Here is a 72,089-nt window from a genome sequence, read left to right as displayed (position 1 = left end):
AAAGATCCTTGGCAGTCGTATGCACGCTAAGAAATTAGACGGAGCAGTAAACAAGGCAAAGAGTAAACTTGACTTGAAAAGATACGTATATCCTTCTGCCCCTTCCCAGGAAAATCCACGAGTTGTAGTTACTGAAGTGGGAGAATTGATCGGAATATACCAAGAGGGTCAGTTCGTGTCAGTCGATAAGTTCACTGGAACTCAAAAGGTTCGAATTTTACCCTTTTTCATTTCCATTTCAACTAGTAGCTAGGTGTAATATTTTGTCACTATCAAGTATTGTGGTGAGATGTATATGATTCTAATTTTAACTAGAGGTCTCGGGTTTTGAATTTGAAAAAAAAAAAAAAAGCCTAGGAGGGAGCGTTTTCCTCTTTAGTAGGCTTTACACCGTCAAAATAAGAATTAGTCGGGTAGTGGTTCCAAATACCAAATGGTTAAAAAAAAAAATTACTACATTAATATTTTGTCAAGAGGAGTAATGACTAACTTGCTCTTAATCCTTTTTTACTAAATGTGATGATAGGCTTATGCTATGGAGCTGGTAAAAACAGCATTTCAAGATGGCCAAAATTTGAAGGTATTGGATGATGATGATGATGACACTTTTAAAATGTTTGTTCCTTCTAATTCATCAAATGCCGTTTGTTCACTGGAAGCAGCTACTCTTGATGGCTCTAATGGATTCTCTTTCGAGGCTTATTATCCAACTGATACACAGCAGCAACCAGTGCCTAATGCTACCACTATGCCGAGCACAATCTTACTAGATAATTACCATGACTCTATAAACCAAATCAATAGCTCAGCAACTCTTACAGGTCAAGTACCAGATCCTCCCTATCCATATGACAACGACTTCATCTACCAACCTGTCCTTGAAAACTTCTGGAATTAATTATCAGATCATTGTTTCATTGGTTAATCTGTTGTGACTTATTGTAATATAGATAGATCTGGTAATTATAAGGAGACTTCAAGAGTCTCATATTTAAAGTGTGACTGTAAAATTAGCTTTTTTTTCTTGTTTCTTAATGATATCTATATGAAAACATTTACTTAGCAGTTTTCATAACTGATGATATATTATATTTCAAAAGAACATTGTCTGACTCAAGCCTTCTCTATTTCTTTGGATTAATGTCTGGATGTTCTTCAGAATTTTGCTGATTATAAATGACCTTAGCCGCCAGTGTTGAACTTTTATATAGTCACAGGAACTTGGAAATATATATATATATAGGTCATGTCGACATCAGCTACAATTGATGAAACAGTCATGCTCGTATATTAGCGTGTAGACTCCACTACTAATTATTATCACCTTTTTTTCTAATCTGTTAATTAAATTATCTGTTAATTAACCAATAGATATGTGTGTCTGATGTGAAACCGACATGTAGAATATGGGGAAATTTTTAAATATAATCACCATTTTCTCTTATCCATTAATTAACTAATAGAATATGGGGAAATTTTTTACAATGAGTGAGGCATAACTATGACATGAAGTGTGAGAGAGTATTTTATCACAATTATAATGTGGGCCCCACCACTTTATGCTCTTCCTTCTCTTTCTTTCTTCTTCCTGGTTTTTTTCTTCCTCTTCAGTCATTTCTCTCTCATCTTTCCTCTTTTTTCTCATTTTTTGTTTTTTCATCAATTTTAAAACTAATTCTATTATACTGAGATCAATTTTTTTAAGATATTCTTCCATTTTATCATTGAGCTTTTCAATTTTTTCTTAAAAAATCAGTTAAACTCCATACAAGTTTAAAAGAAAATAATTGACACTCAAAAAAAAAAAATGTAAAAATTGATAACCAAAAATGAATGTAGGATACTTTTAAAAGTAAAAACAACTTAGGAAATTTATTGAAATTCTTTTTTTTTTTAAGTATATATTCAATTCAAAGTTTCTACATTCTATACCCGAGAAATTCAAAGTCCTAAAAGTGTCATCAAAGTAGATTCCGAATTTAGGGGTGTGCAAAAATCGGTTTAACCGTTAAACTGAACAGAAAAAAAAGGTTATTGGTTTAGCAATCTGTTTGGTTAATGATTTTTTAATGTTTATCGGACTATTAGCTCGATTTCAATTTTTAAGCTCTATTAACGGTTAAATCGATAACCCAATAAGGACATAGGTTCAAAAGTGTTGTTGGTTCAGTTTACTGGTTAAACCAATTGTCTTCGAACACAATCGGTTTGGCCTCCTACATCTTTCACATAGAAAATATCGCTAAAACTTATTAAACATAATTTTAGTAAGATCACACGTCATTATTGGGTTATCGGTTTAACTGTTAATAGAACTTAAAATTTGAAATCGAGTTGGTAGTCCATAAAACTTACAAAATCATTAACCAAATAGATTGCTAAACCAATAAATTTTTATTCGGTTCATTTTATCAGTTAAACCAATTTTTGCACACCACTAAATTCATGGTCTACTTTGATGACACTTAGAACTTTGAATTTCTCGGGTACAGAATGTAGCAACTTTGAATAATATATACCCAAAAAAAAAGGAAAAAAAACATTCCAATAAATTTCCTAAGGTGTTTTTACTTATAAAAATATCCTACATTCATTTTTGTTTATTAGTTTTTACATTAATTTTTTTTTCTTGGCGTTCCAATTATTTTCTTTTTAAGCTTCTATGGAGTTTAACTGATTTTTTAAGAAAAAATTGAAAAACTGAATAATAAAATGGAAGAATATCTTAAAAAAATTTGATCTGCGCATAATAGAATTGATTGATCTGCGCATAATAGAATTGATTTTAAAACTGGCGAAAAAATAGAAAATGAGAAAAAGAAAGAAAGAGGAGAGAGAAATGACCGAAGAGGAAGAAAAAACGTGGAAGAAGAAAGGAAGAGAAGGAAGAGCATAAAGTGATGGGCCCACATTCTAATTGTAATAAAATACTCTCTCACACACCATGTCATACTTATGTCTCACCCATTGTAAAATTTTATTAATTTCTCAGTCCATCTCAAATTATTTGTCATGTCTCATTTTTCGATAGTCAAACTGTTTGAATTTTTCACAATATAAGAAGAATTTCAACTTGTAATATTTTTAGTATAGTTTTTAATATCTAAATTATAATTTTAAAATATTGAGTTGATATAATCTAATTTAGAATGGAGGGAGTATAATCATGGGCGAAGTCACCTTAGGCAAAGGGTGGTCAGGCGTACACCCTTCGCCAGAAAATTACACGGCTTACATAGGTTAAATATTACTCCCTCCGTTTCAATTTATGTGAACTCATTTGACTGGGCACGACATTTAAGAAAGAGTGAAGACTTTTGAAACTTGTGGTTCAAAATAAGTCTTGAATATTTGTGTGGCTGTAAATCATTTCATAAAGTGAATTCGTTTTTAAATTAGGAAAGAGGTCATTCATTTTGACATAGACTAAAAAGGAAATAGGTTCACATAAATTGAAACAGAGGGAGTAGTTATTATGAGTATATATTTAATTTTGCACACCCATAACACAAGTGAGAAGAAAATTTGCACATCTTTCGTCAAATTTCTGGCTCCGCCACGGAGTATAATTAGTTATTTTATGTCACGTCAATCCGATCCGTATAATTAGTTGTTTTATGTCACGTCAATCCGATCCGTTTTGTCTTCATGATCGTGTTATCTTTTACTTCCGAAATTTACCAACTTTTCGGGGGAAGAGGACCATAAATTACATATTACTACTAATCTACTATTATACCATCTCAAGACTAATTAAGTAGAAATCACTAATTTGAGTTAACAAATATAAGCCTTCGTGTGATTTCAGCTTCTCTTCAACTTCCAAGAATATGCATAAACACACTTATCTCCAAATTGAGGAGGATCACATATACCTGAAAGATCTCACTAACTCTACAATATGGATGTTGACTGATTGAAGTTAAATATACAGTTACTATCATTCTCTAGCAAATATATTACAATAGTACAGTCAGATCTCTCTAAAACAACATTATCATATAACAATATTTCTCCATAACAACGAAGTCATTTTTCTCAGAGTTTGTTATGTTATATTTTATCCCTGGTTAATCATCTTTATAGAAATAGAATATCTAAAATTAGCAATAACAAATCTAGAAATTTTGATCAAATTATTTGATACTTTAATACACTTTTTATGACAAAAAATATTATATATGAATATATATATTTCCATCGTTAAAAGATTTTTCATTATTATACAAAGTGTGATTAAGCTTAGAGTTTGACAATTAAAAATGAAAAATTAAATTCTATGCATTTTTTTGCCTATAACAATGAAATATTATTTAAACATCAATGTTGTTATAGATGTATAACAATCATTCCCTATAGCACCAAAAAAAAATTCGAACCCAACGATGTTGTAGAGAAGTTTGACTGTATTTAAAACATCAGAGGTTTTGCATCAATTAACTAGTTTAATTACCTGAGCATAAAAACGCATAAAGTAATTGAAATAAATTTGAACATGAGGAAGAGCTAGAGGTGGTGGCATATGGGTTGGTTGAGTCAAATTTAAGCGGGTTAGAATGGATTATATAAGTTTATGGGTCATAACTCAATCGGTACAAAATTTATCTGGGTCAATATCGGTTGGGTCAATATGTATAAAATAATGGACAAAATACAACCCGTCCAATATAACCCAAACATCCTCTCATAAGCTGACCAAATTATAACGCGTAGAGTACTGAGTTTAACTGGCCAAGTGAAATTTCTTTTTCATTTTTGGCATCTGCTGTGATTAGGGGTGTCAATGGTGAGGTTTGGGTGGTTATTTTATAAAATTTATACCATACTAATTTTTCTGTTATTTAATTTGTATAATCGGAATTAGACTTTTCGAAATCGTCCCATCATCTCGGTTTTTCTTTAGTATCAGTACGATTTGGTTTTCAGTATTTTATAAAGAAAACGTCATATAAAAGTCACAAATAGAAGTTGTTGACACCCAATTTTGTCCCCCCTTTATTTAATTTACTCGGGTTTCTAAATTTACTAACGAGCTAAATACTTTATTGTTAAAATATTTTATTGCTACTACTACTACTACTAATATCATTACTACAAATTTTAGATGATTCGTCATCATTTCATTTTCTCGGGTTTGGACTCGTTAAACTAATTACAATACAACATTTTTGCAAAATCTTGATTCTTCTACATATTAATTATTCGTTGTCTTTACATAATATATATTATACCAGTTATCAAATTAGAAGCCCAAAGAATAATTAAATAGCGGAGGAAGGATCAACAATTTTCAGCTAAATTAATGACCCGAAATATAAATACAATATTATTTTCCTACCCAAATAAATAACCCACACTTTTTATACCCAACCCACATTTTCAGCCCATGTTTAAATTAATGGGCCAGCCCAAACGGACCAGCCCATTACCCGCGACCCGACCCGGTCCAATTCTCTTCTTTACCCTAATCCCCCTTCCGCTTCCTTCATCATCATCGTCTCTCTTCTCTTCCTCTTTCTCTCCTCTCTTTCTCTCTCCCTCACCCTATCTCTCCTCTCTTTCTCTCTCACCGCCTCCCCTGCTCCCTTCTCTCTCGCTCAACTTCTCCTCCCTCCGCCTCTTTCTCTCCTCTCATCGCCATCCCCTAGCCGCCTCTCTCTTTCTCCCTCATCACCTTCATCGTCACCCACACCTCTGACACCCCACTTCCCTCTGCTCCCCACGTTCCACCATCCCACGCGTCTGACACCACCCCACGCTCTACCTGCCATCCGCACGCTTTTGTTATCTCTGTCTCCCACGCTCCCTTCCCTGTTCTGAAACCAAGTGAAAATCCTATAAAGGGAGGGAAGTGGAGTCGAAGAGGGAGAGGAAAAAAAAAATCCCATGTTTTCTTGACATCAAAATGACAATGCAAAAAACATTTTTTATTCCGTTTGCTTTGTTATCATTTCGAATTCGAGTACATAAAATTCGGGGATTTTTTTTGGAGTCATTACTGGCCTTTGAAATCGCTTGAGATATACCAATTCTTTTTTTTCTTTGTGTTTTGTTTGTTTCCAAAGGAAAAGTGTACTGTTTCTGTTTCCATTGGGGATTTCTTCAGTCCGTAATTTACTCACAAATTATATACCTTTTTTTGATTGACAATTTTAATCTGTTTGTGAGCTTCGTCTGATACAAAAGACTTTCTGGTCTATTTCGTTTGAGGTTCGAGTAGATTCGAGACATCGACACCCAATTCACTGCACCCACAAGAGGTAAAATCATTATCTCTGTTTCTATGTTGTCGTTCGTTACCGTTAAGACGATTTCCCATGTAGTATAATATGTATTGTTTGCAATTTGGTTGCTTCCTTTTTGCTCGATACAATTATGTGAATGTGAACGCAATTTGCTGAATTTGATTTATTTTCGAATTTGAGGTGTTGGGCTGAAACTGGTTTTAAAGTTTGGCTTTGTCTTTTGAATTTTATCCGAAATGATAGTTGACGAGCATGAGTAGCTCCTGGGTTTAGATTAGTTTGCTGGTTGGTTTATCTTATATTGGTATGCACAAATATAGGATGAATGATTTCCCCTTTCAAGTTTTCTATATCGATTTTGTTTCTCGGATCTTCAGTTTATTGAAGCAGTACATAGGCACATTGATGACTTGCCTTTACTCAAAATCTGTGGTATCTTGTTTCTGTTGAGTAGGCTGTTGCTTTCATTACTTTGCTTGACTTTCACTGCATTTTTTTTTACCTCCTCTCAGATTCATGGTGTAGTTTAGACAGTCTTTTTTGTTAACCAGTTTCATCTCTGTTCGGATTTCTTCCTTGGTGCTCATATTAATTTGTATGATCAGTGAGCCCACTGTTTATTTGTTGAGTTGTTTAAATTAGAATGGGATAGGGTATTGAAATTGTTTATCAGGAAAAATAAAATTGTGTTTGTATACCTTTGTCGATTGCCAATCCCCTGATGAATGTCCTGTTCTGCCTTTCTTTATGTTTGAAATTTCTCTTCTGAACAAAATGAAGCTAATCTGCTGGCTTGCCTGCTTTGTGTCCAGAAAGTACGATGGATATCTTTTCCTATAGCCTCTAGGTTGTGTATGCTGCGTCTCTCATGTCTTGGACTGTCGATACCCTTATTGCTCATGTGAAGATATGAAACATATAAGCCTTCACATGCTTGTTAGTATCTGGAAACTAGCAGACTGTAACAAATAGAAAACTGTGCGTTGGTTCTACATAATTGGTATCAGTTGTTATATTAGTCCATCTAAACTAGCTCCATACCAATACATACCACACAACTACATATCAAGACTATATAGCAAGTAAAATGCATGTGGTATAATCAAAGAATGACTTTTATACCGGACCAGTATGAGTATAACTAACCCGGTCAGTGCCTCTTTTCAGTTGCTTCCTCACTGTTTGCTTAAAAAGAAGGGTGCGGTTTAGTGAGTCCTTCTAAATGCTGTCATTCTCATTAAAATGTTGAGTGATGATGTGATTGCGATATGTCTTTACAGGTTTCTTTCATTATTAAGGTGTACTAAAGCATTTCTAACTCCTCTTCTTTTCTTTCCTCTCTTTGCATGAATTGGGAACTTCGAATCCCAAACGTCCTCGTGTCACTTTACCGCTGTTTACTACTATGTTGTACAGTTGTGCAGCTAAATAGAATCTGTATGGACATGAGTGTTTAGTTTAAATCTGAACTTGAATATAGTATAGGTTATATGGGTTAACATCGTCTAGTTTGAAGTTGGAAAAACCTGTAGAATTCTTCGAGTGAAGTTCGATCAGTGGCCCAGTTGAGGTGTTCGGCCTAAACCTTTAAATATTTCAGTTTGATTGTTATTAGTTGTTTGCTGGAAATTTCACCCTCCTTCCTCCCCTTTGCTATTATGCTTTTGCTATGCGAATATACATAGCATATACACCATATACACAAGCGATTGATTTTGTTTTGGTTTACATCTTATATATTCACCCTTATTCACTGATAATATACTAATTATTTCCTTTTATTCTTGTGCATGAACATCGTGTACGAGTCCAAGAGACTCGTCATCTTCCGCATCCGGTGTTGGGCTAAAGGCCCAACGTAACATTCCTCGAGTCAGCCCCCATATAGTAGCAGCCAATTCGCAGCCAAACAAGGGAATAAAAATCTGGGCCGAAGCCCAATAGGTGTGACAACAGCAGCAACAAATAAAAAGTGTTACTGGGCCGAAGCCCAGTTGCAAACGGATCACAACAATCCAAATGGGCCAAGCCCATTTATATTATATATGTCCCTCTATTTTCCATTTCTGTGTGCATTTAACATGTATTGTATGACTAATATTTATGCTTGTTAATTAAGATAAACTTTAGTAACATTGAAAGTTTAGTTTAATAATGGGTAGTTAATTCAAAGAGGAAACTAACAATTAACTCCATTAGTTTATGTCAAAATTATTTACTATCCATAATATTTATCTTGTAGAATAATTGATTTTCAAAGTATCATGACTATATATTTTTTGACTAAGGAAACTAAATTATACTTACTATTTTAGAAGTTTTACACTAACTTAGCTTATTCTAAGAAATAAAAAGATAAATTAGTTTCAACGGATAACTTTCCACTTTAATTCCTTCCAACACTTGAAATACATATTTGTCTAAGATAACCTTTAAAACTTTATTAAATAATTCTTTTAAATTTTAGTCATTTCCTCCACATATAAACATTACATGTCCCGCTTTCTTTTAGTCTATTTTTGACTAAAACTCTTTTATGCAACTATTACCTTTCCACAAGTATTATACTTTCGTTTAAAATTTTAATAACATTTATAAGCCGTGTTTACAAAATAACATTACAAACACTCTTTTATACAAATCATTATTATTCTACAAATCCTATTTTAAACAACATATTTATCTATAACTTTAGTCATACTTACAAAGCTACTTTCTTTTCCTATAAAACCATATTTACACTTAGCCTAATTAATTATAAGTCCGGTCGGTTAACCATTGTTAATGGGTCTTAAAGGATGCCTAATACCTTCCCTTTAGACTAATCAAACCCTTACCTAGAATCTTAAGTTTCGCAGACCTTAAACAGAGTTAACTTTAAACATAACTTTAATAAACTTTAGGTGTCCTAATTCACCATAAATAATTAGGTGGCGACTCCTTAAACAAATAACAAAAATAGGAATCTCCAATACGTCATACTTCTAACTTTAATCCCGGTTAAAAAGGGGTATGACAGTACTTCTAAATTTAACCCGGTTAAAATGGGGTGTGACAGCTTGGCGACTCCGCTGGGGAATCACTTAGGTTCTAACCATAACGGACTTAGTTTAAATAGGCTTTGTGTGTTTATTTGGAATCACTTTATTTATTTGTTAACTATTTTTACATGCTATTAATTGTTTGTTTGATATAAACTGTTTGTTTTGATATAAACTGTTTATGTGTTACTGCTTCGATAAATTGTCATTCCGTTCATATTTCCTCCACTTTTGGAAATCTCACACTATCACACGTACACGCGAGGTGTGCTTAGCGCACCCGCAAATTTCTTCGTAGAATCCAAATCTTAGGAGAGTTGGCGCGTGCGCGGGGGGTGTCCGAATAACGGTGACCGCGTAGCCTTCTCACTCGAGTAGTCCACTCGGGAACCTTGCGTCTAGTAAACCCACTCCTAGTCAACCTAGGATAGGGCTAAACCAACACCTTTTATTAAGAGCATACATTTCATATCCTAGGAGGTTTAATATCCTTGGTGTATTAAGCCCATTAGATGACTTTGTCCAAACGTCCAAGCGGGTTCACGACCCCGAGTGACACCAATCATACTTTATGTGCATGTTTGAAGGATAACTGTGCCTAAATATTGACTACTTGCTCTAATTAATTAAACTTTAGGAAGGAGGGAATGATTAACATTTCTATGACAGGTATGCATTTGCATCGGAGTGCAACAAATGACGAAGATCAAGGACATCGCAAAACGGAGCTGAAATTTAGAAACTAGGAAATTTTATTTAGATTAGGAAACACTTTACGTTGTATTCATTTGACGTATAATAAATGTTATGTTATTTTTTTACTTTATTTTTTTGAGAAATAGAATTTGTCTAATTAATTAAAAGCAACGGGATGACATATTATGACACACTTTACCCTTCAAACAAACGTTAGGCCTACCTCTGGCACAAAGAGGTCACATGCATGTTAGGACACGTTATTGCTTGATATGCTTGTTTGACAACTTGTTTGACTCTATTTGATGAATTATTTGCTACATGACTTACTTGACTTTACGTGATAATGACTTTACCTAGATATGTTCATGAGATTAACATCGTTTATACTGTATGTCTATTTTATCTTATTCCCGAACAGAGAGTTGATTCGTGTTGACGCTCGATGGCCGACCATCCTTACATCACGAGGTCAAAGACGTCATCGTTACCTGAACGTAGTTGGGCTGTCCAAGGAAATGAAATTACTATGTCTGATCCGGCCGCATCTGTTCCAACTGGTGTAGAAAACCTCGTGATCGCTAGCGATCCGCCTGAAACTTCTGAACATGGAACTGCTATTCAACGGGATGAACATATCGCCCGCCTGACTCAAGAAATTGAGAATCTACGTGGAGAACTAAATCGGGTTAGGGACTTGACCAATTTATCCATCACACTCCAAAATTCACCTTCTGAACCTAGCAATACTGCACCAGAACCACCTCGTTTCCCATCACTCGAATCCCCAGTTCCTGAGCATTTTCCTCCCCAAAACAATGCACCTACCAACAGCAACTTACCTCCGATCATCCCCGCAAATCCACCAAATCCAACATCCGTCTATACTCCCCCACAAAGTCAACCACCCACCTACACTAACTATACTCCTCCACAAAATCAACCACCCACCTACACTACCTACACTACTCCTAATCCACCACCCGTCAACCCACCAAGTCAATCGCTAGTACACACTCCCTATGTTCCTTTGCCCACCAACACTAATCCTCCACCTATAACTACTCCTCTAAACCCACCGAATCAACCACCTATAAACACCAATTACAACACACCACCTCTTGTCCAAAACACCCCCATCATCCAAACTTATCCAACCCAGCATATGCACGGGGCACACTTTGTCACCCCAAATGCACAATGTGTTCCTCCGGTATATGCCACAGAAACACAAACCTTCACCAACCCAGTAACGGTCAGGTTCCAACCCGAGGTAGATCAATACGAAGAAATGGAAAGGGATGCAAAGGCAGGGGCAGATAACATACTACTAAAAGAGATCCACAGTCTCAAAGAAGCAATGAGGAACCTTCAAGTTGCTAGAGGAACTAAGAGTGTAGAATATGAGGATCTCTGTGTCCAACCTGACGTCGATTTACCCGTAGGCTACAAACCGCCAAAATTTGATACATTCAATGGAACAGGCGACCCTCATACACACTTAAGGGCTTATTGTGACAAACTGGTTGGAGTGGGCAGAGACCAGAGCATAAGGATGAAGCTCTTCATAAGAAGCTTATCTGGCGAAGCACTTACTTGGTATACACAACAGGATGTCCGTAAATGGCGTGGTTGGAGTGACATGGCGCAAGACTTTATGGACAGGTTCAGTTTTAACACCGATATCACACCAGATAGAGTTTACATGACTAAGTTAACCAGGAAGTCAACTGAGACGTTCCGCGAATATGCGTTACGTTGGTGGTCAGAAGCAGCCAGGGTTCAACCTCCGATGAATGATAGGGAAATGACTGCTACCTTCATTGAATGCCAGGCTGGCATATTTTACGAGAAAATGATAGGTATGATGAGACAAAAATTCACAGAAGTTGTTCGAATGGGAGAAGCCTTGGAAGAAGGAATCAAATCGGGGAAAATTCAGGATCTTATTGCTTTACAAGCAATGAACAAAGCTATACAATCTGGTTCTATCAACGGGATTAAAAAGAAGAAGGAAGATGTCGCTGCAGTCATGAACGCTCAAGGACATGAGCCGAGCCAAGCCATTCCATACTTTAACCACCCACAACAAACTTTCTACCCTTACCACTACCCTGAACCCTACCAAGCTCCACTACCTCCTTACCCCGTTTACAACACCCAAGCAAACTACTACCAACCCCGAGCGCCTCCGCATCAAAACCCACGCCCGTATCAACCCAACCAAGATCCAACTTACCAAAATCGACCACATACTATACCTAGAGCCCGTCCAAACCCTGACACCAAAAACACCCGTAATTACACTCAGATCGCTGAACCCTTGGCTCAATTGTTCGAAAGAATGAAAGCAGCAGGCATAATACAACCAATTGAAGGAAAAATTCCCGAGCCTATCCCAAAATGGTTTGATGGTTCCAAAAGCTGCGCATACCACTCTGGAGTTGTTGGGCACACCACTGAAGATTGCTATGGGCTTAAAAACAAAATCGAAGCCCTGATTAAGGAAGGAGTAATTCAGCTCGCTGAAGCTAAGCCCAATGTGGTCAACAATCCTTTGCCTGCTCACGGAAATGCCAAGATTTAGAGGAGTCCAGTGCGGAAAGAGTCAGATCAACAACTTTGTCGCTCTCGTGGGAACAATCCAATACAACTACTCGCAACACCAAGGCACTGACAATATGGGGCGCCGAACCAGGAAAGACTCTGAAGAATTGGACTTGTACTCCGTCCTCGATCCGTCGGGAGCCTTGGTAGCATGAACATGTAGTGAACTTGTTTTCTTTTATTGATGCTTGAACCGTACTCAAAATTTTGTTTGTTTTGCTTCACCTTGTGGAAGCTTGAATTGCAAAACTATGAATGCATTTCTGATTTTTCTTAATCATCTATTTTCTACTTTATTTATCAAAACTGTCAACTCTACGATTGTGACATGAAATGTACGAATAGACAACACACATTCCGAGAGAGTAACAAAGAAACTAGGGGGACAAGACAAGATTCCACTCACAAGAATTGAAATAGCCGATAGGTGATAACATAAGCCTAAAAGCTAGTAATTCAAGAAGAAATCAAAGTACGACATTAGGTTAGACAACCTAGTTTGCAACCTTTCCTTTAGTTGCGAACTACGCTTGACCTGATTCCTCGGTGGATACGTAGGCAGCCCACATAGGGACTCGGTCATACTAGGTTAGAATTTTCCTATTTGCACGCGTGCGAACTACGCTTGACCTGATTCCTCGGTGGATACGTAGGCAGCCTACATAAGGACTCGGTCATACTAGGTTAGAATTTTTGCCATTTACATGCGTACGAACTATGTTCTGACCTGATTCTCATGGTGAGATACGTAGGCAGCCCACATAGGGTTCGGTTGTGCTATAGCAGAAAATAAAAAAAAAATCCTTATACAAGGAGAACTATGCTTAGCCTGATTCCCTCGGTGGGATTCGTAAACTATTAACATACAGATCCGCCACACCTAGATATAAAATCCAACAAATCTTTTACCATTTATATAATAGAACTACGCTGACCTGATTCCCTTGGTGGGATACGTAGGCAATCCATATCGGGTTCGGTCCCTTTATTCGAAAACTCAGACCACTTTATGTATTTTACGAACTACGTTCTGACCTGATTCCTTGGCGGATACGTAGGCAACCTATATAAGGTTCGGTCACACCACAACATAAATTTAGCATATTCTTCTGAACCCAAAACTGGGGCATATTTTGGAAAAGATATAGACGAAAGAACGGTTGGACATCGACAAGATTTAGGCTATCAGACAGGAAGTATTATAGACCAATTACCTTAGAAAGGGTCACAATCCGAAGTTGGCAGAATATTTTACAACTTACATATATATACATTTACATATATATCTTTCCTTACATACATACATTCACATATACATATTTCACAACTTATATACGTATAGTTACATTTCCTTATACATATACTTACATACCTACCTTTCAAATGAAATATTTTCTTGCAATCATTTTCACTACTGGTCATCTACCATGGTTTGAACGGAGATCACAAGATCCAAACAAACAAGACGAATGGAGCGCCAACCACGTCAAGCTTCGAGTCAACACGAATCAACTTCCCCCCTCCCAAACTAAGAATTTTTCTTTGAGTGCAGGAATTAAAAGACCGTGAGATCAACAGTCAAGTCTATCACGACCGAAAAGCATCATCTGGCTCAATATGGCCTCGCCTCAAAAGCCAAACGGCTTTATTTCTAAACTCTATCTTTAATTTTATTTTATCAGAACAACTTTATGACTTCATTAACGAATATACCTGTTTTGTAGGTTAAAGACGAATCAAATCAGGATTACGCGTCATTGATTCAGCCTGTTGCGATAGCGTCGACTTCATCAGCCAAACGGCTATGCTATCACTTTACTACATACTTTATTACCTTCTTTATCTGTTTTAACCATTTTGCCTGAACTTTACAGGAATCAACATTAAGCCTCCGAAGACAACCGGAGGGATTTATCATCAAATCTCCGAAGACAACCGGAGACATCACATGGCTATACGACCTCATACGCACAAGCCGGACGGCTACACTATGACTTTACCCTCTATTTTATCATTTACTCTACCAACTTTAACAACTTTACCCTGAACTTTACAGGAACTTATCATTGGGTCCCCGAAGACAACCGGAGACACAACATCAAGTCCCCGAAGACAACCGGAGACATAGCATCAAGTCCCCGAAGACAACCGGGGGCATCATTCGGCTATACAGCCTCACATGCATAAGCCAGACGGCTACACTATGACTTTACTCTCTACTTTATCATTCACTTTACCAACTTTAACGATTTTACCCTGAACTTTACAGGAATTATCATTGGAGCCTCCGAAGACAACCGGAGACATCGTCCACTTTACAACTTTATCCTGGACTTTACGGGAATCATCATCAAATCTCTGAAGACAACCAGAGACATCGCATGGCCACACGGCCTCATACGCATAAGCCAGACGGCTACACTTTGACTTTACTCTCTACTTTATCATTTACTTTACCAACTTTAACAATTTTACCCTGAACTTTACAGGAATTATCATTGAGCCTCCGAAGACAACCGGAGACATCGTTTGGCTATACAGCCTCATCAGCATATCATTGAGTCCCGACAACCATCGGAGACATCACCCGGCTATACGGCCTCACCCGCATAAGCCAAACGGCTACACACTTATTTTACTCCTTACTTCATTCCTTTATTTCATCATCTACCTTACCACTTTAATGAATTTACCTTAAAATTCGCAGATATCATTTATCATCGAGTCCCGGAAGACAGCCGGAGACCTTATCACTATCATCTGCAAATGCAACTGGAAATATTATCACATCCTCAGCATACGCATCACGCATTCATTCAAGTCCCTGAAGACAATCAGAGACAACATTAGCCACACGGCTTCACTTTCATTCCCACACTCATATTTACTATCATTTTACACTCTTTACAATTTTACACTTTTAACTCTATTACTAATTTTGGACATGAATTTCAGTTTTGGCAGAAAACACAACCTGCAGGGACGCAACACAACGTGGAACTTTATCTTACGCAGTGAACTGGGGCAAATTTGCTGAAGAGGATTACCAAACTCACAAGCAAAGGTCACGAATCTACTCTCGAACTCAATTCCGCCTATGTCCACAAACACGTGATACATAGGTCAATTTCTCTTTCATATTCCCCACCAAAACTGTATTTCAATCAACTCTTTTTACAATCTCATATTCCTTTCTACATCCCCAGTGTCTCCATAATTCAACACTGGGGCATCTTTGAAGAATTTACGTCGTGTCTAGTAGAGTCCTACTTAGGGGTGTGTTGTGCACCACATTTATAATTGGGAGGCTATAAGCATATGTTCCATTCTTGAACATTCTCGTCACCTGTCTACAACCCCCCGCTAGATTATGAATCCACAAAAACTTTCGAACTAGACATGGCCTTAGTGCGACCCTAGATATGTAGGTAACTCAAAACTAAGATTCGGCCATAATTTTCCATAATTCCTTCGGACCTCATCATATTTTCCATCAATTTTCCTAAACCGTACTTTCTTACAAACTCATATTCGTCAGTCCAAACAAAATTGGCTACTACGTCAACTTCTTCGCCCGAAGACTCTTACATCATCTCCGGTCGAAGAGGGGCATCTGTTGACACCCAATTTTGTCCCCCCTTTATTTAATTTACTCGGGTTTCTAAATTTACTAACGAGCTAAATACTTTATTGTTAAAATATTTTATTGCTACTACTACTACTACTAATATCATTACTACAAATTTTAGATGATTCGTCATCATTTCATTTTCTCGGGTTTGGACTCGTTAAACTAATTACAATACAACATTTTTGCAAAATCTTGATTCTTCTACATATTAATTATTCGTTGTCTTTACATAATATATATTATACCAGTTATCAAATTAGAAGCCCAAAGAATAATTAAATAGCGGAGGAAGGATCAACAATTTTCAGCTAAATTAATGACCCGAAATATAAATACAATATTATTTTCCTACCCAAATAAATAACCCACACTTTTTATACCCAACCCACATTTTCAGCCCATGTTTAAATTAATGGGCCAGCCCAAACGGACCAGCCCATTACCCGCGACCCGACCCGGTCCAATTCTCTTCTTTACCCTAATCCCCCTTCCGCTTCCTTCATCATCATCGTCTCTCCTCTCTTTCTCTCTCCCTCACCCTATCTCTCCTCTCTTTCTCTCTCACCGCCTCCCCTGCTCCCTTCTCTCTCGCTCAACTTCTCCTCCCTCCGCCTCTTTCTCTCCTCTCATCGCCATCCCCTAGCCGCCTCTCTCTTTCTCCCTCATCACCTTCATCGTCACCCACACCTCTGACACCCCACTTCCCTCTGCTCCCCACGTTCCACCATCCCACGCGTCTGACACCACCCCACGCTCTACCTGCCATCCGCACGCTTTTGTTATCTCTGTCTCCCACGCTCCCTTCCCTGTTCTGAAACCAAGTGAAAATCCTATAAAGGGAGGGAAGTGGAGTCGAAGAGGGAGAGGAAAAAAAAATCCCATGTTTTCTTGACATCAAAATGACAATGCAAAAAACATTTTTTATTCCGTTTGCTTTGTTATCATTTCGAATTCGAGTACATAAAATTCGGGGATTTTTTTTGGAGTCATTACTGGCCTTTGAAATCGCTTGAGATATACCAATTCTTTTTTTTCTTTGTGTTTTGTTTGTTTCCAAAGGAAAAGTGTACTGTTTCTGTTTCCATTGGGGATTTCTTCAGTCCGTAATTTACTCACAAATTATATACCTTTTTTTGATTGACAATTTTAATCTGTTTGTGAGCTTCGTCTGATACAAAAGACTTTCTGGTCTATTTCGTTTGAGGTTCGAGTAGATTCGAGACATCGACACCCAATTCACTGCACCCACAAGAGGTAAAATCATTATCTCTGTTTCTATGTTGTCGTTCGTTACCGTTAAGACGATTTCCCATGTAGTATAATATGTATTGTTTGCAATTTGGTTGCTTCCTTTTTGCTCGATACAATTATGTGAATGTGAACGCAATTTGCTGAATTTGATTTATTTTCGAATTTGAGGTGTTGGGCTGAAACTGGTTTTAAAGTTTGGCTTTGTCTTTTGAATTTTATCCGAAATGATAGTTGACGAGCATGAGTAGCTCCTGGGTTTAGATTAGTTTGCTGGTTGGTTTATCTTATATTGGTATGCACAAATATAGGATGAATGATTTCCCCTTTCAAGTTTTCTATATCGATTTTGTTTCTCGGATCTTCAGTTTATTGAAGCAGTACATAGGCACATTGATGACTTGCCTTTACTCAAAATCTGTGGTATCTTGTTTCTGTTGAGTAGGCTGTTGCTTTCATTACTTTGCTTGACTTTCACTGCATTTTTTTTTACCTCCTCTCAGATTCATGGTGTAGTTTAGACAGTCTTTTTTGTTAACCAGTTTCATCTCTGTTCGGATTTCTTCCTTGGTGCTCATATTAATTTGTATGATCAGTGAGCCCACTGTTTATTTGTTGAGTTGTTTAAATTAGAATGGGATAGGGTATTGAAATTGTTTATCAGGAAAAATAAAATTGTGTTTGTATACCTTTGTCGATTGCCAATCCCCTGATGAATGTCCTGTTCTGCCTTTCTTTATGTTTGAAATTTCTCTTCTGAACAAAATGAAGCTAATCTGCTGGCTTGCCTGCTTTGTGTCCAGAAAGTACGATGGATATCTTTTCCTATAGCCTCTAGGTTGTGTATGCTGCGTCTCTCATGTCTTGGACTGTCGATACCCTTATTGCTCATGTGAAGATATGAAACATATAAGCCTTCACATGCTTGTTAGTATCTGGAAACTAGCAGACTGTAACAAATAGAAAACTGTGCGTTGGTTCTACATAATTGGTATCAGTTGTTATATTAGTCCATCTAAACTAGCTCCATACCAATACATACCACACAACTACATATCAAGACTATATAGCAAGTAAAATGCATGTGGTATAATCAAAGAATGACTTTTATACCGGACCAGTATGAGTATAACTAACCCGGTCAGTGCCTCTTTTCAGTTGCTTCCTCACTGTTTGCTTAAAAAGAAGGGTGCGGTTTAGTGAGTCCTTCTAAATGCTGTCATTCTCATTAAAATGTTGAGTGATGATGTGATTGCGATATGTCTTTACAGGTTTCTTTCATTATTAAGGTGTACTAAAGCATTTCTAACTCCTCTTCTTTTCTTTCCTCTCTTTGCATGAATTGGGAACTTCGAATCCCAAACGTCCTCGTGTCACTTTACCGCTGTTTACTACTATGTTGTACAGTTGTGCAGCTAAATAGAATCTGTATGGACATGAGTGTTTAGTTTAAATCTGAACTTGAATATAGTATAGGTTATATGGGTTAACATCGTCTAGTTTGAAGTTGGAAAAACCTGTAGAATTCTTCGAGTGAAGTTCGATCAGTGGCCCAGTTGAGGTGTTCGGCCTAAACCTTTAAATATTTCAGTTTGATTGTTATTAGTTGTTTGCTGGAAATTTCACCCTCCTTCCTCCCCTTTGCTATTATGCTTTTGCTATGCGAATATACATAGCATATACACCATATACACAAGCGATTGATTTTGTTTTGGTTTACATCTTATATATTCACCCTTATTCACTGATAATATACTAATTATTTCCTTTTATTCTTGTGCATGAACATCGTGTACGAGTCCAAGAGACTCGTCATCTTCCGCATCCGGTGTTGGGCTAAAGGCCCAACGTAACATTCCTCGAGTCAGCCCCCATATAGTAGCAGCCAATTCGCAGCCAAACAAGGGAATAAAAATCTGGGCCGAAGCCCAATAGGTGTGACAACAGCAGCAACAAATAAAAAGTGTTACTGGGCCGAAGCCCAGTTGCAAACGGATCACAACAATCCAAATGGGCCAAGCCCATTTATATTATATATGTCCCTCTATTTTCCATTTCTGTGTGCATTTAACATGTATTGTATGACTAATATTTATGCTTGTTAATTAAGATAAACTTTAGTAACATTGAAAGTTTAGTTTAATAATGGGTAGTTAATTCAAAGAGGAAACTAACAATTAACTCCATTAGTTTATGTCAAAATTATTTACTATCCATAATATTTATCTTGTAGAATAATTGATTTTCAAAGTATCATGACTATATATTTTTTGACTAAGGAAACTAAATTATACTTACTATTTTAGAAGTTTTACACTAACTTAGCTTATTCTAAGAAATAAAAAGATAAATTAGTTTCAACGGATAACTTTCCACTTTAATTCCTTCCAACACTTGAAATACATATTTGTCTAAGATAACCTTTAAAACTTTATTAAATAATTCTTTTAAATTTTAGTCATTTCCTCCACATATAAACATTACATGTCCCGCTTTCTTTTAGTCTATTTTTGACTAAAACTCTTTTATGCAACTATTACCTTTCCACAAGTATTATACTTTCGTTTAAAATTTTAATAACATTTATAAGCCGTGTTTACAAAATAACATTACAAACACTCTTTTATACAAATCATTATTATTCTACAAATCCTATTTTAAACAACATATTTATCTATAACTTTAGTCATACTTACAAAGCTACTTTCTTTTCCTATAAAACCATATTTACACTTAGCCTAATTAATTATAAGTCCGGTCGGTTAACCATTGTTAATGGGTCTTAAAGGATGCCTAATACCTTCCCTTTAGACTAATCAAACCCTTACCTAGAATCTTAAGTTTCGCAGACCTTAAACAGAGTTAACTTTAAACATAACTTTAATAAACTTTAGGTGTCCTAATTCACCATAAATAATTAGGTGGCGACTCCTTAAACAAATAACAAAAATAGGAATCTCCAATACGTCATACTTCTAACTTTAATCCCGGTTAAAAAGGGGTATGACAGTACTTCTAAATTTAACCCGGTTAAAATGGGGTGTGACAGCTTGGCGACTCCGCTGGGGAATCACTTAGGTTCTAACCATAACGGACTTAGTTTAAATAGGCTTTGTGTGTTTATTTGGAATCACTTTATTTATTTGTTAACTATTTTTACATGCTATTAATTGTTTGTTTGATATAAACTGTTTGTTTTGATATAAACTGTTTATGTGTTACTGCTTCGATAAATTGTCATTCCGTTCATATTTCCTCCACTTTTGGAAATCTCACACTATCACACGTACACGCGAGGTGTGCTTAGCGCACCCGCAAATTTCTTCGTAGAATCCAAATCTTAGGAGAGTTGGCGCGTGCGCGGGGGGTGTCCGAATAACGGTGACCGCGTAGCCTTCTCACTCGAGTAGTCCACTCGGGAACCTTGCGTCTAGTAAACCCACTCCTAGTCAACCTAGGATAGGGCTAAACCAACACCTTTTATTAAGAGCATACATTTCATATCCTAGGAGGTTTAATATCCTTGGTGTATTAAGCCCATTAGATGACTTTGTCCAAACGTCCAAGCGGGTTCACGACCCCGAGTGACACCAATCATACTTTATGTGCATGTTTGAAGGATAACTGTGCCTAAATATTGACTACTTGCTCTAATTAATTAAACTTTAGGAAGGAGGGAATGATTAACATTTCTATGACAGGTATGCATTTGCATCGGAGTGCAACAAATGACGAAGATCAAGGACATCGCAAAACGGAGCTGAAATTTAGAAACTAGGAAATTTTATTTAGATTAGGAAACACTTTACGTTGTATTCATTTGACGTATAATAAATGTTATGTTATTTTTTTACTTTATTTTTTTGAGAAATAGAATTTGTCTAATTAATTAAAAGCAACGGGATGACATATTATGACACACTTTACCCTTCAAACAAACGTTAGGCCTACCTCTGGCACAAAGAGGTCACATGCATGTTAGGACACGTTATTGCTTGATATGCTTGTTTGACAACTTGTTTGACTCTATTTGATGAATTATTTGCTACATGACTTACTTGACTTTACGTGATAATGACTTTACCTAGATATGTTCATGAGATTAACATCGTTTATACTGTATGTCTATTTTATCTTATTCCCGAACAGAGAGTTGATTCGTGTTGACGCTCGATGGCCGACCATCCTTACATCACGAGGTCAAAGACGTCATCGTTACCTGAACGTAGTTGGGCTGTCCAAGGAAATGAAATTACTATGTCTGATCCGGCCGCATCTGTTCCAACTGGTGTAGAAAACCTCGTGATCGCTAGCGATCCGCCTGAAACTTCTGAACATGGAACTGCTATTCAACGGGATGAACATATCGCCCGCCTGACTCAAGAAATTGAGAATCTACGTGGAGAACTAAATCGGGTTAGGGACTTGACCAATTTATCCATCACACTCCAAAATTCACCTTCTGAACCTAGCAATACTGCACCAGAACCACCTCGTTTCCCATCACTCGAATCCCCAGTTCCTGAGCATTTTCCTCCCCAAAACAATGCACCTACCAACAGCAACTTACCTCCGATCATCCCCGCAAATCCACCAAATCCAACATCCGTCTATACTCCCCCACAAAGTCAACCACCCACCTACACTAACTATACTCCTCCACAAAATCAACCACCCACCTACACTACCTACACTACTCCTAATCCACCACCCGTCAACCCACCAAGTCAATCGCTAGTACACACTCCCTATGTTCCTTTGCCCACCAACACTAATCCTCCACCTATAACTACTCCTCTAAACCCACCGAATCAACCACCTATAAACACCAATTACAACACACCACCTCTTGTCCAAAACACCTCCATCATCCAAACTTATCCAACCCAGCATATGCACGGGGCACACTTTGTCACCCCAAATGCACAATGTGTTCCTCCGGTATATGCCACAGAAACACAAACCTTCACCAACCCAGTAACGGTCAGGTTCCAACCCGAGGTAGATCAATACGAAGAAATGGAAAGGGATGCAAAGGCAGGGGCAGATAACATACTACTAAAAGAGATCCACAGTCTCAAAGAAGCAATGAGGAACCTTCAAGTTGCTAGAGGAACTAAGAGTGTAGAATATGAGGATCTCTGTGTCCAACCTGACGTCGATTTACCCGTAGGCTACAAACCGCCAAAATTTGATACATTCAATGGAACAGGCGACCCTCATACACACTTAAGGGCTTATTGTGACAAACTGGTTGGAGTGGGCAGAGACCAGAGCATAAGGATGAAGCTCTTCATAAGAAGCTTATCTGGCGAAGCACTTACTTGGTATACACAACAGGATGTCCGTAAATGGCGTGGTTGGAGTGACATGGCGCAAGACTTTATGGACAGGTTCAGTTTTAACACCGATATCACACCAGATAGAGTTTACATGACTAAGTTAACCAGGAAGTCAACTGAGACGTTCCGCGAATATGCGTTACGTTGGTGGTCAGAAGCAGCCAGGGTTCAACCTCCGATGAATGATAGGGAAATGACTGCTACCTTCATTGAATGCCAGGCTGGCATATTTTACGAGAAAATGATAGGTATGATGAGACAAAAATTCACAGAAGTTGTTCGAATGGGAGAAGCCTTGGAAGAAGGAATCAAATCGGGGAAAATTCAGGATCTTATTGCTTTACAAGCAATGAACAAAGCTATACAATCTGGTTCTATCAACGGGATTAAAAAGAAGAAGGAAGATGTCGCTGCAGTCATGAACGCTCAAGGACATGAGCCGAGCCAAGCCATTCCATACTTTAACCACCCACAACAAACTTTCTACCCTTACCACTACCCTGAACCCTACCAAGCTCCACTACCTCCTTACCCCGTTTACAACACCCAAGCAAACTACTACCAACCCCGAGCGCCTCCGCATCAAAACCCACGCCCGTATCAACCCAACCAAGATCCAACTTACCAAAATCGACCACATACTATACCTAGAGCCCGTCCAAACCCTGACACCAAAAACACCCGTAATTACACTCAGATCGCTGAACCCTTGGCTCAATTGTTCGAAAGAATGAAAGCAGCAGGCATAATACAACCAATTGAAGGAAAAATTCCCGAGCCTATCCCAAAATGGTTTGATGGTTCCAAAAGCTGCGCATACCACTCTGGAGTTGTTGGGCACACCACTGAAGATTGCTATGGGCTTAAAAACAAAATCGAAGCCCTGATTAAGGAAGGAGTAATTCAGCTCGCTGAAGCTAAGCCCAATGTGGTCAACAATCCTTTGCCTGCTCACGGAAATGCCAAGATTTAGAGGAGTCCAGTGCGGAAAGAGTCAGATCAACAACTTTGTCGCTCTCGTGGGAACAATCCAATACAACTACTCGCAACACCAAGGCACTGACAATATGGGGCGCCGAACCAGGAAAGACTCTGAAGAATTGGACTTGTACTCCGTCCTCGATCCGTCGGGAGCCTTGGTAGCATGAACATGTAGTGAACTTGTTTTCTTTTATTGATGCTTGAACCGTACTCAAAATTTTGTTTGTTTTGCTTCACCTTGTGGAAGCTTGAATTGCAAAACTATGAATGCATTTCTGATTTTTCTTAATCATCTATTTTCTACTTTATTTATCAAAACTGTCAACTCTACGATTGTGACATGAAATGTACGAATAGACAACACACATTCCGAGAGAGTAACAAAGAAACTAGGGGGACAAGACAAGATTCCACTCACAAGAATTGAAATAGCCGATAGGTGATAACATAAGCCTAAAAGCTAGTAATTCAAGAAGAAATCAAAGTACGACATTAGGTTAGACAACCTAGTTTGCAACCTTTCCTTTAGTTGCGAACTACGCTTGACCTGATTCCTCGGTGGATACGTAGGCAGCCCACATAGGGACTCGGTCATACTAGGTTAGAATTTTCCTATTTGCACGCGTGCGAACTACGCTTGACCTGATTCCTCGGTGGATACGTAGGCAGCCTACATAAGGACTCGGTCATACTAGGTTAGAATTTTTGCCATTTACATGCGTACGAACTATGTTCTGACCTGATTCTCATGGTGAGATACGTAGGCAGCCCACATAGGGTTCGGTTGTGCTATAGCAGAAAATAAAAAAAAAATCCTTATACAAGGAGAACTATGCTTAGCCTGATTCCCTCGGTGGGATTCGTAAACTATTAACATACAGATCCGCCACACCTAGATATAAAATCCAACAAATCTTTTACCATTTATATAATAGAACTACGCTGACCTGATTCCCTTGGTGGGATACGTAGGCAATCCATATCGGGTTCGGTCCCTTTATTCGAAAACTCAGACCACTTTATGTATTTTACGAACTACGTTCTGACCTGATTCCTTGGCGGATACGTAGGCAACCTATATAAGGTTCGGTCACACCACAACATAAATTTAGCATATTCTTCTGAACCCAAAACTGGGGCATATTTTGGAAAAGATATAGACGAAAGAACGGTTGGACATCGACAAGATTTAGGCTATCAGACAGGAAGTATTATAGACCAATTACCTTAGAAAGGGTCACAATCCGAAGTTGGCAGAATATTTTACAACTTACATATATATACATTTACATATATATCTTTCCTTACATACATACATTCACATATACATATTTCACAACTTATATACGTATAGTTACATTTCCTTATACATATACTTACATACCTACCTTTCAAATGAAATATTTTCTTGCAATCATTTTCACTACTGGTCATCTACCATGGTTTGAACGGAGATCACAAGATCCAAACAAACAAGACGAATGGAGCGCCAACCACGTCAAGCTTCGAGTCAACACGAATCAACTTCCCCCCTCCCAAACTAAGAATTTTTCTTTGAGTGCAGGAATTAAAAGACCGTGAGATCAACAGTCAAGTCTATCACGACCGAAAAGCATCATCTGGCTCAATATGGCCTCGCCTCAAAAGCCAAACGGCTTTATTTCTAAACTCTATCTTTAATTTTATTTTATCAGAACAACTTTATGACTTCATTAACGAATATACCTGTTTTGTAGGTTAAAGACGAATCAAATCAGGATTACGCGTCATTGATTCAGCCTGTTGCGATAGCGTCGACTTCATCAGCCAAACGGCTATGCTATCACTTTACTACATACTTTATTACCTTCTTTATCTGTTTTAACCATTTTGCCTGAACTTTACAGGAATCAACATTAAGCCTCCGAAGACAACCGGAGGGATTTATCATCAAATCTCCGAAGACAACCGGAGACATCACATGGCTATACGGCCTCATACGCACAAGCCGGACGGCTACACTATGACTTTACCCTCTATTTTATCATTTACTCTACCAACTTTAACAACTTTACCCTGAACTTTACAGGAACTTATCATTGGGTCCCCGAAGACAACCGGAGACACAACATCAAGTCCCCGAAGACAACCGGAGACATAGCATCAAGTCCCCGAAGACAACCGGGGGCATCATTCGGCTATACAGCCTCACATGCATAAGCCAGACGGCTACACTATGACTTTACTCTCTACTTTATCATTCACTTTACCAACTTTAACGATTTTACCCTGAACTTTACAGGAATTATCATTGGAGCCTCCGAAGACAACCGGAGACATCGTCCACTTTACAACTTTATCCTGGACTTTACGGGAATCATCATCAAATCTCTGAAGACAACCAGAGACATCGCATGGCCACACGGCCTCATACGCATAAGCCAGACGGCTACACTTTGACTTTACTCTCTACTTTATCATTTACTTTACCAACTTTAACAATTTTACCCTGAACTTTACAGGAATTATCATTGAGCCTCCGAAGACAACCGGAGACATCGTTTGGCTATACAGCCTCATCAGCATATCATTGAGTCCCGACAACCATCGGAGACATCACCCGGCTATACGGCCTCACCCGCATAAGCCAAACGGCTACACACTTATTTTACTCCTTACTTCATTCCTTTATTTCATCATCTACCTTACCACTTTAATGAATTTACCTTAAAATTCGCAGATATCATTTATCATCGAGTCCCGGAAGACAGCCGGAGACCTTATCACTATCATCTGCAAATGCAACTGGAAATATTATCACATCCTCAGCATACGCATCACGCATTCATTCAAGTCCCTGAAGACAATCAGAGACAACATTAGCCACACGGCTTCACTTTCATTCCCACACTCATATTTACTATCATTTTACACTCTTTACAATTTTACACTTTTAACTCTATTACTAATTTTGGACATGAATTTCAGTTTTGGCAGAAAACACAACCTGCAGGGACGCAACACAACGTGGAACTTTATCTTACGCAGTGAACTGGGGCAAATTTGCTGAAGAGGATTACCAAACTCACAAGCAAAGGTCACGAATCTACTCTCGAACTCAATTCCGCCTATGTCCACAAACACGTGATACATAGGTCAATTTCTCTTTCATATTCCCCACCAAAACTGTATTTCAATCAACTCTTTTTACAATCTCATATTCCTTTCTACATCCCCAGTGTCTCCATAATTCAACACTGGGGCATCTTTGAAGAATTTACGTCGTGTCTAGTAGAGTCCTACTTAGGGGTGTGTTGTGCACCACATTTATAATTGGGAGGCTATAAGCATATGTTCCATTCTTGAACATTCTCGTCACCTGTCTACAACCCCCCGCTAGATTATGAATCCACAAAAACTTTCGAACTAGACATGGCCTTAGTGCGACCCTAGATATGTAGGTAACTCAAAACTAAGATTCGGCCATAATTTTCCATAATTCCTTCGGACCTCATCATATTTTCCATCAATTTTCCTAAACCGTACTTTCTTACAAACTCATATTCGTCAGTCCAAACAAAATTGGCTACTACGTCAACTTCTTCGCCCGAAGACTCTTACATCATCTCCGGTCGAAGAGGGGCATCTGTTGACACCCAATTTTGTCCCCCCTTTATTTAATTTACTCGGGTTTCTAAATTTACTAACGAGCTAAATACTTTATTGTTAAAATATTTTATTGCTACTACTACTACTACTAATATCATTACTACAAATTTTAGATGATTCGTCATCATTTCATTTTCTCGGGTTTGGACTCGTTAAACTAATTACAATACAACATTTTTGCAAAATCTTGATTCTTCTACATATTAATTATTCGTTGTCTTTACATAATATATATTATACCAGTTATCAAATTAGAAGCCCAAAGAATAATTAAATAGCGGAGGAAGGATCAACAATTTTCAGCTAAATTAATGACCCGAAATATAAATACAATATTATTTTCCTACCCAAATAAATAACCCACACTTTTTATACCCAACCCACATTTTCAGCCCATGTTTAAATTAATGGGCCAGCCCAAACGGACCAGCCCATTACCCGCGACCCGACCCGGTCCAATTCTCTTCTTTACCCTAATCCCCCTTCCGCTTCCTTCATCATCATCGTCTCTCTTCTCTTCCTCTTTCTCTCCTCTCTTTCTCTCTCCCTCACCCTATCTCTCCTCTCTTTCTCTCTCACCGCCTCCCCTGCTCCCTTCTCTCTCGCTCAACTTCTCCTCCCTCCGCCTCTTTCTCTCCTCTCATCGCCATCCCCTAGCCGCCTCTCTCTTTCTCCCTCATCACCTTCATCGTCACCCACACCTCTGACACCCCACTTCCCTCTGCTCCCCACGTTCCACCATCCCACGCGTCTGACACCACCCCACGCTCTACCTGCCATCCGCACGCTTTTGTTATCTCTGTCTCCCACGCTCCCTTCCCTGTTCTGAAACCAAGTGAAAATCCTATAAAGGGAGGGAAGTGGAGTCGAAGAGGGAGAGGAAAAAAAAATCCCATGTTTTCTTGACATCAAAATGACAATGCAAAAAACATTTTTTATTCCGTTTGCTTTGTTATCATTTCGAATTCGAGTACATAAAATTCGGGGATTTTTTTTGGAGTCATTACTGGCCTTTGAAATCGCTTGAGATATACCAATTCTTTTTTTTCTTTGTGTTTTGTTTGTTTCCAAAGGAAAAGTGTACTGTTTCTGTTTCCATTGGGGATTTCTTCAGTCCGTAATTTACTCACAAATTATATACCTTTTTTTGATTGACAATTTTAATCTGTTTGTGAGCTTCGTCTGATACAAAAGACTTTCTGGTCTATTTCGTTTGAGGTTCGAGTAGATTCGAGACATCGACACCCAATTCACTGCACCCACAAGAGGTAAAATCATTATCTCTGTTTCTATGTTGTCGTTCGTTACCGTTAAGACGATTTCCCATGTAGTATAATATGTATTGTTTGCAATTTGGTTGCTTCCTTTTTGCTCGATACAATTATGTGAATGTGAACGCAATTTGCTGAATTTGATTTATTTTCGAATTTGAGGTGTTGGGCTGAAACTGGTTTTAAAGTTTGGCTTTGTCTTTTGAATTTTATCCGAAATGATAGTTGACGAGCATGAGTAGCTCCTGGGTTTAGATTAGTTTGCTGGTTGGTTTATCTTATATTGGTATGCACAAATATAGGATGAATGATTTCCCCTTTCAAGTTTTCTATATCGATTTTGTTTCTCGGATCTTCAGTTTATTGAAGCAGTACATAGGCACATTGATGACTTGCCTTTACTCAAAATCTGTGGTATCTTGTTTCTGTTGAGTAGGCTGTTGCTTTCATTACTTTGCTTGACTTTCACTGCATTTTTTTTTACCTCCTCTCAGATTCATGGTGTAGTTTAGACAGTCTTTTTTGTTAACCAGTTTCATCTCTGTTCGGATTTCTTCCTTGGTGCTCATATTAATTTGTATGATCAGTGAGCCCACTGTTTATTTGTTGAGTTGTTTAAATTAGAATGGGATAGGGTATTGAAATTGTTTATCAGGAAAAATAAAATTGTGTTTGTATACCTTTGTCGATTGCCAATCCCCTGATGAATGTCCTGTTCTGCCTTTCTTTATGTTTGAAATTTCTCTTCTGAACAAAATGAAGCTAATCTGCTGGCTTGCCTGCTTTGTGTCCAGAAAGTACGATGGATATCTTTTCCTATAGCCTCTAGGTTGTGTATGCTGCGTCTCTCATGTCTTGGACTGTCGATACCCTTATTGCTCATGTGAAGATATGAAACATATAAGCCTTCACATGCTTGTTAGTATCTGGAAACTAGCAGACTGTAACAAATAGAAAACTGTGCGTTGGTTCTACATAATTGGTATCAGTTGTTATATTAGTCCATCTAAACTAGCTCCATACCAATACATACCACACAACTACATATCAAGACTATATAGCAAGTAAAATGCATGTGGTATAATCAAAGAATGACTTTTATACCGGACCAGTATGAGTATAACTAACCCGGTCAGTGCCTCTTTTCAGTTGCTTCCTCACTGTTTGCTTAAAAAGAAGGGTGCGGTTTAGTGAGTCCTTCTAAATGCTGTCATTCTCATTAAAATGTTGAGTGATGATGTGATTGCGATATGTCTTTACAGGTTTCTTTCATTATTAAGGTGTACTAAAGCATTTCTAACTCCTCTTCTTTTCTTTCCTCTCTTTGCATGAATTGGGAACTTCGAATCCCAAACGTCCTCGTGTCACTTTACCGCTGTTTACTACTATGTTGTACAGTTGTGCAGCTAAATAGAATCTGTATGGACATGAGTGTTTAGTTTAAATCTGAACTTGAATATAGTATAGGTTATATGGGTTAACATCGTCTAGTTTGAAGTTGGAAAAACCTGTAGAATTCTTCGAGTGAAGTTCGATCAGTGGCCCAGTTGAGGTGTTCGGCCTAAACCTTTAAATATTTCAGTTTGATTGTTATTAGTTGTTTGCTGGAAATTTCACCCTCCTTCCTCCCCTTTGCTATTATGCTTTTGCTATGCGAATATACATAGCATATACACCATATACACAAGCGATTGATTTTGTTTTGGTTTACATCTTATATATTCACCCTTATTCACTGATAATATACTAATTATTTCCTTTTATTCTTGTGCATGAACATCGTGTACGAGTCCAAGAGACTCGTCATCTTCCGCATCCGGTGTTGGGCTAAAGGCCCAACGTAACATTCCTCGAGTCAGCCCCCATATAGTAGCAGCCAATTCGCAGCCAAACAAGGGAATAAAAATCTGGGCCGAAGCCCAATAGGTGTGACAACAGCAGCAACAAATAAAAAGTGTTACTGGGCCGAAGCCCAGTTGCAAACGGATCACAACAATCCAAATGGGCCAAGCCCATTTATATTATATATGTCCCTCTATTTTCCATTTCTGTGTGCATTTAACATGTATTGTATGACTAATATTTATGCTTGTTAATTAAGATAAACTTTAGTAACATTGAAAGTTTAGTTTAATAATGGGTAGTTAATTCAAAGAGGAAACTAACAATTAACTCCATTAGTTTATGTCAAAATTATTTACTATCCATAATATTTATCTTGTAGAATAATTGATTTTCAAAGTATCATGACTATATATTTTTTGACTAAGGAAACTAAATTATACTTACTATTTTAGAAGTTTTACACTAACTTAGCTTATTCTAAGAAATAAAAAGATAAATTAGTTTCAACGGATAACTTTCCACTTTAATTCCTTCCAACACTTGAAATACATATTTGTCTAAGATAACCTTTAAAACTTTATTAAATAATTCTTTTAAATTTTAGTCATTTCCTCCACATATAAACATTACATGTCCCGCTTTCTTTTAGTCTATTTTTGACTAAAACTCTTTTATGCAACTATTACCTTTCCACAAGTATTATACTTTCGTTTAAAATTTTAATAACATTTATAAGCCGTGTTTACAAAATAACATTACAAACACTCTTTTATACAAATCATTATTATTCTACAAATCCTATTTTAAACAACATATTTATCTATAACTTTAGTCATACTTACAAAGCTACTTTCTTTTCCTATAAAACCATATTTACACTTAGCCTAATTAATTATAAGTCCGGTCGGTTAACCATTGTTAATGGGTCTTAAAGGATGCCTAATACCTTCCCTTTAGACTAATCAAACCCTTACCTAGAATCTTAAGTTTCGCAGACCTTAAACAGAGTTAACTTTAAACATAACTTTAATAAACTTTAGGTGTCCTAATTCACCATAAATAATTAGGTGGCGACTCCTTAAACAAATAACAAAAATAGGAATCTCCAATACGTCATACTTCTAACTTTAATCCCGGTTAAAAAGGGGTATGACAGTACTTCTAAATTTAACCCGGTTAAAATGGGGTGTGACAGCTTGGCGACTCCGCTGGGGAATCACTTAGGTTCTAACCATAACGGACTTAGTTTAAATAGGCTTTGTGTGTTTATTTGGAATCACTTTATTTATTTGTTAACTATTTTTACATGCTATTAATTGTTTGTTTGATATAAACTGTTTGTTTTGATATAAACTGTTTATGTGTTACTGCTTCGATAAATTGTCATTCCGTTCATATTTCCTCCACTTTTGGAAATCTCACACTATCACACGTACACGCGAGGTGTGCTTAGCGCACCCGCAAATTTCTTCGTAGAATCCAAATCTTAGGAGAGTTGGCGCGTGCGCGGGGGGTGTCCGAATAACGGTGACCGCGTAGCCTTCTCACTCGAGTAGTCCACTCGGGAACCTTGCGTCTAGTAAACCCACTCCTAGTCAACCTAGGATAGGGCTAAACCAACACCTTTTATTAAGAGCATACATTTCATATCCTAGGAGGTTTAATATCCTTGGTGTATTAAGCCCATTAGATGACTTTGTCCAAACGTCCAAGCGGGTTCACGACCCCGAGTGACACCAATCATACTTTATGTGCATGTTTGAAGGATAACTGTGCCTAAATATTGACTACTTGCTCTAATTAATTAAACTTTAGGAAGGAGGGAATGATTAACATTTCTATGACAGGTATGCATTTGCATCGGAGTGCAACAAATGACGAAGATCAAGGACATCGCAAAACGGAGCTGAAATTTAGAAACTAGGAAATTTTATTTAGATTAGGAAACACTTTACGTTGTATTCATTTGACGTATAATAAATGTTATGTTATTTTTTTACTTTATTTTTTTGAGAAATAGAATTTGTCTAATTAATTAAAAGCAACGGGATGACATATTATGACACACTTTACCCTTCAAACAAACGTTAGGCCTACCTCTGGCACAAAGAGGTCACATGCATGTTAGGACACGTTATTGCTTGATATGCTTGTTTGACAACTTGTTTGACTCTATTTGATGAATTATTTGCTACATGACTTACTTGACTTTACGTGATAATGACTTTACCTAGATATGTTCATGAGATTAACATCGTTTATACTGTATGTCTATTTTATCTTATTCCCGAACAGAGAGTTGATTCGTGTTTACGCTCGATGGCCGACCATCCTTACATCACGAGGTCAAAGACGTCATCGTTACCTGAACGTAGTTGGGCTGTCCAAGGAAATGAAATTACTATGTCTGATCCGGCCGCATCTGTTCCAACTGGTGTAGAAAACCTCGTGATCGCTAGCGATCCGCCTGAAACTTCTGAACATGGAACTGCTATTCAACGGGATGAACATATCGCCCGCCTGACTCAAGAAATTGAGAATCTACGTGGAGAACTAAATCGGGTTAGGGACTTGACCAATTTATCCATCACACTCCAAAATTCACCTTCTGAACCTAGCAATACTGCACCAGAACCACCTCGTTTCCCATCACTCGAATCCCCAGTTCCTGAGCATTTTCCTCCCCAAAACAATGCACCTACCAACAGCAACTTACCTCCGATCATCCCCGCAAATCCACCAAATCCAACATCCGTCTATACTCCCCCACAAAGTCAACCACCCACCTACACTAACTATACTCCTCCACAAAATCAACCACCCACCTACACTACCTACACTACTCCTAATCCACCACCCGTCAACCCACCAAGTCAATCGCTAGTACACACTCCCTATGTTCCTTTGCCCACCAACACTAATCCTCCACCTATAACTACTCCTCTAAACCCACCGAATCAACCACCTATAAACACCAATTACAACACACCACCTCTTGTCCAAAACACCTCCATCATCCAAACTTATCCAACCCAGCATATGCACGGGGCACACTTTGTCACCCCAAATGCACAATGTGTTCCTCCGGTATATGCCACAGAAACACAAACCTTCACCAACCCAGTAACGGTCAGGTTCCAACCCGAGGTAGATCAATACGAAGAAATGGAAAGGGATGCAAAGGCAGGGGCAGATAACATACTACTAAAAGAGATCCACAGTCTCAAAGAAGCAATGAGGAACCTTCAAGTTGCTAGAGGAACTAAGAGTGTAGAATATGAGGATCTCTGTGTCCAACCTGACGTCGATTTACCCGTAGGCTACAAACCGCCAAAATTTGATACATTCAATGGAACAGGCGACCCTCATACACACTTAAGGGCTTATTGTGACAAACTGGTTGGAGTGGGAAGAGACCAGAGCATAAGGATGAAGCTCTTCATAAGAAGCTTATCTGGCGAAGCACTTACTTGGTATACACAACAGGATGTCCGTAAATGGCGTGGTTGGAGTGACATGGCGCAAGACTTTATGGACAGGTTCAGTTTTAACACCGATATCACACCAGATAGAGTTTACATGACTAAGTTAACCAGGAAGTCAACTGAGACGTTCCGCGAATATGCGTTACGTTGGTGGTCAGAAGCAGCCAGGGTTCAACCTCCGATGAATGATAGGGAAATGACTGCTACCTTCATTGAATGCCAGGCTGGCATATTTTACGAGAAAATGATAGGTATGATGAGACAAAAATTCACAGAAGTTGTTCGAATGGGAGAAGCCTTGGAAGAAGGAATCAAATCGGGGAAAATTCAGGATCTTATTGCTTTACAAGCAATGAACAAAGCTATACAATCTGGTTCTATCAACGGGATTAAAAAGAAGAAGGAAGATGTCGCTGCAGTCATGAACGCTCAAGGACATGAGCCGAGCCAAGCCATTCCATACTTTAACCACCCACAACAAACTTTCTACCCTTACCACTACCCTGAACCCTACCAAGCTCCACTACCTCCTTACCCCGTTTACAACACCCAAGCAAACTACTACCAACCCCGAGCGCCTCCGCATCAAAACCCACGCCCGTATCAACCCAACCAAGATCCAACTTACCAAAATCGACCACATACTATACCTAGAGCCCGTCCAAACCCTGACACCAAAAACACCCGTAATTACACTCAGATCGCTGAACCCTTGGCTCAATTGTTCGAAAGAATGAAAGCAGCAGGCATAATACAACCAATTGAAGGAAAAATTCCCGAGCCTATCCCAAAATGGTTTGATGGTTCCAAAAGCTGCGCATACCACTCTGGAGTTGTTGGGCACACCACTGAAGATTGCTATGGGCTTAAAAACAAAATCGAAGCCCTGATTAAGGAAGGAGTAATTCAGCTCGCTGAAGCTAAGCCCAATGTGGTCAACAATCCTTTGCCTGCTCACGGAAATGCCAAGATTTAGAGGAGTCCAGTGCGGAAAGAGTCAGATCAACAACTTTGTCGCTCTCGTGGGAACAATCCAATACAACTACTCGCAACACCAAGGCACTGACAATATGGGGCGCCGAACCAGGAAAGACTCTGAAGAATTGGACTTGTACTCCGTCCTCGATCCGTCGGGAGCCTTGGTAGCATGAACATGTAGTGAACTTGTTTTCTTTTATTGATGCTTGAACCGTACTCAAAATTTTGTTTGTTTTGCTTCACCTTGTGGAAGCTTGAATTGCAAAACTATGAATGCATTTCTGATTTTTCTTAATCATCTATTTTCTACTTTATTTATCAAAACTGTCAACTCTACGATTGTGACATGAAATGTACGAATAGACAACACACATTCCGAGAGAGTAACAAAGAAACTAGGGGGACAAGACAAGATTCCACTCACAAGAATTGAAATAGCCGATAGGTGATAACATAAGCCTAAAAGCTAGTAATTCAAGAAGAAATCAAAGTACGACATTAGGTTAGACAACCTAGTTTGCAACCTTTCCTTTAGTTGCGAACTACGCTTGACCTGATTCCTCGGTGGATACGTAGGCAGCCCACATAGGGACTCGGTCATACTAGGTTAGAATTTTCCTATTTGCACGCGTGCGAACTACGCTTGACCTGATTCCTCGGTGGATACGTAGGCAGCCTACATAAGGACTCGGTCATACTAGGTTAGAATTTTTGCCATTTACATGCGTACGAACTATGTTCTGACCTGATTCTCATGGTGAGATACGTAGGCAGCCCACATAGGGTTCGGTTGTGCTATAGCAGAAAATAAAAAAAAAAATCCTTATACAAGGAGAACTATGCTTAGCCTGATTCCCTCGGTGGGATTCGTAAACTATTAACATACAGATCCGCCACACCTAGATATAAAATCCAACAAATCTTTTACCATTTATATAATAGAACTACGCTGACCTGATTCCCTTGGTGGGATACGTAGGCAATCCATATCGGGTTCGGTCCCTTTATTCGAAAACTCAGACCACTTTATGTATTTTACGAACTACGTTCTGACCTGATTCCTTGGCGGATACGTAGGCAACCTATATAAGGTTCGGTCACACCACAACATAAATTTAGCATATTCTTCTGAACCCAAAACTGGGGCATATTTTGGAAAAGATATAGACGAAAGAACGGTTGGACATCGACAAGATTTAGGCTATCAGACAGGAAGTATTATAGACCAATTACCTTAGAAAGGGTCACAATCCGAAGTTGGCAGAATATTTTACAACTTACATATATATACATTTACATATATATCTTTCCTTACATACATACATTCACATATACATATTTCACAACTTATATACGTATAGTTACATTTCCTTATACATATACTTACATACCTACCTTTCAAATGAAATATTTTCTTGCAATCATTTTCACTACTGGTCATCTACCATGGTTTGAACGGAGATCACAAGATCCAAACAAACAAGACGAATGGAGCGCCAACCACGTCAAGCTTCGAGTCAACACGAATCAACTTCCCCCCTCCCAAACTAAGAATTTTTCTTTGAGTGCAGGAATTAAAAGACCGTGAGATCAACAGTCAAGTCTATCACGACCGAAAAGCATCATCTGGCTCAATATGGCCTCGCCTCAAAAGCCAAACGGCTTTATTTCTAAACTCTATCTTTAATTTTATTTTATCAGAACAACTTTATGACTTCATTAACGAATATACCTGTTTTGTAGGTTAAAGACGAATCAAATCAGGATTACGCGTCATTGATTCAGCCTGTTGCGATAGCGTCGACTTCATCAGCCAAACGGCTATGCTATCACTTTACTACATACTTTATTACCTTCTTTATCTGTTTTAACCATTTTGCCTGAACTTTACAGGAATCAACATTAAGCCTCCGAAGACAACCGGAGGGATTTATCATCAAATCTCCGAAGACAACCGGAGACATCACATGGCTATACGGCCTCATACGCACAAGCCGGACGGCTACACTATGACTTTACCCTCTATTTTATCATTTACTCTACCAACTTTAACAACTTTACCCTGAACTTTACAGGAACTTATCATTGGGTCCCCGAAGACAACCGGAGACACAACATCAAGTCCCCGAAGACAACCGGAGACATAGCATCAAGTCCCCGAAGACAACCGGGGGCATCATTCGGCTATACAGCCTCACATGCATAAGCCAGACGGCTACACTATGACTTTACTCTCTACTTTATCATTCACTTTACCAACTTTAACGATTTTACCCTGAACTTTACAGGAATTATCATTGGAGCCTCCGAAGACAACCGGAGACATCGTCCACTTTACAACTTTATCCTGGACTTTACGGGAATCATCATCAAATCTCTGAAGACAACCAGAGACATCGCATGGCCACACGGCCTCATACGCATAAGCCAGACGGCTACACTTTGACTTTACTCTCTACTTTATCATTTACTTTACCAACTTTAACAATTTTACCCTGAACTTTACAGGAATTATCATTGAGCCTCCGAAGACAACCGGAGACATCGTTTGGCTATACAGCCTCATCAGCATATCATTGAGTCCCGACAACCATCGGAGACATCACCCGGCTATACGGCCTCACCCGCATAAGCCAAACGGCTACACACTTATTTTACTCCTTACTTCATTCCTTTATTTCATCATCTACCTTACCACTTTAATGAATTTACCTTAAAATTCGCAGATATCATTTATCATCGAGTCCCGGAAGACAGCCGGAGACCTTATCACTATCATCTGCAAATGCAACTGGAAATATTATCACATCCTCAGCATACGCATCACGCATTCATTCAAGTCCCTGAAGACAATCAGAGACAACATTAGCCACACGGCTTCACTTTCATTCCCACACTCATATTTACTATCATTTTACACTCTTTACAATTTTACACTTTCAACTCTATTACTAATTTTGGACATGAATTTCAGTTTTGGCAGAAAACACAACCTGCAGGGACGCAACACAACGTGGAACTTTATCTTACGCAGTGAACTGGGGCAAATTTGCTGAAGAGGATTACCAAACTCACAAGCAAAGGTCACGAATCTACTCTCGAACTCAATTCCGCCTATGTCCACAAACACGTGATACATAGGTCAATTTCTCTTTCATATTCCCCACCAAAACTGTATTTCAATCAACTCTTTTTACAATCTCATATTCCTTTCTACATCCCCAGTGTCTCCATAATTCAACACTGGGGCATCTTTGAAGAATTTACGTCGTGTCTAGTAGAGTCCTACTTAGGGGTGTGTTGTGCACCACATTTATAATTGGGAGGCTATAAGCATATGTTCCATTCTTGAACATTCTCGTCACCTGTCTACAACCCCCCGCTAGATTATGAATCCACAAAAACTTTCGAACTAGACATGGCCTTAGTGCGACCCTAGATATGTAGGTAACTCAAAACTAAGATTCGGCCATAATTTTCCATAATTCCTTCGGACCTCATCATATTTTCCATCAATTTTCCTAAACCGTACTTTCTTACAAACTCATATTCGTCAGTCCAAACAAAATTGGCTACTACGTCAACTTCTTCGCCCGAAGACTCTTACATCATCTCCGGTCGAAGAGGGGCATCTGTTGACACCCAATTTTGTCCCCCCTTTATTTAATTTACTCGGGTTTCTAAATTTACTAACGAGCTAAATACTTTATTGTTAAAATATTTTATTGCTACTACTACTACTACTAATATCATTACTACAAATTTTAGATGATTCGTCATCATTTCATTTTCTCGGGTTTGGACTCGTTAAACTAATTACAATACAACATTTTTGCAAAATCTTGATTCTTCTACATATTAATTATTCGTTGTCTTTACATAATATATATTATACCAGTTATCAAATTAGAAGCCCAAAGAATAATTAAATAGCGGAGGAAGGATCAACAATTTTCAGCTAAATTAATGACCCGAAATATAAATACAATATTATTTTCCTACCCAAATAAATAACCCACACTTTTTATACCCAACCCACATTTTCAGCCCATGTTTAAATTAATGGGCCAGCCCAAACGGACCAGCCCATTACCCGCGACCCGACCCGGTCCAATTCTCTTCTTTACCCTAATCCCCCTTCCGCTTCCTTCATCATCATTGTCTCTCTTCTCTTCCTCTTTCTCTCCTCTCTTTCTCTCTCCCTCACCCTATCTCTCCTCTCTTTCTCTCTCACCGCCTCCCCTGCTCCCTTCTCTCTCGCTCAACTTCTCCTCCCTCCGCCTCTTTCTCTCCTCTCATCGCCATCCCCTAGCCGCCTCTCTCTTTCTCCCTCATCACCTTCATCGTCACCCACACCTCTGACACCCCACTTCCCTCTGCTCCCCACGTTCCACCATCCCACGCGTCTGACACCACCCCACGCTCTACCTGCCATCCGCACGCTTTTGTTATCTCTGTCTCCCACGCTCCCTTCCCTGTTCTGAAACCAAGTGAAAATCCTATAAAGGGAGGGAAGTGGAGTCGAAGAGGGAGAGGAAAAAAAAATCCCATGTTTTCTTGACATCAAAATGACAATGCAAAAAACATTTTTTATTCCGTTTGCTTTGTTATCATTTCGAATTCGAGTACATAAAATTCGGGGATTTTTTTTGGAGTCATTACTGGCCTTTGAAATCGCTTGAGATATACCAATTCTTTTTTTTCTTTGTGTTTTGTTTGTTTCCAAAGGAAAAGTGTACTGTTTCTGTTTCCATTGGGGATTTCTTCAGTCCGTAATTTACTCACAAATTATATACCTTTTTTTGATTGACAATTTTAATCTGTTTGTGAGCTTCGTCTGATACAAAAGACTTTCTGGTCTATTTCGTTTGAGGTTCGAGTAGATTCGAGACATCGACACCCAATTCACTGCACCCACAAGAGGTAAAATCATTATCTCTGTTTCTATGTTGTCGTTCGTTACCGTTAAGACGATTTCCCATGTAGTATAATATGTATTGTTTGCAATTTGGTTGCTTCCTTTTTGCTCGATACAATTATGTGAATGTGAACGCAATTTGCTGAATTTGATTTATTTTCGAATTTGAGGTGTTGGGCTGAAACTGGTTTTAAAGTTTGGCTTTGTCTTTTGAATTTTATCCGAAATGATAGTTGACGAGCATGAGTAGCTCCTGGGTTTAGATTAGTTTGCTGGTTGGTTTATCTTATATTGGTATGCACAAATATAGGATGAATGATTTCCCCTTTCAAGTTTTCTATATCGATTTTGTTTCTCGGATCTTCAGTTTATTGAAGCAGTACATAGGCACATTGATGACTTGCCTTTACTCAAAATCTGTGGTATCTTGTTTCTGTTGAGTAGGCTGTTGCTTTCATTACTTTGCTTGACTTTCACTGCATTTTTTTTTACCTCCTCTCAGATTCATGGTGTAGTTTAGACAGTCTTTTTTGTTAACCAGTTTCATCTCTGTTCGGATTTCTTCCTTGGTGCTCATATTAATTTGTATGATCAGTGAGCCCACTGTTTATTTGTTGAGTTGTTTAAATTAGAATGGGATAGGGTATTGAAATTGTTTATCAGGAAAAATAAAATTGTGTTTGTATACCTTTGTCGATTGCCAATCCCCTGATGAATGTCCTGTTCTGCCTTTCTTTATGTTTGAAATTTCTCTTCTGAACAAAATGAAGCTAATCTGCTGGCTTGCCTGCTTTGTGTCCAGAAAGTACGATGGATATCTTTTCCTATAGCCTCTAGGTTGTGTATGCTGCGTCTCTCATGTCTTGGACTGTCGATACCCTTATTGCTCATGTGAAGATATGAAACATATAAGCCTTCACATGCTTGTTAGTATCTGGAAACTAGCAGACTGTAACAAATAGAAAACTGTGCGTTGGTTCTACATAATTGGTATCAGTTGTTATATTAGTCCATCTAAACTAGCTCCATACCAATACATACCACACAACTACATATCAAGACTATATAGCAAGTAAAATGCATGTGGTATAATCAAAGAATGACTTTTATACCGGACCAGTATGAGTATAACTAACCCGGTCAGTGCCTCTTTTCAGTTGCTTCCTCACTGTTTGCTTAAAAAGAAGGGTGCGGTTTAGTGAGTCCTTCTAAATGCTGTCATTCTCATTAAAATGTTGAGTGATGATGTGATTGCGATATGTCTTTACAGGTTTCTTTCATTATTAAGGTGTACTAAAGCATTTCTAACTCCTCTTCTTTTCTTTCCTCTCTTTGCATGAATTGGGAACTTCGAATCCCAAACGTCCTCGTGTCACTTTACCGCTGTTTACTACTATGTTGTACAGTTGTGCAGCTAAATAGAATCTGTATGGACATGCGTGTTTAGTTTAAATCTGAACTTGAATATAGTATAGGTTATATGGGTTAACATCGTCTAGTTTGAAGTTGGAAAAACCTGTAGAATTCTTCGAGTGAAGTTCGATCAGTGGCCCAGTTGAGGTGTTCGGCCTAAACCTTTAAATATTTCAGTTTGATTGTTATTAGTTGTTTGCTGGAAATTTCACCCTCCTTCCTCCCCTTTGCTATTATGCTTTTGCTATGCGAATATACATAGCATATACACCATATACACAAGCGATTGATTTTGTTTTGGTTTACATCTTATATATTCACCCTTATTCACTGATAATATACTAATTATTTCCTTTTATTCTTGTGCATGAACATCGTGTACGAGTCCAAGAGACTCGTCATCTTCCGCATCCGGTGTTGGGCTAAAGGCCCAACGTAACATTCCTCGAGTCAGCCCCCATATAGTAGCAGCCAATTCGCAGCCAAACAAGGGAATAAAAATCTGGGCCGAAGCCCAATAGGTGTGACAACAGCAGCAACAAATAAAAAGTGTTACTGGGCCGAAGCCCAGTTGCAAACGGATCACAACAATCCAAATGGGCCAAGCCCATTTATATTATATATGTCCCTCTATTTTCCATTTCTGTGTGCATTTAACATGTATTGTATGACTAATATTTATGCTTGTTAATTAAGATAAACTTTAGTAACATTGAAAGTTTAGTTTAATAATGGGTAGTTAATTCAAAGAGGAAACTAACAATTAACTCCATTAGTTTATGTCAAAATTATTTACTATCCATAATATTTATCTTGTAGAATAATTGATTTTCAAAGTATCATGACTATATATTTTTTGACTAAGGAAACTAAATTATACTTACTATTTTAGAAGTTTTACACTAACTTAGCTTATTCTAAGAAATAAAAAGATAAATTAGTTTCAACGGATAACTTTCCACTTTAATTCCTTCCAACACTTGAAATACATATTTGTCTAAGATAACCTTTAAAACTTTATTAAATAATTCTTTTAAATTTTAGTCATTTCCTCCACATATAAACATTACATGTCCCGCTTTCTTTTAGTCTATTTTTGACTAAAACTCTTTTATGCAACTATTACCTTTCCACAAGTATTATACTTTCGTTTAAAATTTTAATAACATTTATAAGCCGTGTTTACAAAATAACATTACAAACACTCTTTTATACAAATCATTATTATTCTACAAATCCTATTTTAAACAACATATTTATCTATAACTTTAGTCATACTTACAAAGCTACTTTCTTTTCCTATAAAACCATATTTACACTTAGCCTAATTAATTATAAGTCCGGTCGGTTAACCATTGTTAATGGGTCTTAAAGGATGCCTAATACCTTCCCTTTAGACTAATCAAACCCTTACCTAGAATCTTAAGTTTCGCAGACCTTAAACAGAGTTAACTTTAAACATAACTTTAATAAACTTTAGGTGTCCTAATTCACCATAAATAATTAGGTGGCGACTCCTTAAACAAATAACAAAAATAGGAATCTCCAATACGTCATACTTCTAACTTTAATCCCGGTTAAAAAGGGGTATGACAGTACTTCTAAATTTAACCCGGTTAAAATGGGGTGTGACAGCTTGGCGACTCCGCTGGGGAATCACTTAGGTTCTAACCATAACGGACTTAGTTTAAATAGGCTTTGTGTGTTTATTTGGAATCACTTTATTTATTTGTTAACTATTTTTACATGCTATTAATTGTTTGTTTGATATAAACTGTTTGTTTTGATATAAACTGTTTATGTGTTACTGCTTCGATAAATTGTCATTCCGTTCATATTTCCTCCACTTTTGGAAATCTCACACTATCACACGTACACGCGAGGTGTGCTTAGCGCACCCGCAAATTTCTTCGTATAAAATAAAAAACCTACCCAATTTTTCTGTACGGTTAGAAATTTATACAAAAACTATCGGTTGTATTAAAAAATTCTAATAATCGATTCGGTTCGGTCCCTTAAACCCTAGCTAGGAAGAGCTAAAAAATGGGTTATTCGCAAGGCATGCATAACGCATTTTCCATCCCAAAATTAACAACATTAGAATGGAAGCATTTACATAAATGTTGAATTTAAAGGTGTTATACGTGCAAATTAGAGAAACTAAGACAAACGACCCGAAGCAGTTAGAGAGTAAAGCCTCTAAAGCATAGGCTTTTGGCCCGTAACATTCGGGGGGCTCCACTTTTTAATAATAAAGGATTATATGTCTTTTTATTTTTTGCAAAAAATAATTACTTTCAAATAAAAAAGACTCATCTGGGTAAAAGTAAAAGATACTTTAAATAATTGTGGATCCCAAAAATGGGACCCCAAACATGTACTGATGTACATGCTTTTATTGTGGCACAATTTGACAATGAGCACATTACTCTTTCCTTTTTATAATCTTTTCACTATTTTCTTGATTTTTACAACACTCATTGAGTCATTTTTTTGCGCGGATTGCCCTTCAAAGGCATTGATCTTTAATTTTTGTCCCTCAAATTATTGGTCTTTAATTTTTCCCTTCGCCTAAAGTCCATGAGTTCCGGATTCAAACACCTGCTTAATCAAAAATTTAAAAAAAAATCGCAAGACAAAGTTTGTGTCACGACCCAACCAAGAGGGTCATGAGGGGCACCCAGAGCTAACCTACCGAGTACCTCTAAGCATATATCTCATAATAATTTCTGGGTGGATGCCAAAGGTAGCTCATGGTTGTCATAACCTGTAAGGAAACATACCATAACATAATGGTGCATCTCTATATAATCATCAACAATTATGCTCGTCATCACCAGCCAACAAGGTTACCAAGATACTATACAATAATGTGAACCGGTGGAGCTATAAAATGTCTAACTGTACACACACGTCTACGAGCCTCTACATAGAATACAAATGATCATAAGGACCAATACCAAATAGACTGCAGCTCCGAAGTAAGTGGAGTGCTCCTGAGAATCCACTGATACAATACTTACGGGTCTGATCCGTCTTCCTGCCTACCTACACGCATGAGCGCAACGTCCACAAAAAGGAACGTCAGTATGAATAATGTACTGAGTATGTAAGGCATGAATAACAACATACTATAGATATGAAAGGTAACATGGAATAAGAGAGATAACTTGTACATCTAGATGCCTCATAAGGCGGGTGTTATGCATGCTTAGCCTTTAAAAAAAACATTTTTATACATATATATAGTACCATTCCCGTCCATTAAAGCTCGGTGTTATATATATAGTATCATAGCCGACATTAAGGCTCGGTGTTATATATATTGTATCATGCCCGGCCATTAAGGCTCGGTGTTATATATATGGTATCATGCCCGACTATTAAGGCTTGGTGTTATATATATAGTATCATGTCCGGCCATTAAGGCTCGGTGTTATCATCATTAGACCGCGTCCGGGGCAATATCATAACATGCCCACTGCAGTGGTGTGCACAATAACTGCCGTACCCGACCGACTATAGCGCGGCTCGATGTGAGAAAATACATATATATGTATATATATAAAGCATGCATGAGAGCCAAATAAAAGCTACGACTCTATCTATCGAAGTAACCTAAGGTCGGTAACCTCCGATTTATATTATGGAGCAATCATCATCGCTATATCTCACCTTAAAGGAACAATTATTATAAGGTGAGATCAACAACAATGAATAAAATTGGATCTTGGATACACAACCCCAAATCTCAACAATTTGAAAACAAGAATCGAACTTCATTCTTATCACTTTACCCATAAATCTATAAAAAAAATAAAAAAATAGAGAACTAGAGAATACACCCCCATAATATCTTGGATTTCAGCTTCAGAAAGTTAAAAATTCCAAAATAAAAAACGAAGCTACAATTTATGCAATATGGGCTACAATTAGTACTTTATCTCATAAACCCATTATATGTATGCAATATGGGCTACTAAATAATATTCATATTCATGTAGAAAAATGTAATGAATCGAATAAACCGAAAAGATATCCATCAATAATTGATAGTTAAAAATTTCAGTAAAATATCCTACAAAACCAATGTAGGTTGGAAGAAATTAAGAAAACGCTTGCTTATTTCTACCAAGTAAGTGCAAAGAAGTTTTAACCACAACAAAAGGCTATAATAATCATTGATGTTTCTCAGTAATGCTAATTGCAGACTACTTAACCCAAAAGGGAAATTTGAAAAGCAACATTAATAACAATCTATCCCCTATCCAGTATTAGGCATTAAGTTTGACTCAAATCAATAAACAACAATTTCTACTAATGAGATTTATCTTTTCTTCAATTAATGCTTGCAAATCCATCCATATGTAATCACTTGTCACTAATATTAATTTCGTTTAACTATAACCCAGATTAATCAACTACACCCACAAAAAAGGAGCAAAAAATCAATGCACAATTAACCTTTCCAGCTATAATCAGCCAAATACACTAACCCATAATACCAAATTAGTGAGAAACCCACAAAAGAAGCAAAAAAATAAATGTGTCTTGAAGAACCGTAAACTAGAGCCCAAACAATTAAAAAGAATACCTGAAATAGATGGTGGTGGCGGCGGACTGGACGCTGGCGCCTAAGAACCTCCCACGTTTGAGATGCTTTTGGGAAGAGGGATGTGGGTTTCTTGTTCACAACCTTTGAATAAATCAAGGTGTTACTTCTAAATTCGTGCACAATCATAACTCATATAAGAAAGTAATAGACTCGAGACGATAACTAAAAGGAGCGAGGGTACAAACGGTGGTGGTGAAAGGGAAATAGAGACAAGGGTTTTAGATTTTGGGAGCAAACTTAAAAATGGGGGTAAAAGATAGGGGTTGAGATTTTTATTAAAATTACCGACCTCATGAGGTCGGTAACTTAAATTATTATTTTTGACATTAAAAATTTACTGACCTCATGAGGTCGGTATCTTAAATAATTATTTTTCAAATTTTAAAAAACAACGACCTCACAAGGTCGCTTTCTAAAAAACAATTCTATAGAATATTTTTAATAAAATTAAGCGAATAAAATTAAACGACCTCATGTGGTCGGTACTAAAAATTATTTTTATTTAAATTTTAAATAGTACCTACCTCACGAGGTCGGCTTATTAAAAATAATTTATAATATTCACTTTTAAATAAATTTGCGTCATCGTGAGGTCGATATATATTCGCTACGGATTTTTGTATAATATTACCTACCTCATGAGGTTGGTTTATTTAAAAAAAAATTAAAAAATAAATATGAGGCGTTTAATGACTTCATGAGGTCGGTTTTTTACCTCAATGGAGGTCGGTTTTAGTAGGTCGGAAATCAGCAGTTTTTTAGTAGTGTCAATACTCTCATAATAGCATTAAAATCATATGGAATTTCTAGAATTAATATCATCATCATCATGCTCATCATGGAAAACATCTCATCTTTAGTATCATAAGAAGCTTTTAAGAATCATGAACTTCTAACTTTTGGAAGTAAGAAGGTTATGGAATCATGCCTTTTGAACAAAATCGTAAGATGAGATCAAAATCAACAAATATAATAAAAAATCTTGAAACCAGCTCAGTAATCTCATAATGACATTAAAACCATAACTTTGAGATCTCCAGAAATGGGATCATCATAATCCTTATCATGGTCCTTATAGAAAACATTCGACTTTAGCATCATAAGGATTTTGAGAATCATCAACTGCTAGTATTTTCGCGAATAGGGTATTATGGAAGTCATGTATGCGTTCATAGGAAAAGAATCATGCCTTTAAAAGAAAGAGGAATAGCCTTAACATATCTTTTGGTCTCCTTAATTACTCAACGTTTATCCTTCCAAGCTCGTAAATCTACATATAAACCATTCATACTATTGTTAGGCTCATTGTCGCATACTTATCTTAAGACTTCTATTTAAATCCATTTAGAATCTGCCGAAATTCGAGCAGCATCTCCCTGGTTTATATGCCTAGCCCGAAATCACAATCCAATAACCAACAACAACAACAATACCAACATCACAACAACATTATCAATACCAATAGGCTCCATAAAACATCCCACACGATGTTTTCCTAGTTTCTCAACTAACCAACTTGTTATACGACTATTTAATAACTTTATCTCCGTAAATAAACTGAAATTAATATTAATAAGGAGAGATTCATACCTTATTCTTGCTATAGCAGCAATATCTTCAATATTTATTTTGAGTCCAAGCCAATTCCAACGCAGGGCAAAACTATAATCACGACTACACGTTACCCGAATCTCGATTAATATTCCGTCACTTGAAATTACTCAAAATCCTCACTTTTATGGGGTTTATATGCTCTCTTATCCTTGCTGATTTTTCTGAAATATTTGGGAGATTATTATGACAAAAAAAAGGGTTTTAACCCTTATAGAGTGTGCTAAATTCGGTGGCACTGTAGCAGTGCGTTTCTGCTCTGTCAGCCTAACTTGTAACGTCTATATTCTCTACTCCAATGTCGTATCGATGAACAGTTTGTTGCGTCAGAAACTAGACTCGACGAAATTCACTTTAGGCTTTTAAAACACATTAAAACACCTAATATACTAAAAGATATTTTTCCTCTAAGTTGGACAAAAATTGCCCCTCATATTTTCTTCAAAGTTCCAACAAATTAAATTTCCTTGATCAACTTGCCCCCCAATCCTTCCGTAGCTTATTATATGAACTTAAACCCTCGTAACCATGAGATAGGTGCATACAATCTCACCTATTCTGGGAAGTCCTCCAAGTCTACACTTAAAACAACTAACGCCTAATAGATTTCACTACAAAATTACGAGGTGTAACATTCTCCCCCCCTCCCTTTAAAAACATTCATGCTCAAATGTTGAAGTAGAGTTCGCTCTGAGGTGGAGGTCAACGTTCTCACCTGCATCGACTGGCATTTACTTTACTTACTTGCAGTCTGACTTGTTCATTAAAACTAAACCTACTTGAATTGCGCAACTCGTCCTTCTTCTTTTGTGGAAAAATTTATGCTCGTACGCAAGATCATCCCTCTTCTTATTATCTGTTTGTCTACTAACTCTTTATGCTTAATCGTTCTCATTGTCTCTTCAGCTCCGTCCTTTACATTCTTATGTGCTTTTTTGTCTAGTACTTACCAGATACTTTTATCTAATTTTTATCACATCTTCTTTTTATTCAGAAATTCTTGTTCTCTTCGATCTCTACATATCTTTCTTACGTTTCACAGGTATCCCAGGCCTTTGTCTTCTTAGAGTTTACTTATTCTTATTCTTCCTTCCATAGATATAACCTCAATACTGGTCATATTTTATCATCCTTTGCTTTCTATGGCAGTCGAATTAATCTTTGCGGTACTTTATCTTTAGACTAGTTTAACACCGAAATGTCTCGCTTAATTTCTCTTTCCTTCAATTGGACTTCTGGCACTTGGCTAACTAACAGTAATTCTTGTACTTATATAATTAACATTTCTTCTTCCACCGAAATCTCTTCTTTAATGATTCCTTTCCTTCAATTTACTATCAAAGTTTCTGATCCTTAGTTCGACTAATAAATTAAGGGCGAATTCAGAAGTTTGTCAAAGAATAACCAAGATTCCTTGTCATGCAGCGAATTCGAATCTTTTCATTTGTTCCCTTTGTCTGTAACATTCATTCATCCCTTTTCTAATAAGAGCCATCATGTTGCTTGATCCCGAGGTTTCATTATCACCCGCTTGTTCCAATCAAATGTGACATCCCTTGATCATTTCCTTTGGGGTTCTCCTTATAATTTTAACCTTTGCCCGACTCTCACTAAATAAGTCTTTCCCATAGTTTGACGCACTTATTTGTCATTTCGGTTTATCAATCAAGCGGATCTCTCAATCCCCTAAATGTCCACCTCTTTTATTTGTTTACTTGAATCTTTTTCTTGCGATCTTATCTTCATCTACTTCCATGACTTCACCTTCCGTTGACTTAGTCTCTCCTGTTTCGCAACCCTCTATTTCTCTACTAGTGGACAAATTTCTTATTCGGCTGTGGTACTTTTCCTTGCTTGCTTCTCTAGTGCTACTTTAGATTATCCCTTTTAGTACTAATCGATTTTACATACATATCATTTCATCTCTTTTTTAATTCTTTGGTCAGACTCCTTAATTCCTTGCATTGTCATCATAGTTTCACCTATGGTAGCGCCCAGATGGTTTGCAATAGCATTTACTTGCTAATGGCTTAGTATTCTCATTAATTACTTTACTTCATATTACTCATCCAATGCGTCAAAAATACGATAGCCAAGGGATTTATATTCAAATGGGACTCAATTCGACCCATACAACAATCCTCAGCACCATTCCTTATACACTTGTATACAACATTTTCTTATCATCGTTATTATCCCCCATTACAAGATTATACTTACAACTTACTAATGATCATATCTCAAGCTAATCTACTATTCAAAATATCTTCAGATCCATGTTTGAATCTTTCCTCCAATTTCCTCTCCTCCAATCTTAACATCATTACAAAATAACTCATAAGCATAAGGCTAAAATAAAATTTTACTTAATCACAACTTCCTTTTAATATGAGTATGCTTCCCTCTTTAAGTCCTTGGCTCTCCCATACCAGCGGTTAATTGAGACTTAAGTAACTTCTATTATTCTTCAAATATTTATTGTCGTCCCCACACCATTTTACTATCCATTTCATCAGGACGATTATTTATATGGTCCTATGACATATACTCTCACAATTTAATATAAACGATGACTTATGATTTCACGATGCAAGAGATATTTTCTAGTCTTAGGCAGTACTGTTGTCATGCTATCCATAGGCATAGTGTCTTCCTTCCTTTTAACGATCATTGAAATTCCTAAAAATACTCTTTTAAAACTCTCACCTCTTCCAATGCTACGATTTCTCTTTACTAATCCCTACTGTCCCTGATACTTATCCTTGGTCACTTGTAGGCCTTCTCACTTCTTCTGTTACCTTTTTGGGGTACGTTTGCTGCATATTTAATTGTAACAAAAAAATTCTCTGGTACGAGCGATTCGAATCATAGCCCGGAACACAACGTATTGTATTGATAAAACTTATTCCCTTTGATTTTCTAAACCTTCATTATCTTGTCATGCCTCATTTCCCATGTCTGTCTCATAATATTGTAAGGCTTACCTTAGGCGAATCCCACACCAGTTTAGGCGAATCCCACATCGATTGGGGAGGAGAACGAAGAGTGCTTTATTAGTGCTTGGATACCTCTCCCTTGTAGACGCATTTTAAAACTGTGAAGGGTAAAGGCTCCATAGCGGACAATTTCTACAAGTGGTGGCCTAGGTTGTTACAGTTGGTATCAGAGCCGGTGCCGGGCAGGTGGTGGGGCAAACCTCAGCGAGGACGCTGAGTCCCAAGGGTGGGTGAGTGTAAGGCTTGCCTTAGGCGAATCCCACATCGGTTTAGCGAATCCTACATCCGTTGGGGAGGAGAACGAAGAGTGCTTTATTAGTGCTTGGATACCTCTCCCTTATAAACGCGTTTTAAAACCGTGAGGGGCAAAGGCTCCAAAGCGGATAATTTCTACATGTGGTGGCCTGGGCTGTTACAAATATACTTGCATTTAGTCCATTTTCACTTTTCTTTAGCACATCTTTGCTATATTAGTTCATCTCGAACTTCGACTCCTTCAAGCCAGTACATTTCCTTCTTCTGTACCTGGGAATATTCTAATTCGTCTAAGAATGTTCTCATATACCAGTAACATTCAAGTATTGACCGTCTTTGGTAGTCATTTGGCCTACCCTAGCGATCCTTCAACTCCTCTAGTTCATATAATGCCGGAGTTACTTTCATCGCATGGTCTGACTTATTTCTCTTTTGCTAACTGGATTCTTGTATCAAGTCAAATGTCCCCACATATTGGACACAACTCAAACCACTTCCTTCCTTTATGCCTAATAGCCCCTTAGGTTAATGAATCAATGGTGACATCGGAATTCGCTAGGCTCCTTATAGAATGCCCGACTATACCATGCTCCTTCAGCCGCAATTTTCCTTCATAGCCATCCTTTCACCAGTACCCTTGAGATTCCTCTTACTCTTGGTTCCCGATTCCGAGTTGGGTTTATACGATACCAGTAAAAGACGATACTCTCTCCTATTCATTCTCACGATTTGTCCTTTCCTTAATTTAGCTCATAGTGTCCCCTAGTTTCTCTTAGCTAAGTGTTTGTATCATAATCATGCGTCATAATCCTTCTAATGTCCTGCCGATTCTTGCTTTCATCATGAAATTTTAGTAAAATACACCCCTTTTTTTTCTTCCTTCGTTCATTTCTTATTTCCCTTTAAGATACCATTGCTTGCTCGTATGTATGTTTATTCCTCGTATATTCATCCTGTTTCATTTATAATTGTATCTCTATTCCAAGTCCACTGTCGTATGCCATCACTCTCTACCTTTGGCCAACCTTACTAATTTATTAAACTTCCTTTTATTGTTGACGATCACGTAACTTCTTTTAATCAATTCATAACTGTGCTTTCTCGTACTTCTGCCCTCAAGGTTCTCCTTGGTTTCCTTTACTCTTAAAGGGCTCTTTCCCGTTTACCACTTAATATTATCTACCTGGAAATTTACAGAACATTCCACTATGAGTACAAACCCATCTTGATCTCGTATATATATATATATATATATATATAGTAGGGTGGAACTTTCTCGTACTCGATAACTCCCTTTTCCATATTAATATCTCTTTGTATCTCTTACTAACCAATCTAATCTATAAATCATAATACTGTATTTGAGTTCCTAATGTCAACTTTCTTTATGTTTCCAATAGGTCTCAATCCTCCAAAATCTCGGATGCAACTCATTCCAGTTTCTTTAATTACTAATATTCCCCCCCCCCCCCCCAAAGGTTCCACCTTTAAATTAAATTAGGATCATTCTAAAATTTCTCTTTGAAAGCATCGCATAGTTGTTCCTTCAATCATGACTTACCAAATGGTTGATGGTCACATTTTCCCTTTACTCTTTCTCTATAAACATGCAAACAATTCAATTTGTAAAAATTTTGGCAGAGTTTCCTCTATAATTCTTACTACCTCATTCCTGCACACAGTCCAGAAAACACATCCAATGCCCACAGAGCAATCACAAAAACCCACAATATCTTACTCAGAGTTCTTATATCAACGTCTATCCCTATTAATAAAATGGGAAACATACCTTTCGAATGAACAACTTCAATTCTCAGCAATTACCTCGTAGCGGCATAATCAACTGCTGATCCATGATCAAAACATTTGGGTTAGGATTAGGGACATCATATCCTATGATTTAGCTCTATGACACGATCTAAGATAAGAAAGAAAGGCCAATGGATCCTAAATGCCCTGCAGCCTCTTTTTTATAAACAAGTAAAAGTACCAAGCAACATCAGGAGAATAGCAATGAGGAGTATCAAAATGAAGTTCAGTAGGGTCACAGTATTAATCAAAAGGTGGTACAAGATAATGAGAAGGTGGCCAACAGTGAAAAACATGGTCCAGCCTTAAGGACAGAACCTTTAGAGGCCAATCACCCCAGCACAGCGAGTAAAAAGAATGATCCTTGAGATAAAGATGATGATATGAGCACTAACAATCCGGGTAGCAACAATGAAAATGTGGAAAAATATGGTAGGAGGTCCTCAAGCCTAGACACGGTTATGAGAAATCATAAAGGCATTTATTTGGTGGTGGATTTTAACACGAATCAAAATTTCCTCCAGTGCAGCCGTGAGCAGGAGGAGAGTTTAGATAAGGAGGATGAAATATCGGATAGCCTGGCTGATTTCAACAACACAAGGATCAGTCAGGAGGCGGAGGTGGAACATCTAGACTCTGATGAATCTGGTAAGGAATATGCTCAAGAAGTGATACAAAAAAAGGGCCTGTCCCCAGAAAAGAGAGGCAGAAACAGACAACAGAAAACCAATAAAGGAGGAAATGAGAAAGCCAACTCTTCTGTTAAGGGAAGGAGACAAACAAACCAAACCGAATCCCCTCAATGATCAGTGCCCTTTTCTGGAACATTAGAGATGTGCGGACCAAAAAAGCTATACACAGACTGAAAAGTCTGATCAAATTAAATAATTCTCAATTTGTTGCTATCTTTGAGCCTTTTATCGACAAAAAGAAAATAAAGGGTTATAAGAAATTTTTGGGATTCCAAAATTGCTTAAGTAATGAAATTGGTCAGATTTGGTGTTTCTGGAGCACGAACTTTCAAGCTACAGCGATATCCAATAAAGATCAACAAATTACTCTTCATTTGAAAGATGGAACCGGTGTTGGTAATGAAGGAGCAGTGTATGCCAAGTGCACTGCCCTTGAAAGACAAGAACTATGGGATGACCTAACTGATATTTCAAATCAGGTTCAAAGTGGCTGGTGCATTGGAGGTGACTTTAATGTAATTCTCGAGCCTTCTGAAAAAATAGGTGGCAAGATTCATAGAGCTTACAAAATATTTGATTTTGCTGCATGTATGAATAGATGTGGCTTGGAAAATGCAGGATTTGTTGGTTCAAACTACACCTGGTGCAACAATAGAAGACCAGGGAAAAGGATCTGGAAGAGGCTGGACAGAATTATTATTAATGGTAATTGGCTCCAGAGGTTCAATAATGTTACGGTCAGACATCTTAGCAGGACAGGCTCAGATCATAGGCCTCTTCTGTTAAAATGTTATGACAGTAATAATAATGCTATCAAACATTTCAGGTTTCGTTATTTTTGGGTGGAACAACCTGGTTTCATGGATTTGGTGGGGCAAGATTGGCAAATAGAAGTAAAAGGGAATCCTATGTGGATTTTGCAACAGAAACTTAAAAGATTGGGAAAAAGACTTTCTAAGTGGTCTAGAGAAGACATTGGTGACATTTTCCAGAAAGTGGAAGAATGGGAAGCTACTCTACAACGTTGGAATATGTTGATGCAATTGATAAGAATGAACAGTCTAGAACAAAGCTAAATAAGGGTCAGGCTAAATACGTTCATTGGATGGCTATGCAAGAAGCTCTCCTCAAACAAAAAGCCCAAATCAAATGGTTTGAGGAGGGAGATAGCAATACAAGGTATTTTCATAATGTGATCAAAGACAGAAGAAGAAGACTGCAGCTTCATAGGATCAAGAATAGTAAAGGGAAATGGTTACACTCTGATGAGAAGATCTCAAATTCGGCAATCAGACATTTTAAAAGGATCTTCAACCTACCTGGACCTGCTGTGGATGACAACATTTTCTCCTGCATTCCTAAAATTATCACTGATGACGATAACATTATGTTGCCTAAGATCCTAATAGAAGAAGAAATTAAAGATGCTATTTTTGATATGAGCTCCACTAGTAGTGCTGGACCTGACGGATTTAATGGTATGTTCTACCAAAAATGCTGGGAGATAATAAAGGTGGATGTGATTAATTTTGTTCAGAGCTTTTTCTATGGTAATGGCCTTACTAAATTCTACTCTCATTCTTGTTTGGCCTTAATTCCTAAAGTTAACTCTCCCTCCAATTTTTCTGAACTTAGACCCATCAGGTTAAGCAATTTTTCTAACAAATTCATTTCCAAATTTTGGCTAGAAGACTGAACCCTTTGTTGCCCAAATTGTTTTCGTATAATCAAAGTGGTTTCGTTAAGGGCAGGCTCATTACTGATAATATTTTGTTGGCTCAAGAAATTGTTCATGACATTGCTAAAACCAACAAGGGAGGTAACATTGTCATCAAGCTGGACATGGCAAAAGCCTAGGATAGGCTTTCGTGGAAATTTCTTATAGGTGTTCTTAAAAGTTTTGGTTTTTCAGAATGGTGGACCAGGGCTATATGGAGACTGATTTCCCAGGTTTGGTATTCCATCATTATCAATGGCAATAGAAAGGGATTTTTTTCGTCATCTCAAAGATTGAATCAAGGGGACCCTCTCTCCCCTTCCCTTTTTATTCTTGGATCTAAGGTGCTGTCGAGATTGTTGAACAGTCTTTATGAGCACCCTAACTTTTTCCCTTTCACCATGAGTGAAAGAGGTCCCCAGATAAATCACCTTGCGTATGCCGATGACATTGTCATTTTCAGCGCTGGAAAGAGCAAAGTGATTAAGCTTATTATGAAGCAAATCAGGGCCTATGAAAGAAGTTCGGGGCAGAAAGTTAATGATGACAAGAGCTTCTTTTGCACTCACCAGAAGACCTCTAATTCTAGGATCAATAGAATTATTGATAGAACTGGCTTCAGGCATAAGCAGTTTCCTTTTAATTATTTGGGTTGCCCTCTGTTTGTTGGCAGGAAAAAGATAGAGTACTTTGATGATCTCGTTTCTAGGATCACTAGAAAGCTTTCGGGTTGGTCTGGGAAATGCCTTTCCTACGGGGGAAAAGTTACTCTCATCAAAAGTGTGCTCCAAGCCATCCCCACATACACCCTCGCAGCTCTAACTCCTCCCAAAGGTACTTTGTAACTCATTGAAAAGCACTTGGCTAATTTTTTTTGGGGGTCCGAAGAGGACAAGAATAAGTACCACTGGAGGGCTTGGGACAAATTATGTTTAAAAAAGGGTGAAGGCGGGATTGGAGTCAAACTGCTACAAGAGATCACAGACTGTTTCACATGCAAAAGATGGTGGAGTCTAAGGACTCAATCATCTCTTTGGGCAGATTTTGTCTTGGCTAAGTATTGTACCAGAGTGCATCCTGTGGCTAAATCCATTAATGCTCCTCAATCTCCTAACAGGAAGAAGATGATGCAAATCAGAGATAAGATAGAGGGTAAGATTCTATGGCAAGTTCGAGAGGGAAATAGCAACTTTTGGTGGGATAATTGGACAGGGCTAGGGGCATTGGCTAAAATCTGCCCTAATCAGTCCATCTATAACAAAATCAAAGTCAAGAATTATATCGAAGAAGGGAGATGGCAAGCTGATAGGCTTCATGATTGCATTCCTAGTCAGCTGGTCCAACATATTTTGAAAGTTCACATTGATAATAGTAACGAGGAAGACTACGCAGTATGGGAATCGGCAGTAGATGGGAATTTCTCTACAAAAAATGTTTGGGAGGAAATAAGAGAGCATAAATTGGAGGAATTTCTAACGGGACAGGTATGACACTCTAACTTACCTTTTAAATTTTCTTTTCTTGCATGGAGAATCATCCATAGGAAGCTACCCTTGGATGATGCTCTATGCAAGTTTCATATTAATATGGTTTCTATGTGTGTCTGTTGTAATCAGCCCAAGCAAGAAACCTTGCAACATTTATTCGTGGAAGGAACATCAGCTCAACACATGTGGATTACATTTGGAGCTCCTCTAAGAATAAGCATGAAGTCAAATTGGGGCATTCAAATAAACCTTAGATTTTGGTGGCAAAGTAAAGGAAAAAATAGAATCCATCAAATGATTATACACATATTACCTGTGATAATTCTGTGGGAGATATGGAAACAAAGGTGCTCGTGTAGCTATGGTACTCAAAGAAAGATGTGGCATAGAGGAATGGAGAACCATGTTTGGTGGAATGTTAAAATGAGTATAATGCAAGCATTCCCGAAAGTAGTGGTGCCAGACAACTGGAGCAGCTGATGTGAACATATTGAGAAGTGGAAGCCCGTTATTAATTAGAAAATAGTTAGATGGGCGAAGCCGGATACTAACAAAGTCAAGCTCAATACGGATGGTAGCTTCTCTGGCAACAGAGCAGGTATTGGAGGCATTTTAAGAAACTCTGAGAGCAACATGGTTATGGCGTTTGCAATCCCTGTTGACTGTAACAGCAGTTCGATGGCAAAAGCCTATGCAGTTAAACACAGCATGCAATGGTGCTTGCAGAATGGGAGCAGTAACATTGTTTTGGAATTGGATTCTCTTATGATAGTTGAGATGCTACAGAATAAGGGCACAAATAATCTAAAATTCAAAGGTATTATTGAGGAGATCATGAGTATGATAAATCGGATGGATTGCAGCATTGAACAATGTTATAGAGAAGCTAATCAAGCAGCAGATGGGCTTGCTAAGTATGCGGCTAAGAGGGTGGATAACCACATATTCACCAATTGGTAGCAGCTCCCTACCGCTGCGAGAAGTGCTTATCAACTTGACAAAGGCCAACTTCCTAGCATTAGGATTAGATATGTCACGCCCCGAACCATGGCCTGGACGTAACACGGCACTCGGTGCCTGACTGCATGTGACCGAGCGAACCACATGGCTTGCTGAACTATCATGAGGCATACATGAGCGGAAATATAACGTGAATGCATAATGAGCCTTTATAAAACATGGTAAGTCGTAATACTTAATAAAAATATTTGTTTAAACATGAGTGCAGAAATAACATGAATGAGCCAAAAATGGCTATACGACTCCGAATGTCTGACATAACATAACTGACTTGTCTAGTCTATCAAACATGTCCTTGATTCATGAGTAATAAGAATATTTTGAAATCATATATATAATTGACTTGAAAACATGCTTGTAACTTGCTATATAAAATCATAAAATTTCATGTAAACATATTGAGAACACATGAGGAAGAATTCATGATTCATGGATTAAGCTGGGGTTCCTAATAACCGTAATGGAAGATTAGGAATACAATAACGAATATAGATACAAGATTCATGTACATAAATACGTAAATACGGGCTACCAATATGTTAGGTTTAATGCCCTAGGATTTGAACTTCATGGATATCAAGAAAACAAAGCATGGGGAAGAACATAGAGATTCCCTCATGTTGATGGAAGTTCTACATACCTTAGTTGTTCCAAAACTTGAATTAAAGACTTGGATTTTGTAGAAGATTTCCTAAATCTTGATTCTTGAATCTTGAGATGGGTTTTCTTGAAAACCCTAGATTAGGAATGATTATTTCTTGTTTAGATTACAAGGATATATGTTAGAATTGAGTTGGAATAATTGGAATGGACTTACCTTGGTGTTCTTGATGTTGGAGGAGAGTACGAGGTCGTTCTAGGGTTTGAGGGAATGAAAAATAATGACTTGAACTGATATAAACGAACATATAATGTTTTGGAAAATGCAGTTTACGTCCAGCACTGTGCTGGCCGTATTTTAAGTTTACGGGCCGTAAACTGCAATACGGTCCGTATTCTGCCATATGGACTGCACTGCCTCTCTTCAGTAAAATGACCATAACTCTTTGCACAGATGTACGTTTGACCCCCGTAAGATACAGTTGGAAAGGTATTTCAATGCTATACAACTTTCATCAAGGAGGTTTTTCCAAATTCCATACAAGTTTTGAAATACGGGCCGTAAAGTGAAATACGGTCCGTATTTAACCATATGACCTCAAAATGTCAAATTCCAGAATGTTCAGAAATTCTTGGTTTCAGTTTACGGGCACTGTTCATGGTCGTAACTGTTCATGGGCGTAAACCACCATATCACAACTGAACAGAAAAATTTCAATTCCCACATTCTTTATCTGATGTTCTAAGTCTAGGATCGTGGTCAAAACTTTCGTTAAAGGTACGGGGTGTTACAATATCTCCCCCTTGGGATCATTCGTCCTCGAATGATGGGTCATGGTTAAGGATATGGCTGGACATGGCTTGAATACATGAACATGAATGAAAGATTACATAAAACATAAGAGCTTGACATGGTTACGTGGGAGCATTATCATGGATCATAAGAACTGAATGTGTGATTACATGGAAACATGGATACTGGAGCATGAGACATGAAACATGAGCGCTGGATACATGACATGAGCGTGAAACATGAGACATAACATGACATGGGGCATGGAAACTGACATGACATAGTTTCATGAAAACGTCAGTGCCTAAACATGAGACATGAATAGCGAATATATGAACTTGAACGTGAAACGTGAGGCATGAATACATAAGGGACATTATAACTCTTCTCCAAAATGTCATTAAGCCATCATTAATTCAATACTCGTAATTCTTGCCCGACATACAACATATACCTTGCTTTCCTTAACAACTTTCGTCTCCTACCACAAGTGTCTTTGATATCTCATTTAGAATCATTAAACATTACTTCTTACTCGTCAACATGCCGTATACGTCATACCCTTCGTGAGTCTATTCTTGGTATGCTAACAGGGAAATTTCCAAGGTGTAACATTCTCCCACTCTGTTGGAACATTCATCCTCAAATTTTAATATTCGGGATTCTACAAAATTTTCGCCAGAGTTTCCCCTGTAATATGGCACTACCAACCTGTCACAACAGCCTATAATATCATTGCCTCACAGGGCTACATCACAATAGCACTACAAATTGGCCACACACGACCAAAAGCATGAAAAGAAAGCTTACATACCTCAAAATCTTGGTGTTTCATCATAAATATCTTCTGTGGGATGAAAAAAGTGTGGGTACATGGATTTCATATCCTCCTCAGCTTCCCATGTAACTTCCTCAACTTTCTGACTCCTCCACAGGACTTTCACTGAGGCTGCTTCCTTAGTTCTGAACTTGCGAACTTAACGGTCAAGAATGGCTACGGGGATCTCCTCATACGTCAAACCATCCTTAACTCTTATAGTATTAGCAGGAACAACCAACGACGGGTCTCCTACACACTTCCTCAACATGGACACATGAAACACGAGATGTACAACAGCCAAACCTCATGGCAACTCAAGTTCATAAGCTACTAGTCCGACCTTTCGTAGAATTCTGTAAGGTCCAGTATATTTGGGGCTGAGTTTGCCTTTCTTGCCAAATCTCATGACACCTTTCATAGGTGAGACTTTAAGGAACACCTAATCATCAACTGAAAATTCTAAGTTCCCTTCGCCTTACATCTGTATATGACTTCTGGTGACTCTGAGCCGTTTCAAACGCTCCTGTATTAACTTGACTTTCTCCATATCCTGATAAACTAAAATCTGGTCCTAGCAACTCTACCTCACCAACTTTGAACCAACCAATTGGTAATCTACACCTTCGCTCAAAAAGGGTTTCAAATAGTGCCATACCAATACTAGAATGGTAATCCCTTTTTTTTTTGTTGTAGGTAAACTCAATAAGAGACAGGTGGTCATCCCAATTACCATTGAAATCAAGGACACATGGTTACTGAACTGAATTAATACAAGATTACTAAACTGCTGAGATACTAAACTGAATGTCTATTGTACTGACTGAAGACTGGGCTGACTGAATACTGAGCTAATTGAATACTGGATTAGCTGTATACTGAGCTGACTGAATACTGGATTAGCTGAATACTGAGCTGACTGAATATTGGATTAGCTGAATACTGAACTGGCATGAATACGTGAGTACTAGACTGCTATCTGAGTATTGAACTAACATGAATATTATAACAGAGATCTGAATAACGTATCTGTCTGACCATTTGTCTGAGGATGAAAAGCTGTGCTAAGGTTCACCTCTGTACCCAATCCTTTCTGAAAGGATTTTCAGAAGTTCGCTGTGAACTGAGCACCAACTCTGAAATAATGGACACTGTGATCCCATACAATCCGGCAATTTCATTAACTTATGACTTGGCATAATCTTCTGTTCAATCTGGGGTCTTAACTGGCAATAAGTGCGCTGACTTCGTAAGTCTGTCCACAATCACCCAAATTAAATCATGCCTCATAGCTGAACGAGGTAGACCTGATACAAAGTCCATATTGATCATTTCCCCTTTCCAGACAGGAATATCAATATTCTGAGCCAAGCCACCAGGCCTCTGGTGTTCGGCTTTCACCTGCTGATAGTTCAGGCACTTAGCTACAAAATCTGCCACATTCTTCTTCATGTCTTTCCACCAGTAAATCTCCTTAAGATCATGGTACAGCTTAGTGGAACCTGGGTGGATGGAATACCTAGAGTTGTGGGACTCTAACATGATTCTCTCTCTGAACCCATCAACATCTGGAATGCATAATCTGCCTCGATATCTCAATGTACCATTATCTTCCTCCTGCTCAAAAGCTAAGGTTTTCTATTCGTGAATCCCCTCTTTCATCTACAGCAAGTAGGAATCACCAAACTGCTTCTCTCTAACTTCGATGACTAAGGAGGAATAAGCCATGTTCTGGGAAATAACTCCACCCACTTCGGAGTCTGAAAGTCGAATTCCTAGTTTGGATAAGCAATGAACTTATTTCATCTTAGTTCTCTTGTCTACCTAAATCATGAACCATACTTCCCATACTTGATTTTTGATACTTCCTAAAATACTCATAGTACTGTTGTGCGCTAAGTCTATGACTAGCACCTTAAGGATTAGAGTCTTGTACAATGGCACTACCCTTTTGACACATAACAGGGCATGATCTTATAGCTTTTCTGTGATCGCCTAATTGATAGTAATTGAACTTGACACGATTCGTTTGACGATCATTCTACTCATTTCGGGTTAGGTATATTCCCTATGGAGGCTATCTCATTATGCCAACCTAAATGAATTAAGGTTCTTCATATCTCATACTAACCCTTCGGGTCTTCAATTATCTCACTGGACTTACTGGAGATTTATGCATCTCCCCCTTAGACCAAGGCTAACATCTTATACTTACAAATTCTTCTCTTTTGATGGGATCCAATTAACATTCCTTACCGTCTGCAATTCCTTCGTACTCTACAACACTTACTTTTTTTTTTACTCACATCTGAGCAATTCCTCATGGGGAAAAAGAACTAAATTTACTTACATGAACGGGCTGCTACTGTATTCATAACTGGCATACTCCATCTTAATGACTTAACTCTGCTCACACTGTAAATCTTAGGTCAACCCCCTTTTGACAACTCTTAAAGGCTATTCTTCTATAGTTTGCTCTCTTACGGTTTAGCTGATTTCTTCTTTCACTAATCACTCTACTCCACGCTTAACGTAAGCCCTTGGTTTCTAACACACATTCGGATGTATCCGAACTTTCACCTACTCAAGGTGTTCCTCTGAATAGGAAATCAAATCATATTTCTCAAAGTCAGCCGTACTCGTAACTTAGTCAAATCTTATCATTACTGTTGACATGGCTTTTCCAAACATATTACGAACTTATATCTCATTCTCCTTCTATTTCTAGGGAAATTTCGACAGAGTTTCCTCTGTATTTCTTACTATCCCAAAAACCTGCATGCAGGAAATACCAACAATGCCTCGCAAGGCCAACATGTATACATATATATATCATAGCATAGCATAGCCACACAGGGCTCCCAATTTCAACAACAGTATAAAAATGATGAACTTACCTCATATGTCCAACTCAAACTGTACTTGTTACACTTTCCTGTTTATTTTCCCTTTCAATCTTTAACTGCAGATAGAGTGGGTCCTGATGACCTCCGGTAGAAAACTGTGTGCCACTACTTCCTTGAGATCCTCCATGACTTACCTTCTTCCGGTTGACTTAGCTCCTTTTCTAATTTCTCTGATATTCTCTCCCTGTTGTATTTCATTCTCCTTTCTCAAGAATATCATTATCATTCAACATACCATTCATTCTACTACACCCCTTCTCGGGCATCATATATTGTATTCCACTTTCAATAGCACTTGAAGTCTCATTCGTTACCAGTAAGTACTGCACAATTGTACCCCCTATGGGTAAACATCCTTACTTGGACCTTGAATTACCTGTTCATCTCCTGCGCATTCGAAACGTACGTAATTCGAGAGGAAGAGAAGTTACTTATTGCTCTAAGCTTCATGGCACGATCTAGAGTAGAAAGAAATGAGACAATCCTGAATGTCTTGGTCGTCAACTGTTTATATGTATGGGGCCCTCACACATATAAAAGTGACCCCACTGGACACGGTTTCATAGACTCCCTAAACACACTTGAACCTAGGTTCTGATACCAAGCTTTGTCACGCCCCGAACTATGGCCTGGACGTAACACGGCACTCGGTGCCTGACTGCATGTGACCGAGCGAACCACATGGCTTGCTGAACTATCATGAGGCATACATGAGCGGAAATATAACGTGAATGCATAATGAGCCTTTATAAAACATGGTAAGTCGTAATTGTTACATCCCGTATTTTCGTGCGTTGGAAAGCGTGCGAGTTAAATGACATTAGTAACGGAAGCGAGGTTATCCCTCAACCTTATAGGCGACATTGATGGTACAGATGTGTTATAAATATTAGAATTTAAAAAAAGTTAAGAAAATAAGTTTCGTCGAGGTTCAAAATTTATTTAAATGAAATACAGTCCAAGCTATAATATCCTGTATTTTTGGACTAGGAAATCGAAGCGTCTAGGATGAGCAAATTGTACCGATTGTAAGATTTGGTCATAGTCAAACATGAAAATAAAAGAATTCGGTGTACACAAGAAATGGAGTCCCGAGATGATTTAAGATAGAAAAGTGTGATGACTGGAAATAATATTTTATGTGTGGCAAATGAGGTTATGGACTAGTGTTATATTACACGGTCATGGTAATGAGTATATGAAGTGTGTCGAAAATGATCACCATTTAAATGAATTGAGATCAAGAAATTAATTATATGTGTAATTGGTTAAATGCTAGATTATAGTGGGGATGAAGGAATTAAATACTTAGTTATTTGATAATATTACGTGCCAACCATTCTGCGTGGAAGTCTTGGAAATGAGCAGCATATGACTATGCAAATTTATGTAATGGTGTAGTGTGATCATTATCATTATTGTTACACCCCGGAAAAATTTTGAGTTACCGAAAACTGTAGACGGCTTAGTATGGGCCAAAGGGCCATTACAGCGCGAACGCGCTGAACAAAATTCGATAATCAAGTATGGAATGAAGGTTGTGTTATAAGAAGTTAATAATAACATATATATGACATTGGGAGACCATATGGTGTAAATTAGTTTATATGTTATTTGACGAAAAGCCCTCGTTGCTAACAAGCTAAGTGGGGCCCACATGTCGGAGTTTTGTGAAAGACGTGAGAAGGGACACGTGAGTAGTATATGGAAAGTTGAGTAGGTCCTAAGAAGGACCCATAAGCTAAAAATGAGTGTAGACCCTCCAAAAGGACGATTTAAGAAAACATGTTTGGGTGATCCGACTTGGAGGGGAAAACACGGCATTATAAGTCTGGAATTTGGGAAAACCCCAGAAATAAAAGTTGTAGATAATTGAATTAGCTTTCCAACCATAGGTCGTGGGCCCTCATACAATATCGGGATCAAACGTTATGACCGTTTTACTGAACGAACATCCAGTCAGAAAATTTAACCCTGCGCGACCGCGCCCAAAGGGACGCGAACGCGCAGAAGGAGTTTATATTACCCTCCGCGATCGCGCCAGAAGGCAGCGCGAACGCAATGAGCAATTTTCCAGTAGTTTCTGGCAGCTTCCAAACGTCATAAAAAGGGGGAAACCCCCCTCATTTTCAGATCAACACACGAAAAACACACCCCAAAACTCTCCAAAAATCTGGAGAGTTCTCCCAAACTCCCCAACCAAAATTTTGCCCAAAACCAGGTATAATTTCCCAATTCCAGTCCGGGTAGTGTATAATTATTGGTGCAGAATCATATAACAGTGTGTGGTGGCCTAAATTTAGCATGGAAAAGTGGAGATTAAGAAATATTAAAGGGAGAAAGGTATGAATCTCTTTCTATTTGTGCTAATACTAGTTTATTTACGAAGAATACGCGATTAAATAATTGTATACTGAGTTAATTAGTTATGAAAATTGGAAAACATCGTGTGGGCTGTTTTATGAGATATTTTGGAGTTGAAAACATTATAATCGATGTTGGTATTGTTGTTGTTGTTGTTGGCTACTGAATTAAAAATTTGGGCTAGGCATATAAACAGGGGAGATGCTGCCCGATTTTCGGCAGAATATAAAATAGTATAATTTGAATTATGGTACAAGTGTAAGATGAAAAGGCTAACATTAGTGTGAATTATCTTAAATGTAGACTTACAAGCTCGGACACATAAGCGTAGCTAATAGGACGTGGAACAGGTATGTTAAGGCTCGACCTTTTCCTTCTATGGCATGATCTCTATGTCGCAAGTTTACGAATGTTTTCATAGTCCCCTTATTTTCAAAAGTTAGAAGCCCATGACACCAAGGTATAAGCCTCTCCTTAATAGTTTACAAACTATTTTCCAAAATGCCCATAGTTTTCAAAAAACCAAGTTTTTAGAAGTTGAAAGCTTTTATTACTAAAACGATGAATATGATTCTTATAATGAAAATGATAATGCCAGACATGAGAAAATGACTATGATGATGAGTATGTAATAACAGTTCCATGTTGGGAAATCCTAAGTTATGGGTTCGATACGAATATGAGAATATTGAGTTATTTCTTGATTCTCAATTTTACTCCTTGATAACGATTCTATTTTTTTTTCAAAAACTTCAAAGCATATGATTCAACGTATTATGAAATTATGATCCTATCTTGTGTTATTTACTATTAGTCTCATCTTATATAATTGTTCCTTCAAGGTGAGACATGATGACCATGATGATTCCATAATACAATTGGAGGTTAACGACCTTACGTCACTCCGATATGGACATGATTTTCTTTGGGCTCTCATGGATGTTGTTTATATGTTATAAGTATAAGTATATGTATATGGGGAAGATATAAGTATAAGTATATGTATATGGGGAAGATTGAAAAAGGGAAGGCGCTATAGACGCACAACCACCTGATCAGTTGGAGTATGATACATGATATCGTCCCGGACGCGGGATGCCCGGACGCGGGATATATGGTTAAATGGATTGGAGCCGATGCCTCGGCAATATGATGTATTTTATTTTCTATATACATGAAAAGAAAAGTTTTCCAAGAAAGTAGAGTAATATATGCACATATGGATCGGGCTGCACGTTCCGCAGCAATATGATATAGTATATGCACGTATGGATCGGGCTGCACGTTCCGCAGCATTAAGCATGCATGGCATCCGTCTTAAAAGGGCACTCATATGTACAGGTTACTCTCTTATCTACTATATGCTCTATAAACTCATTATATTATTATTCATACTGTATGTTCTCGTTATGTTACTATTCATGCCTTACATACTCAGTACATTGCTCGTACTGACCCCCTCTTCTTCGGGGGCTGCGTTTCATGCCGCGCAGGTACACCCAGATGAGTTGAAGCTAGCATAGAAGATGTTCCAACGGAGTTGGTAGGCTCCACTTGTCCTGGAGTGCTACCGAGTCAGAGTACATGTGCTACGATGTCTGATAAATGTTAGAGACTTTGCAGACAGAGTCATGGGTATAAGATGTCGGTATTGTGAATGGCTCCACTAACCTATGTGTCATTTTATGTTATGTTATAAAGTCAATATGATCAAAGATTATATTGATTCGAGTACGATGAAAAAAAAAAAAATTGAAAGCTTTACTATGTTTTTCACTCCTTATTAATGCAAGAGTCTAAGGAAATTAAGTACGTAATAAGAGTCAGCGGGTTCGCTCGGCTCCGAGTATGGGGTCGGGTGCCCATCACACCCTAGTACAGTCGGGGTGTGACAATTATGAGCTAAGTGGACCCCAAAACCCACTATAAAAGGATTTATATAGAGATCATTCTAGTGGGAAACAATTCAAGTAAAATATTTGGGCAGTAACGATTTTTCCATGGAAAAGTTTGCAAACTTAGCAATCTTGTTTTGGAAAGTAAAAACACTTAGGTAATGTTTAAGGGACAATATGTCCACGTGGGTCCCATGTGGGGAAAGATCATTTTTTATGTGTAATTATAAGTATAGATAAATGTGGCTTTTGGGGAGTGACCTTGTTAAATTATAATAGTGACTAATTAATCAAATGAGTAGCTAGTGAAGTGGTAGGAGTCCACGTGTATTATTTTTATTCACATGGAAAGCTTCTAATAAATCCACATGGTATGCTAACGTGTCCCTATAGGATACAATGAGCCAAAAGTTAGGCCAGTAATTTGTTTACATAGTGGAAGGTTAACATTGAAAGGACCAAACATTTTCAGCAACTTTCCACTTCATTTTCTATTTCAAGAATCAATGTTCATCTTTAGAAGAGTGCAAAACGTTGCTATCAATTCTTATGCACTTTGAATAAGCAAATTGATAGAAGTTGCTTACGGTTGTAGCTCATCTGGAGCCCTCGGCTAAGCGCCATTTTTTTTTAAAGAAAGATTATAATTTCCAGCAAGAATTTTAAGAGGTCAAGCTTGCTAGTAAGGTTTTTCTTCCAGTTGTTGAGGTAAGGTTTATTCCCTCCTACATGTTCTAGAGATGGTTTTGGTCTTTATACAATTAGATGGATGTTGAATTTGTGAAAGGAAAACTTAAGTCATGCTAGGACTTGTATTGATTTTATGGGCTGTTTTGGAAGTGATTTAAGAATGGATTTAATTCTAGTTTGATATGAAATTGTTGGTATTGTTGTTGTTAGTATTTTTATTGATGTTTGGCTAAGTTGGAATTTCGAAGATTGTTAAGTTTACAGGGGAAATGCTGCCCGAATTTTGTTAAGTTTCATTCGTACTTGGATTGGTTAGCAAGTGATGTGGATAATCTAACTGTGGCCTATGTTATCTTAATTTTAGACCTGCGAGCTCGAGAAGTAGACGTTGGACATTAGATAGAGTTCAAGGTATGTGAGGCTAGTCCTTTCTTTCTATGGCATGAATCTTATAGCTTGACTCTCTTTTTATCCATAAGTTCCCTTAAGTTCCGGAAAATATGAGTCTATGTCCGTAATTAGCCACACAAGGTAATGAGTAAAGTATAGAAATCCCAATACTCATGTTGTGATGATCCTATGATGTTAATGATGCTATTTATTGCTTACACTCACCTTATATGCTAATTCCTTCAAGGTGAGGCAGGATGTCAATGAATGTTCCATAATGATGTCGGAAGCCACCGACCTTACGTCACTCCGATATAGTTATGGCTTTTGATTGGGCTCTTATGCATGCTTTATATATATATATATATATATATATATATATATATATATATATATATATATATATATATATATATATATATATATATGTATTTTATCACACCGCGCCGCGCTATAGTCGGCCGGGCAGGCACGTAGATGTGCACACCACTATAGTGGGCAGCTTATACCCCGGACGCGGGAGGCCTGGACGCAGGCTATGATTATCACACCGCTCCTACATGGACGGGCAGCTTATACATTATCACACCGTACCTATATGGACGGGCAGCTTATATATGTATACATACATGACATGATAATGATTATGAGTAATTCAGCATGCATTATTTCATTTATATTTGACAGCCAGTACAAATTGCTCTTTCTTGATGCCTCCTTATTTCATTGATGCTTTCCTATTTCATTGATATATTGTTATTGTTTATGCCTCTCATACTCAGTACAATATTCGTACTGACGTCCGTTTTCTTCGGACGCTGTGTTCATGCCCACAGGTAGACAGGGAGGTGAGCTTGATCCAGATTCTTAGTAGCTGTCAGCTGATTGAGAGAACTCTATTGTTCGGAGGTGCTTATGTTTATTCTTTTGGTTCATATATGTATTTTGCGCACGACGGAGTCTTGTTTCGTCTATATGTATAATATGTTAGTAGAGGCTCGTAGACGCGCAGTGTGGGTTAGATGGTCTCACAAGATTACTATGTTATACTTGTATATGTTATTTTGATAGCCTAAGGGGCGCATGTATATAAAATCATTTGTGTTTTTTTTTAAAATGAAAAATGGTTGTCTTATGATTATGAGATTATGAATGATAAAGAAATGTAAAAAGGTTATGACGAGTGAGGAAACGAGCGGTGCTCGGTGGTTAGCCCCGGGTACCCGTCGCGGCCCTAGTCGGGTCGTGACAGTAATACTTAATAAAAATATTTGTTTAAACATGAGTGCAGAAATAACATGAATGAGCCTAAAATGGCTATACGACTCCGAATGTCTGACATAACATAACTGACTTGTCTAGTCTATCAAACATGTCCTTGATTCATGAGTAATAAGAATATTTTGAAATCATATATATAATTGACTTGAAAACATTCTTGTAACTTGCTATATAAAATCATAAAATTTCATGTAAACATATTGAGAACACATGAGGAAGAATTCATGATTCATGGATTAAGCTGGGGTTCCTAATAACCGTAATCGAAGATTAGGAATACAATAACGAATATAGATACAAGATTCATGTACATAAATACGTAAATACGGGCTACCAATATGTTGGGTTGAATGCCCTAGGATTTGAACTTCATGGATATCAAGAAAACAAAGCATGGGGAAGAACATAGAGATTCCCTCATGTTGATGGAAGTTCTACATACCTTAGTTGTTCCAAAACTTGAATTAAAGACTTGGATTTTGTAGAAGATTTCCTAAATCTTGATTCTTGAATCTTGAGATGGGTTTTCTTGAAAACCCTAGATTAGGAATGATTATTTCTTGTTTAGATTACAAGGATATATGTTAGAATTGAGTTGGAATAATTAGAATGGACTTACCTTGGTGTTCTTGATGTTGGAGGAGAGTACGAGGTCGTTCTAGGGTTTGAGGGAATGAAAAATAATGACTTGAACTGATATAAACGAACATATAATGTTTTGGAAAATGCAGTTTACGTCCAGCACTGTGCTGGCCGTATTTTAAGTTTACGGGCCGTAAACTGCAATACGGTCCGTATTCTGCCATATGGACTGCACTGCCTCTCTTCAGTAAAATGGCCATAACTCTTTACACAGATGTCCGTTTGACCCCCGTAAGATACCGTTGGAAAGGTATTTCAATTCTCTACAACATTCATCAAGGAAGTTTTCCCAAATTCCAAACACGTTTTGAAATACGGGCCGTAAAGTGAAATACGGTCCGTATTTAACCATATGACCTCAAAATGTCAAATTCCAGAATGTTCAGAAATTCTTGGTTTCAGTTTACGGGCACTGTTCATGGTCGTAAATTGAAATACGACCACTGTTCATGGGCGTAAACCACCATATCACAACTGAACAGAAAAATTTCAATTCCCACATTCTTTATCTGATGTTCTAAGTTTAGGATCGTGGTCAAAACTTTCGTTAAAGGTACGGGGTGTTACAAGAAATGATAAGGCTAATTTTTTTGTAAGCTAATCGGTAGTGTAAATAGTCCCAGGGACTGTCCTGGACTAACTCTTTTTGGGAGCTCCATTGAATTGATGGTGCATCATCTTGTAACGTTTTGCTGATGGAATAAGATGCACATCCACTGAAGGATGTAATTTATCTAAAAAAAAAAAAAGGTCTTCACATTTAATTAGAAGTAGCATTTTAGGTAACTTTGTTACGTACACGTATGTGAGCCAGTGGCCTTTGCATGTATAAGGGAGTGGAGGCAGATCCATGATATAAACTTGTGGAATAATCTCTTGAGATTTTTAATATTGATCAATACATTATAGTTCAAAAAAAAAAAACAAGACTCTACTGGACACGGCTTATAGACATTCCCTAGGACGAACTGCTCTGATACCACTTTGTCACGACCCAACCAAAGGGCCATGACGGGCACCCGGAGCTAACCTATCGAGTACCTCTAAGCATACATCTCATAATCATTTTTCGGTAGATCCCAAAGGTAGCTCATAGTTGTCATAACCTGTAAGGACATATACCATAACATAACATAATGGTACATCTCTATATAATCATCAATAATTATGCTCGTCATCCCTAGCCGACAAGGCTACCAATATATTATACTATAATATGACCCGGTGGAGCTATAAAATGTCTAACTGTACACACACGTCTACGAGCCTCTACATAGAATACAAATGATCATAAGGACCAATACCAAATAGACTGCAGCTCTGAAGTAAGTGGAGTGCTCCTGAGAATCAGCTGATAAAACACCTACGGGTCTTATCCGTCTCCCTACCTACCTGCGGGCATGAGCACAACGTCCACAAGAAGGGACGTCTGTATGAATAATGTACTGAGTATGTAAGGCATGAATAACAACATAATATAGATATGAAAGGTAACATGGAATAAAAGAGATAACCTGTACATGTGGATGCCTCATAAGGCGGGTGTCATGTATGCTTAGCCTTTTAAAAGAAAATATTTATATATATATATATATATATATATATATATATATATATATATATATATATATATATATAGTACCATGTCCGGCCATTAAGGCTCGGTCTTATATATATAGTATCATGTCAGGCCATTAAGGCTCGGTCTTATATATATAGTATCATGCCTGGTCATTAGGGCTCGGTGTTATATATATAGTATCATGCCCGACCATTAAGGCTCGGTGTTATCATCATTAGCCCGCGTCCGGGGCAATATCACAATATGCCCACTGCAGTGGTGTGCACAATAGTTGTTGTACCCGGCCGACTTTTAATTAAGGCATAACCAAAAGTATGTCTCATAAGGCAGAACTTTTCCTTAAGACAAACTTTTAGTTATGGCTTAAGGAAAAGTTCTGCCTTATGGGCGTACTTTTAGTTATATTTTATGGGGCACACTTTTAGTTAAGGCATAACTAAAAGTATGCCCCATAAGGCGGAACTTTTCCTTAAGGCATAATTAAAAGTTTGCCTTGAAAAGTAAAAAAAAAAATAAAAAAAAATATATGTCTCAAGGCAAAGTCTGCTCCCTCCGGCATAACTTTAGTTTTTCCTTAA

General features: G+C 37.9%; 3 protein-coding genes and 1 long non-coding RNA gene across 4 annotated transcripts in view; all 4 read left to right on the top strand.

Moving 5' to 3' along the window:
* LOC132634238 (calmodulin-binding protein 60 A-like) overlaps positions 1-1,105 on the top strand; it is a 5,000-nt gene extending 3,895 nt beyond the window's left edge. The window contains exons 6-7 of the mRNA XM_060350523.1: positions 5-208; positions 527-1,105. Of these exons, the coding sequence (XP_060206506.1) occupies positions 5-208; positions 527-898 (576 nt within the window). The 3' untranslated portion in view covers positions 899-1,105. The remainder of the gene's footprint in view (positions 1-4; positions 209-526) is intronic.
* A 52,332-nt stretch (positions 1,106-53,437) lies between these two features.
* LOC132631415 (uncharacterized) lies at positions 53,438-54,403 on the top strand. Its single transcript, XM_060346990.1, has one exon. The coding sequence runs from the start codon at positions 53,438-53,440 to the stop codon at positions 54,401-54,403; it is 966 nt and encodes a 321-aa protein (XP_060202973.1).
* A 29-nt stretch (positions 54,404-54,432) lies between these two features.
* LOC132631414 (uncharacterized) lies at positions 54,433-57,491 on the top strand. The gene is made up of 5 exons (XM_060346989.1): positions 54,433-54,971; positions 55,079-55,146; positions 55,240-55,878; positions 56,086-56,528; positions 57,051-57,491. Exons 1-5 carry the CDS (start codon positions 54,433-54,435, stop codon positions 57,489-57,491), a joined length of 2,130 nt encoding a protein of 709 aa, XP_060202972.1.
* Positions 57,492-67,044: 9,553 nt separating this feature from the next.
* Positions 67,045-69,199, top strand: LOC132634236 (uncharacterized). The gene is made up of 3 exons (XR_009580087.1): positions 67,045-67,634; positions 67,981-68,027; positions 68,843-69,199. It is a non-coding gene; the product is annotated as an uncharacterized LOC132634236 (long non-coding RNA).
* Positions 69,200-72,089: the final 2,890 nt, after the last annotated feature.

This window comes from Lycium barbarum, chromosome 3 (genome assembly GCF_019175385.1).
Source record: "Lycium barbarum isolate Lr01 chromosome 3, ASM1917538v2, whole genome shotgun sequence".
NCBI lineage: Eukaryota > Viridiplantae > Streptophyta > Magnoliopsida > Solanales > Solanaceae > Lycium > Lycium barbarum.
Note: the sequence above shows the minus strand (reverse complement) of the source record. Positions and strands in the feature narration are given on the sequence as shown.

Coding starts and splice junctions, on each gene's coding strand:
- LOC132631415 (XM_060346990.1), top strand. CDS start 53,438: ATGATCAGTGCCCTTTTCTGGAACATTAGAGATGTGCGGACCAAAAAA.
- LOC132631414 (XM_060346989.1), top strand. CDS start 54,433: ATGGCTATGCAAGAAGCTCTCCTCAAACAAAAAGCCCAAATCAAATGG. Junction 54,972..55,078: donor TCTGAACTTAGACCCATCAG/GTTAAGCAATTT, acceptor CGTTAAGGGCAG/GCTCATTACTGATAATATTT. Junction 55,147..55,239: donor TGCTAAAACCAACAAGGGAG/GTAACATTGTCA, acceptor TTGGTTTTTCAG/AATGGTGGACCAGGGCTATA.